Raw genomic sequence first — 72,089 nt, forward strand, 5'->3', positions numbered from 1 at the left:
GAGTCCTTTTGAACCTTTACAGAAATCGTCAATGAAAAACCTCACTCTTAAAACAGTGCTTTTGGTAGCGTTGACATCAGCCCGTAGGGTGAGTGACTTGCAAGCCCTGTCTATTGCCCCTCCTTACACGCAAATATTTGAGGATAGGGTAGTTCTGAGACCAGACCCGGCGTATCTGCCAAAAGTGGTACTTAAGTTCCATAGGAGTCAGGAAATTGTATTACCCTCTTTTTGTGTTAACCCCTTAGTGACAGAGCCAATTTGGTACTTAATGACCGAGCCAATTTTTACAATTCTGACCACTGTCACTTTATAAGGTTATAACTCTGGAACGCTTTAACGGATCCTGCTGATTCTGAGACTGTTTTTTCGTGACATGTTGTACTTCATGCTAGTGGTAACATTTCTTCGATATTACTTGCGATTATTTATGAAAAAAATGGAAATATGGTGAAAATTTTTAAAATTTTGCAATTTTCAAATTTTGTATTTTTATGCCCTTAAATCAGAGAGATATGTCACACAAAATAGTTAATAAATAACATTTCCGACATGTCTACTTTACATCAGCACAATTTTGGAAACAAAATTTTTTTTTTGTTAGGGAGTTATAAGGGTTAAAATTTGACCAGCAATTTCTCATTTTTACAACACCATTATTTTTTAGGGACTACATCACATTTGAAGTCATTTTAAGGGGTCTATATGATAGAAAATAACCAAGTGTGACACCATTCTAAAAACTGCACCCCTCAAGGTACTTAAAACCACATTCAAGAAGTTTATTAACTCTTTACGTGCTTCACAGGAACTCAAACAATGTGGAAGGAAAAAATGAACATTTAACTTTTTTTGCAAACACTTTAATTCAGAACCATATTTTTTTATTTTCACAAGTGTAAAAACAGAAATTTAACCATACATTTTGTTGTGCAATTTCTCCTGAATACGCAGATACCCCATATGTGGGGGTAAACCACTGTTTGGGCACACCGCAGAGCTTGGAAGAGAAGGAGCGCCGTTTTACTTTTTCAATGCAGAATTGGCTGGAATTGAGATCGGATGCCATGTCACGTTTGGAGAGCCCCTGATGTGCCTAAACAGTGGAAACGCTCCACAAGTGACACCATTTTGGAAACTAGACCCCTTAAGGAACTTAACTAGATGTGTGGTGACCACTTTGAGCCCCCAAGTGCTTCACAGACGTTTATTACGTAGAGCCGTGAAAATAAAAAATCGCATTTGTTTACACAAAAATGATATTTTCGCCCACAAATTCTTATTTTCACAAGGGTATCAGGAGAAATTAGACAACAAAAGTTGTTGTGCAATTTCTCCTGAGTACGTCGATACCCCATATGTGGGGGTAAACCACTGTTTGGGCGCACCGCAGAGCTTGGAAGAGAAGGAGTGCCGTTTTACTTTTTCAATGTAGAATTGGCTGGAATTGAGATTGGACGCCATGTCGTGTTTGGAGAGCCCCTGATGTGCCTAAACAGTGGAAACCCCCCACAAGTGACACCATTTTGGAAACTAGACCCCGTAAGGAACTTAACTAGATGTGTGGTGAGCACTTTGATCCCCCAGGTGCTTCACGGAAGTTTATAACGTAGAGCCGTGAAAATAAAAAATCACATTTTTTCTACAAAAATGATCTTTTTGCCCCCAAATTTTTATTTTCTTAAGGGTAACAGGAGAAATTAGACCACAAAAGTTATTGTGCAATTTCTCCTGAGTACGTTGATACCCCATATGTGGGGGTAAACCACTGTTTGGGCTCACTGCAGAGCTTGGAAGAGAAGGAGCGCCGTTTTACTTTTTCAATGTAGAATTAGCTGGAATTGAGATCGGATGCCATGTCGCATTTGGAGAGCCCCTGATGTGCCTAAACAGTTTAAACCCCCCACAAATGACACCATTTTGGAAACTAGACCCCTTAAGGAACTTATCTAGATGTGTGGTGAGCACTTTAAACCCCCAGGTGCTTCACGGAAGTTTATAACGTAGAGCCGTGAAAATAAAAAATCCTTTTTTTTCACTCAAAAATGATTTTTTAGCCTGCAATTTTTTATTTTATCAAGGGTAACAGGAGACATTGGACCACAAAATCTGTTGACCAGTTTGTCCTGAGTACGCTGATACCCCATATGTGGGGGGAGGGCACTGTTTGGGCACCCATCAGGGCTCGGAAGGGAAGGAGCGCCGCTTGGAATGCAGACTTTGATGGGATGGTCTGCAGGTGTCATGTTGCATTTGCAGAGATCCTGATGTACCTAAACAGTAGAAACCCCCCACAAGTGACTCCATTTTGGAAACTAGACCCCCCAAAGAGCTTATCTAGATGTGTGGTAAGCACTATGAACCCTGTTATGACCCCAGTGGACAGGGTCTCAGAGGAACGTGTAAGTCTGCGAGATTCAAAAATCCAGCTCATAGGGCTGTGGTAACTGGGTTGACCAAATAGCTACTCCTAACGCCAACACTAGAAGTAGCCGGGGATCATGCCTACGGTGATCGCTAGATGACTCGCGCCAGCCGGAGAATCTAACTACCCCTAGGAGAAGAAAACAAAGACCTCTCTTGCCTCCAGAGAAAGGGACCCCAAAGCAAGATACAAGCCCCCCACAAATAATAACGGTGAGGTAAGAGGAAATGACAAACACAGAAATGAACCAGGTTCAGCAAAGAGAGGCCAGCTTACTAATAGCAGAATATAGCAAGATAACTTATCTGGTCAACAAAAACCCTATAAAAATCCACGCTGGAGATTCAAGAACCCCCGAACCGTCTAATGGTCCGGGGGGAGAACACCAGCCCCCTAGAGCTTCCAGCAAAGGTCAGGATACAGATTGGAACAAGCTGGACAAAAATACCAAACAAAACAAAAGCAAAAAGCAAGAAAGCAGACTTAGCTTGAAATACAGGAACCAGGATCATAGGACAAGAGCACAACAGATTAGCTCTGATTTCAACGATGCCAGGCATTGAACTGAAGGTCCAGGGAGCTTATATAGCAACGCCCCTGAACTAACGGCCCAGGTGAGGATATAGGAAAAGACAGAAGCTCCAGAGTCAAATCACTAATGACCACTAGAGGGAGCAAAAAGCAAAATCACAACAGTACCCCCCCCTTAGTGAGGGGTCACCGAACCCTCACCACGACCACCAGGGCGATCAGGACGAGCGGCGTGAAAGGCACGAACTAAATCGGCCGCATGAACATCAGAGGCGACCACCCAGGAATTATCTTCCTGACCATAGCCCTTCCACTTGACCAGGTACTGAAGCCTCCGCCTGGAGAGACGAGAATCCAAGATCTTCTCCACCACGTACTCCAACTCGCCCTCAACCAACACCGGAGCAGGAGGCTCAGCAGAAGGAACCACAGGCACAACGTACCGCCGCAACAAGGACCTATGAATCACGTTGTGGATAGCAAATGACACAGGAAGATCCAGGCGAAAGGACACAGGATTAAGGATTTCCAATATCTTGTAAGGACCAATAAAACGAGGTTTAAATTTGGGAGAGGAAACCTTCATAGGAACAAAGCGGGAAGAAAGCCACACCAAATCCCCAACACGTAGTCGGGGACCCACACCGCGGCGGCGGTTGGCAAAGCGCTGAGCCCTCTCCTGTGACAACTTCAAGTTGTCCACCACAAGATTCCAGATCCGCTGCAACCTATCCACCACAGAATCCACCCCAGGGCAGTCAGAAGGTTCCACATGACCCGAAGAAAAACGAGGGTGGAAACCAGAGTTGCAGAAAAACGGCGAAACCAAGGTGGCGGAACTAGCCCGATTATTAAGGGCAAACTCAGCCAATGGCAAGAAGGTCACCCAATCGTCCTGATCAGCAGAGACAAAACACCTCAAATAAGCCTCCAAAGTCTGATTAGTTCGTTCCGTCTGACCATTAGTCTGAGGATGGAAAGCAGACGAAAACGACAAGTCAATGCCCATCCTACTACAAAAGGATCGCCAGAATCTGGAAACGAACTGGGATCCTCTGTCTGACACAATATTCTCAGGGATGCCGTGCAAACGAACCACGTTCTGGAAAAACACAGGAACCAGATCGGAAGAGGAAGGCAGCTTAGGCAAAGGAACCAAATGGACCATCTTGGAGAAGCGATCACATATCACCCAGATAACAGACATGCCTTGAGACACCGGAAGATCAGAAATGAAATCCATGGAGATATGTGTCCAAGGTCTCTTAGGGACAGGCAAGGGCAAGAGCAACCCGCTGGCACGAGAACAGCAAGGCTTAGCTCGAGCACAAGTCCCACAGGACTGTACAAATGACCGCACATCCCTAGACAAGGAAGGCCACCAAAAGGATCTGGCCACCAGATCTCTGGTGCCAAAAATTCCTGGGTGACCTGCCAACACCGAGGAATGAACCTCGGAAATGACTCTGCTGGTCCACTTATCAGGCACAAACAGTCTGTCAGGTGGACAAGAATCAGGCCTATCAGCCTGAAATCTCTGCAACACACGTCACAGATCTGGAGAAATAGCTGACAAGATAATACCATCCTTAAGAATACCAACAGGTTCAGCGACTCCAGGAGCATCAGGCACAAAGCTCCTGGAAAGAGCATCGGCCTTCACATTTTTTGAACCTGGTAAATACGAGACAACAAAGTCAAAACGGGAGAAAAACAATGACCAGCGGGCCTGTCTAGGATTCAGGCGTTTAGCAGACTCGAGATACATCAGATTTTTGTGATCAGTCAAGACCACCACACGATGCTTAGCACCCTCGAGCCAATGACGCCACTCCTCAAATGCCCATTTCATGGCCAACAACTCCCGATTGCCCACATCATAATTTCGCTCCGCAGGCGAAAACTTCCTAGAGAAAAAGGCGCAAGGTCTCATAACAGAGCAACCAGGGCCTCTCTGCGACAAAACGGCCCCTGCTCCAATCTCTGAAGCATCCACCTCAACCTGAAAGGGAAGCGAGACATCAGGCTGGCACAAAACAGGCGCCGAAGTAAACCGACGTTTCAACTCCTGGAAAGCCTCCACGGCAGCAGGAGCCCAATTAACCACATCGGAGCCCTTCTTGGTCATATCCGTCAAAGGTTTCACAATGCTAGAAAAGTTAGCGATAAAACGACGGTAGAAGTTAGCGAAACCCAAGAACTTCTGAAGACTCTTAACTGACGAGGGCTGAGTCCAATCAAGAATAGCTCGGACCTTGACTGGGTCCATCTCCACAGCAGAAGGGGAAAAAATGAACCCCAAAAAGGGAACCTTCTGTACACCAAAAAGACACTTTGAGCCCTTGACAAACAAAGAATTTTCACGCAAAATTTTAAAGACCATCCTGACCTGCTCCGCATGCGAGTCCCAATTATCAGAAAAAAACAGAATATCATCCAGATAAACAATCAAAAATTTATCCAGATAGTTCCGGAAAATGTCATGCATAAAGGACTGAAAAACTGAAGGGGCATTAGAGAGCCCAAAAGGCATCACCAAGTACTCAAAATGACCTTCGGGCGTATTGAATGCGGTTTTCCATTCATCCCCTTGCTTAATGCGCACAAGGTTGTACGCACCACGAAGGTCTATCTTGGTAAACCACTTGGCACCTTTAATCCGGGCAAACAAGTCAGACAACAGCGGCAAAGGATACTGAAATTTGACAGTGATCTTATTCAAAAGCCGATAGTCAATACAAGGCCTCAAAGATCCGTCCTTTTTAGCCACAAAAAAGAATCCCGCACCAAGAGGGGAAGAAGACGGACGGATGTGTCCTATCTCCAGAGACTCCTTGATATATGAACGCATAGCGGTATGTTCAGGTATCGACAGATTAAACAGTCTTCCCTTAGGAAATTTACTGCCTGGAATCAAATCTATTGCACAGTCACATTCCCTATGAGGAGGCAATGCACTGGACCTGGACTCGCTAAAGACATCCTGATAATCAGACAAATACTCCGGAACTTCCGAAGGCGTAGAAGAAGCAATAGACACAGGCAGGGAATCCTCATGAATACCACGACAGCCCCAACTAGACACTGACATAGCCTTCCAGTCAAGGACTGGATTATGGGTCTGTAACCATGGCAGCCCCAAAACAACCAAATCATGCATTTTATGTAGAACGAGAAAACGTATCACCTCGCGGTGTTCAGGAGTCATGCACATGGTAACCTGTGTCCAATACTGCGGTTTACTTTCTGCTAATGGCGTAGCATCAATACCCCTAAGAGGGATAGGATTTTCTAATGGTTCAAGAATAAAACCACAGCGCTTAGCAAATGAGAGATCCATAAGACTCAGGGCAGCACCTGAATCTACAAACGCCATGACAGGATAAGATGACAGTGAGCAAATCAAAGTTACAGACAGAATAAACTTAGGATGCAAATTACCAACGGTGACAGGACTAACAACCTTAGATATACGTTTAGAGCATGCTGAGATAACATGTGTAGAATCACCACAGTAGTAGCACAAGCCATTCCGGCGTCTTTGAATTTTCCTCTCATTTCTAGTCAGGATTCTATCACATTGCATCAAATCAGGTGTCCGTTCAGACAACACCATGAGGGAATTTGCGGTTTTTCTATCACATTGCATCACATCAGGTGTCTGTTCAGACAACAACATGAGGGAATTTGCGGTTTTGCGCTCCCGCAACCGCCGGTCAATTTGAATAGCCAGGGACATGGTATCATTCAGACCTGTGGGAATGGGAAAACCCACCATAACATTCTTAATGGCCTCAGAAAGGCCATTTCTAAAATTAGCGGCCAGTGCACACTCGTTCCAATGTGTCAGCACGGACCATTTCCGAAATTTTTGGCAATACACCTCAGCCTCGTCCTGGCCCTGAGACATAGCCAGCAAGGCTTTCTCTGCCTGAATCTCAAGATTGGGTTCCTCATAAAGTAAACCGAGCGCCAGAAAAAACGCATCAATATCAGCCAATGCCGGATCTCCTGGCGCCAACGAAAAAGCCCAATCTTGAGGGTCACCCCGTAAGAATGAAATAACAATTTTTACTTGATGAGCAGAGTCTCCAGACGAACAAGGTTTCAGGGACAAAAACAATTTACAATTATTCCTGAAATTCCTAAACTTAAATCGGTCTCCTGAAAACAGTTCAGGAATCGGAATCTTGGGTTCAGACCTAGGATTTCTGGTAACATAATCTTGTATACCCTGCACACGAGCGGCAAGCTGGTCCACACTTGTAATCAAGGTCTGGACATTCATGTCTGCAGCAAGCTTAAGCCACTCTGAGGTAAAGGGGAAAAGAAAAAAAAAAAAAATGAGAGAGGGAAAAAAAAACTCAAAATTTTCTTTCTTATAATCCCACTTCTGCAATGCATTAAACATTTAATACTGGCCTGGCATACTGTTATGACCCCAGTGGACAGGGTCTCAGAGGAACGTGTAAGTCTGCGAGATTCAAAAATCCAGCTCATAGGGCTGTGGTAACTGGGTTGACCAAATAGCTACTCCTAACGCCAACACTAGAAGTAGCCGGGGATCATGCCTACGGTGATCGCTAGATGACTCGCGCCAGCCGGAGAATCTAACTACCCCTAGGAGAAGAAAACAAAGACCTCTCTTGCCTCCAGAGAAAGGGACCCCAAAGCAAGATACAAGCCCCCCACAAATAATAACGGTGAGGTAAGAGGAAATGACAAACACAGAAATGAACCAGGTTCAGCAAAGAGAGGCCAGCTTACTAATAGCAGAATATAGCAAGATAACTTATCTGGTCAACAAAAACCCTATAAAAATCCACGCTGGAGATTCAAGAACCCCCGAACCGTCTAACGGTCCGGGGGGAGAACACCAGCCCCCTAGAGCTTCCAGCAAAGGTCAGGATACAGATTGGAACAAGCTGGACAAAAATACCAAACAAAACACAAGCAAAAAGCAAGAAAGCAGACTTAGCTTGAAATACAGGAACCAGGATCATAGGACAAGAGCACAACAGATTAGCTCTGATTTCAACGATGCCAGGCATTGAACTGAAGGTCCAGGGAGCTTATATAGCAACGCCCCTGAACTAACGGCCCAGGTGAGGATATAGGAAAAGACAGAAGCTCCAGAGTCAAATCACTAATGACCACTAGAGGGAGCAAAAAGCAAAATCACAACAGAACCCCCAACTGCTTCACAGAAGTTTATAATGTAGAGCCATGAAAATAAAAAAAATCATATTTTTTCCACAAAAATGATCTTTTCACCCCCAAATTTTTACTTTCACAAGGGTAACAGGAGAAATTGGACCCCAAAATTTATTGTGCAATTTATGCTGAGTAGGCTGATACCCCATATGTGGGGGATAAACCACTGTTTGGGCGCATGGCAGAGCTTGGAAGGGAAGGAGCGCCGTTTTGGAATGCAGACTTTGATAGAATGGTCTGCAGGCATTATGTTGCGTTTGCAGAGCCCCCGATGTACCTAAACAGTAGAAACCCCCCACAAGTGACCTCATTTTGGAAACTAGACCCCCAAGGAACTTATCTAGATGTGTTGTGAGAACTTTGAATGCCCAAGTGCTTCACAGAAGTTTATAATGCAGAGTCGTGAAAACAAAAAAAATATTTTTTTCACAAAAAAGATTTTTTTAGCCCCAAAATTTTTATTTTCACAAAGGTAACAAGAGAAATTGGACCACAAAAGTTGTTGTCCAATTTGTCCTGAGTACACTGATACCCCATGTGTGGGGGGGACCACTGTTTAGGTGCATGGCTGAGCTCGGAAGGGAAGGAGTGCCGTTTTGGAATGCAGACTTTGATAGAATGGTCTGCGGGCGTTATGTTGCATTTGCAGAGCCCCAGATATACCTAAACAGTAGAGACCCCCCAGAAGTGACCCCATTTTGGAAACTAGACCCCCCAAGGAACTTATCTAGATGTGTATTGTGAACTTTGAATGCCCAAGTGCTTCACAGAAGTTTATAATGCAGAGTCGTGAAAATAAAAAATATTTTTTTTTCCACAAAAAAAGATTTTTTAGCCCCAAAGTTTTTATTTTCACAAGGGTATCAGGAGAAATTGGACCCCAAAAGTTGTTGTCCAATTTATCCCGAGTACGCTGATGCCCCATATGTGGGGGTAAACCACTGTTTGGGCGCACGGCAGAGCTCAGAAGGTAGGGAGCACCATTTTACTTTTTGAGCACAAAATTGGCTGTGGCGTTTAGAGACCCCCTGATGTACCTAAACAGTAGAAACCCCCCAATTCTAACTCCAACCCTAACCCCAACACACCCCTAACCCTAATCCCAACCCGATCCATAATCCTAATCACAACCGTAACCCCCAAAACACCCCTAACCCTAATCCCAAAGCTAACCATAACCCTAATCAAAACCCTAAACCCAACACCCCCCTAATCCTAATCTCAACCCTAACCTCAAAACCTAACCCTAATCCCAATACACCCCTATCCTTAATCCCAACCCTAGCCTTAACCCTAATCCCAAACCTAACCCTAATCCCAAATGTAACCCTAATGCCAACCCTAATCCAAATCCTAATCCCAACTCTAACCCTAACTTTAGCCCCAACCCTAGCCCTAACCCTAACTTTAGCCCAAACCCTAACTTTAGCCCTAAACCTAGCCCCAACCCTAACCCTAACTTTAGCCCCAACCCTAGCCCTAACCCTAGCTCTAACCCTAATCCTAGCTCTAACCCTAACCCAAGCCCTAACCCTAACCCTAAGGCTATGTGCACATGTTGCGGATTTTGCTGCAGATCCGCAGCGTTTCCGCAGCTGTGGGTCCGCAGCAGTTTCCCATGAGTTTACAGTACAATGTAAACCTATGGGAAACATAAAACGCTGTGCCCATGCTGCGGAAAAAAACACACGGAAACGCAGCGGTTTACATTCCGCAGCATGTCAATTCTTTCTGCTGATTCCGCATCGGTTTTACACCTGCTCCATAATAGAAAAACGCAGGTGTAAAACCGCAGTGGAATCCGCACAAAAACCGCGGTACATCCGCGATAAATCCACAGGAAAAACGCAGCGTTTTGGTCCTGCGGATTTATCAAATCCACTGCGGAAAAATCCGCAGAGAACCATTCTATGTGTGCACATATCCTAACCCTACCCCTACCCCTAACCCTACCCCTAACCCTAGCCCTAACCCTAACCCTACCCCTAACCCTAACCCTACCCCTAACCCTATCCCTAACCCTAACCCTACCCCTAACCCTACCCCTAAACCTAACCCTATTTGGAAAATAGAAATTCATACATTTTTTTTATTTTATTATTTTTTTCTTACTAAGGGGGTGATAAAGGTGGGGGGTTATTTACTATTTTTTTTATTTTGATCACTGTGATAGGATCTCACAGTGACCAAAATAAAAAAAGAGGAAGAATTTTCTTTTGCCGGCCGGCAGATCATGGCGGGCGCACTGCGCATGCGCCCGCCATTTTCTTACCGGAGCAAGAAGCCGGCGGCCAGCAGAAGAAGCAGGAGGACCCAGGGACACCGGTAAGTATAACAGGGTCCCCGAATCCCCCTATTTCTCTGTCCTCTGATGTGCGATCACATCAGAGGACAGAGAAATGGCATCGCTTTTTTTTTTTTTTGCGGTCGCCGGTAAACAGTTAATTACCGGCGATCGCAAAACAGGGGTCGGTAAAAACCGACCCCGATCATGTTCTTTGGGGTCTCGGCTACCCCCGGCAGCCGAGACCCCAAAGAACATCCGGGTGCCGGGCGGCGGGCGCACTGCGCATGCGCCCGCCATTATTTCCCCGGAAAAAGATGGCGGCGCCCATCGGGAGCCACGAGGAGCACCGGGGGAGGTAGGTGAGTATCGGGGGGCTATCTGGGGCTATCGGGGACCACATTTCTCTGTCCTCCGATGTGCGATCACATCGGAGGACAGAGAAATTAAATGGCAAATCGCGTTTTTTTTTTTTTTTTGCGACCGCCGGTAAACGGTTAATTACCGGCGATCGCAACTCGGGGGTCGGTAAAAAACCCCCGAATCATGTTCTCTGGGGTCTCGGCTACCCCCGGCAACCGAGACCCCAGAGAAAATCTGACTCTGGGGGGCGCTATTCACTTTTTCCACAGCGCCGTTACTTAACGGCGCTGTGGTTTAAGTACCCTTAGCGGCCGCCGTTAAAAGGCGTATCAGCGGTCGTTAAGGGGTTAATCCTAAAAACCCTGGGGAAGAGAAATTTCATACACTGGATGTAAGGAGAGCTATTTTACAGTACATATCTTTGACCAGTCAGTGGAGGAAGGATCAGTCCCTATTTGTAGCTTTCCAGGGTAGCAAGAAGGGTTATGGGGTATCCAAAGGTACTATTGCTAGGTGGATTAGGGAGGCTATTTCCTTGTCCTATGCTTCTCGTGGTACCCCGGTCCCTGAAGGCATCAAGGCTCACTCCACCAGAGCTGTGGCTACTTCCTGGGCAGAAAAAGCAGAGGTATCGATTGATCAAATTTGAAAGGCCGCTACCTGGTCCTCACCGTCTACCTTCTTTAAACACTACCGACTGGATCTATCCTCCTCAACTGATCTTACCTTTGGTAGAAGGGTGCTACAAGCGGTGGTCCCTCCCTAAGGTGTTTCTTTCTCCAAAAACCTCTCAGGTGTGCTGTCATGGGAGACGGGAAAACACCAAGGTTACTTACCGGTAGCCGTTTTTTCCAGAGCCCATGACAGCACCTGTATATTCCCTCCCTTCTTTTTCACCCTTTGGTGCGCACTTTTAGCTTGGTGTTTTTTTGTTATTATTATAATGTGGTGGTAGATTGCCATGTGTACTAACCAAGGGGGCCTCTCATGCTCTGAAAACCAACTGAAGCGAGGGAGAGGTACCTCCCTTTTATTTCAGTAGGTTTCCTGTCCCGACTGGGCGGATCCCTCTCTCAGGTGTGCTGTCATGGGCTCCGGAAAAACCGGCTACCGGTAAGTAACCTTGGTGTTTCCTGCTAATAAAAATATTCCTGAAGGTTGACAGTAATTGTAACATTGATATAGAGTTGCTCACATTTGGAAAGAAGGTGACAGGTATTGAACATAAATGACTTGAAAGGACAAAGTAAAAAAGTAAAAAAAAAAAATATTTACATGTGTAAAAAAAAAAAAAAATCCTAAATAATGAAAAAAAAATATTGTTCCAATAAATACATTTCTTTATCTAAATAAAAAAACAAAACAATAAAAATACACATATTTGGTATCGCCGCATCCGTAACGACTTGACCTATAAAACTGTCCCACTAGCTAACCCCTTCAGTGATCGCAGTAAAAAAAATACGAGGCAAAAAATAACGCTTTATTAACATACCGCTGAAGTGGAATAACACGCTACCAAAAAGACAGATATAAATAAACAAGGTACCGCTGAAAACGTAATCTTGTCCCGCAAAAAACGAGCTGCCATACAGCATCATCAGCAAAAAAATTAAAAAGTTATAGTCCTCAGAATAAAGCGATGCAAAAATAATTATTTTTTATATAAAATAGATTTTATCGTATAAAAGCACCAAAACATAATAAGAGACATAAATGAGGTATCGCTGTAATCGTACTGACCCGAAGAATAAAACTGCTTTATCAATTTTATCAAACGTGTAACGGTATAAACGCCCCCCACAAAAAAATTCAGGAATTGCTGTTTTTGTCATTCTGCCTCACAAAAATCGGAATAAAAAAACGATCAAAAAATGTCACATGCCCGAAAATGGTACCAATAAAAACATCAGCTCGTGCTGCAAAAAACAAATTATCACAAGACTCTGTGGACCAAAATATGGAAAATTATAGCTCTCAAAATGTGAAGACGCAGAACTATTTTTTGCAATAAAAAGCGTCTTTTAGTGTGTGACAGCTGCCAATCATAAAAATCCGCTAAAAAACCCGCTATAAAAGTAAATCAAACCCCCCTTCATCACCCCCTTAGTTAGGAAAATATAATAAAATTAAAAAAATGTATTTATTTCCATTTTCTCAATAGGTTAGGGTTGGGACTAAGGTTAGGGTTGGGGCTAAAGTTAGGGTTAGGGTTGGGGCTAAAGTAAGGGTTAGGGTTGGGGCTAAAGTTAGGGTTAGGGTTGGGGCTAAAGTAAGGGTTAGGGTTTGGATTACATTTACGGTTGGGATTAGGGATGGGATTAGGGTTAGGGGTGTGGTTAGGGTTGTGGTTGGGATTAGGGTTAGGGGTGTGTTGGAGTTAGGGGTGTGGTTAGGGTTGGGATTATGGTTAGGAGTGTGTTGTGGTTAGGGGTGTGGTTGGGATGAGGGTTAGGGGCATGTTCAGGTTAGGGGTGTGGTTAGGGTTATGGTTGGGATTAGGGTTAGGGGTGTGATTGGGTTAGGGTTTCAGTTAGAATTGGGGGTTTCCACTGTTTAGACACATCAATGGCTCTCCAAACGCGACATGGAGTCTGATCTCAATTCCAGCCAATTCTGCGTTGAAAAAGTAAAGCAGTGCTCCTTTCCTTTCGAGCTCTCCCATGCGCCCAAATAGGGGTTTACTCCAACATATGGCATATCTAGGACAAATTGGACAACTTTTGGGGTCCAATTTCTCTGGTTACCCTTGGGAAAATAAAAATTTGGGGGCTAAAAATCATTTTTGTGGGAAAAAAATGATTTTTCATTTTCACGGCTCTGCATTATAAACTGTAGTGAAACACTTGGGGGTTCAAAGATCTCACAACACATCTAGATAAGTTCCTTGGGGGGTCTAGTTTCCAATATGGGGTCACTTGTGGGGGGTTTCTACTGTTTAGATATATCAGGGGCTCTACAAGTACAAAATGACACCTGCAGACCAATCCATCTAAGTCTGCATTCCAAATGGTGCTCCTTTCCTTCCGAGCTCTACCATGCACCCAAACGGTGGTTCCCCCCAAATATGGGGTATCAGCATGCTCAGGACAAATTGGACAACAACTATTGGGGTCCAATTTCTCTTGTTAATCTTGGGAAAATAAAAATTTTGGGGACTAAAAAACATTTTTGTAGGAAAAAAAATAATTTTTATTTTCACGACTCTGCGTTATAATCTGTAGTGAAACATTTGGGGGTTCAATGTTCTCAAAACACATCTAGATAAGTTCCTTGAGGGGTCTAATTTCCAATATGGGGTCACTTGTGGGGGATTTCTACTGTTTAGGTGCATCAGGGGCCCTGCAAATGCAACGTGACACCTGCAGACCAATCCATCTAAGTCTGCATTCCAAATGGCGCTCCTTTCCTTCCGAGCTCTGCCATGCGCCCAAACAGTGGTCCCCCCACATATGGGGTATCAGCATACTCAGGACAATTTGGACAGCAACTTTTTGGGTCCAATTTCTCCTGTTACCCTTAGGAAAATACAAAACTGGGGGCTAAAAAATAATTTTTGTAGGAAAAAAAAAAGAATTTTTATTTTCACGGCTCTGCGTTATAAACTGTAGTGAAACACTTGGGGGTGCTCACCACACATCTAGATAAGTTCCCTAGGTGTATATAATATACTTCCCAAAATGGTGTGACTTGTGGGGGGTTTCAATGTTTAGGCACATCAGGGGCTCTCCAAACGCGACATGGAGTCCCATCTCATTTCCAATAAATTTTGCATTGAAAAGTCAAAAGGCGCTCCTTCCCTTCTGAGCTCTGCCATGCACCCAAACAGTGGCTTACCCCCACATATGGGGCATCAGCGTACTCAGGACAAATTGCATAACACCTTTTAGGGTCCAATTTCTTCTGTTACATTTGGGAAAATAAAAAATTGGGGACAAAAATATCATTTTTGTGAAAAAATATGATTTTTATTTTTACAGGTCTACATTATAAACGTCTGTGAAGCAGTTGGTGGGTCAAAGTGCTCACCACACATCTAGATAAGTTCCTTAGGGGGTCTACTTTCAAAAATAGTGTCCCTTTTGGGAGGTTTGAGTGTTTAGGCACATCAGGGGCTCTCCAAACGCGACATGGCGTCCTATCTCAATTCCAGTCAATTTTGCGTCAAATGGCGCTCCTTCCCTTCTGAGCTCTGCCATGTGCCCAAACAGTGGTTTACCTCACACATGGGGTATCGGGGTAATCAGGACACATTGTACAGTCCAATTTCTCCTGTTACCCTTGGCAAAATAAGACAAATTGGAGCTAAAGTAAATTTTTTGTGAAAAAAAGTTAAATGTTCATTTTTTTTTTTAAAACATTCCAAAAATTCCTGTGAAATACCTGAAGGGGTAATAAACTTCTTGAATGTGGTTTTGAGCACCTTGAGGGGTGCAGTTTTTAGAATGGTATCACACTTGGGTATTTTCTATCATATAGATCCCTCAAAGTGACTTCAAATGTGACATAGTCCCTAATAAAAATGGTGTTGTAAAAATGAGAAATTGCTGGTCAAATTTTAACCCTTATAACTCCCTAACTAAAAAACTATTTTGATTCCAAAATCATGCTGATGTAAAGTAGACATGTGGGAAATGTTACTTATTAAGTATTTTGTGTGACATAACTCTGTGATTTAAGTGCATAAAAATTCAAAGTTGGAAAATTGCGAAATTTTCAAAATTTTCGCCAAATTTTCGTTTTTTTCACAAATAAACAGAGGTAATATCAAAGAAATTTTACCACTATCATGAAGTACAATATGTCATGAGAAAACAATGTCAGAATCACTAGGATCCGTTGAAGCTTTCCAGAGTTATAACCTCATAAAGGGACAGTGGTCGGAATAGTAAAAATTGGCCAGGTCTTTAACGTGCAAACCACCCTTGGGGGTAAAGGGGTTAAGGGTTTGTGCAGACAATCAGTAAATGCTGCGGGTTGGATGCAGCGTACTTGTGCTGTGCCCAACCTGCAGCACTCAGCTGTTACAGCACAGTGGATGGGATTTCAAGAAGTCCCATGCCCTCTATGTGTGCACAGGCACCCGCGGCTCACCCGCGGAGACAGCCATGCGGCATGTCTTTCCAGAAGCATCATGTCAATTTCTCTTTCGGATATGCGAGTCTCGCAAGAGAAATTTCACCCATACAATGTTTTAGAAGCGGTGAATCTGCACGGTTCAGTGATCACATGCGGATTCACCTGCGTTCAATAGAAGGCAGCGCTTTGGACGCAGCAGACATGTACTTCATCCAAAGCGCTGCGAGTTCTAGATAGTGGGCACATATCCCTCAAGAATGGAAAAAAACAATATTAAGGCAAGGTTCACATGTCACTTTTTTGCCAAATGTTTTTATGTGTTTTTGTATTTTACCATCCCAGCAAAGTGAATGATATTTCTGAAATCTCATGCACATGTTTCTTAATTTTTCCTGTAGATTCAGATCTGCAGTGTCTCAATTAATTTATTGTTTTTGTAGTGTTTGCAGAGTTTATCATCCATTTTAATGGGTGGAACAGCAATGTATCAAAAGCATGCAATCATGCTGCAAATCATGAACTTGTGCACATACCCTAAGGTAGAATTTATAAAATTATTTTACAAAATGATTATAATTTGTGTGTTCTATAAAATATGCTTAATATAATGTGAACATTTATTTTAAAAGAATCATCATGTAAAATATAAACCATACTCTTCTGTGGGGAACGATTAGATTGCCAAGCATGGCAATTGATAGTCACAATACATTTCATGCACATAGCTCATAGCTCTGAATACACCACTTGAGATTTCTGCAGATAGTCACTGAAATCAAATAAATGAGCTCTGGTTTTCAGAGATTTTCATTACAAGGCAGGCAAAACTATGCAGGGCCTTGTGTTCATTTGAATGCATGGTATCTGTTCTGCACACAGACGTTGATTACAGTGTTAGTACAATTATAGTATAATAATGCAGGCACATGTTAGCAATGTTCAAAAAGACAGCTGGGATATATTCTGCTTGACTATGTCTTATGGATATTTTGTCGCTGATAAGTAGCAGGCACACAACAGCCATTAGTCAGAATTGTTTCTTTCTTTGCTGTCTTTTCCAATTACTCATTTCTTGAATGTTTACTTTGCGATGCCAAATTCAGTGACTAGGAAAGCCTGTGTAGGGGAAGGTTTAAAACAGGGACAGACATTGAAGACTGGGCCAAATATCAAGAGAAGATTTTTATTTGTTCTGGTTCAAGTGACTGTGCCATGCCTCTAAGAGAAGGGTATCATGGAATATCTTCAAAGAGATATAAAGTAATTTTAAAGGGTCTCTCTATAAGACTTTACCCTTCCCCTCCTGACTTCCAGCTTATTGTGCATGGTGCGCTTTTGAAGATTTACGGTTTGGGCGAAAAGCATGTTTGAGCGCCTGATCTGAATTGTACACTCTCCATTGCTGCTAGCAGAGGAAACTTTGCCTCTGAAGCATCGAAGGAACAGAGTCGTATTGTAGCCAGTCAAATCCGGTGATCTGGTCATCTTCAGAGCAGTGCTTTCAAGATCTATAGCAAAGAGAATACAAGCATACACTAATACTATATTAGATTCAACAATTTTTAAGTGGATATCTGGCCTTCTGATTTGCCACTGAAACACAGTGTTAGCACAAACGATTTAGAGTAGCTACTGGGGCTTCCTGAGACTGACACACAGTTTTTGCATCTACTTCGATGATGGAAGATTGATTTCACACAAGAGAAGTTCACTTTCATCAGCAGCACTAGATTAGGCCTAACAATTTTAAAGTGGAAATTTGGCCTTCTGATTTGCCACTGAAACACAGTTTTAGCACAAAGGATTTGGAGTAGCTAATTGGACCTTGTGGCTGCAATATATAACTTTGTTAGGTCTTACAATTTTTAAGTGGAAATCTGGCCTTATGATTTGCCACTGAAACATAGTTTCAGCACAAATGATATGGAGTAGCAAATGGGGCTTCCTGAGACTGCCACACAGTTTTGATGCAATTTACTTTAATGCTGGAATATCAATTTTACACAGGAGAAGTTCATTTTCAGCAGCACCAGCTCTAGCGATCTCTCTGCATTAGGACACTGAGCAAATGGTGCCAGCAAAACAAGATGCCATCCGCTTTTTATATGGTCAGGGATATGTGACTTTGGCAACCAATCACAGTAGACCTTGTGTCATAACATTGTGGATGGTTTCTATGTCCTGATTCTTTGCTGCAATCAACACACATAAAGTTAAGTGAAAAAAAAAGCACGCCTATAATTTCTTCAGATGCTTCCTTAATCTTGCCCCCTCCTCTTCTCATCAAACATGTCCCCCTGCTCATCATACAGCACCACTATCCTAACCAAAGTATTAGTGGAAATGCAATGATTTACCGTACTGTGACCGACTTTTGCTGACTTGGAGTAAAAATGCTTGTAAAAGCGAACACGAATCAGATTGTGCTACGTTCATGCCGAATTTGAGATTGGTCAACGTTTTCCGAACACAGTCGCTTATCTCTAGTTGGCACTCTATAAACATAGTAAATATTTAAAATTATTCTAATAATGATTATGAAGATTATTGTTTTATTTTCATAGTATAATAAACATTCTTTTAATTATTTTATCATATGTACCATATTTTCAGTATTACAACAGTTGTTATTTGCTTTTTAAGATTTTGAGATAGTTTGAGTTTTAGAATTTGAAATGTTAATTTGCATTGCCATATTTTCACTATTACAGCATATATAACTTGGTGTAAGCAATAAAACATTGTTCTTGCCTAGTACCAGATGATTTTTAGAAGTTAACCATTTGTCATATGCAAAAGATGCACACTTCAACAAAATGCAAGATTGCTGTATGTGACACATGGTTGAACAGCAGAGGGGTCAGGCGTATACTTTCCCTAGAGTAAGATATCTTCTCCTGTCCTCTAAACATCAAGTTCAATGAACTTGGACATTTTGCTTGTGACCTACTTTTGTGAAGCTTCCCACTACTTGAACAGTCAGCTAACATCACAAGCCAAATGCTTATCTGTCTGGAATATTAAACTACAGACATAACCAGACAGCATGCAAGACACCAACCAAGTTCTAAGACAAGTCAGACTGAACTGATTTTGTGTAATGGAGAGATGAAGCTCAAAGGCAGACAAGTGTATATATCACTCGTATTCATTATACAGTTACTTTTAGCATTTTCTGCCCTGTTCATCCCCAGTTCAATCTCAATAACTCTCAGGAGACCATGACTTTCAAATATCACGTCTTTAAGAAATGATTGCAAATGCCTTAGTTCTGGTAGATGCCTTTTAGAACTTTCTATAAATTGAGTTTGCTTCAATTTCTACAAATAATTTCTCAACAAAGTATATGTAGAAATCTTTTAAACCCGAGAGTAAAACGTATTTTTTAAAGACTGATTTTTTTTCTGACTTTTTCATCTTGCATAAGTTAATGCCATTTAGAGACATGTTTTACAATAGGCACATGGGCATAGAAACTTGTGCATTGTAGGTCCTCATTAACTTCAATGAGAGAGTTTCTATGATAGTTTGACCTATGCAAAGATCATTACGCTTTCGTGATGGAAGAGGTTAGTTTTGAAAGAAATGATTGTGGAGAGTGATCTGTTACTTCAAAATTTATAAGAGATGTAGTGGCTCTTGATAGTAGAGAAGTTCTCAACATAACTCCTTTCTGCCCTCGGATAGAATAGTATGTCCGAAGGCAGAACCCCTGCTTTGATGTGATCTCCGGCGGGGAGCCTACATCAAAGCCGGCCACTGGAATTGGTTTAATATGGCATTGTGGCCCTTCGGTCAAAAATGTTGTGCCCCCCTGTTATAAATAAAGAGAAAAAATAGAAGTTATTTGGTGTTAGGGGTCGAGTTCCCACCTCTGCACAGGGGGAATCTCGGGCCTTCTCCGCTGCGGTCTCCCATTCTTCTGCCGCAGTGGAGCCTGCTCAGCGGAGACGTCAGTCCCAGCGTCTTGCTCAGTCCCACTCTGTACAAAGAGTTACTGCTGCTTCTCCTGCTACTGACATTGAAGTCAGTGCTGGGCAGCGGCGAGCAGACGCTTCTGGGACTAAGTCCTGCTTTTCTCGTTCTGAGCATGCCCTGAGTAAGATCTCTCAGTGGAGATCGAGGGTCACATGGTCAGATACTACAGCTGTCCATTGGTCCTTTCAGGAAGGTCCTGTAGGTGCTAGCACTAAGTCCTGCTTTGCACACACTGAGCATGCCCAGGGCAAGATCTCTCAGTAGAGATTTAGGGTCACATGCTCAGGTATGGCAGTCTCTCATCACCTTCTAGGAAGGTCTTTTACTTACTGCAGCTATATAAGGCTCGCATGGCCGTACGGCCATGCGCTAGTATCAAATCTGTTATGTGCATGCGCCAGTGTGGTCAAATTTATGTGTGTGTTTAGGGACTCGGCTGAAATAAGCCCCTAGAATGCTGGCACCTCCGGCGAGGAGATTGTGTGCGTGGATTTAGGGCCCCGGCTGAAATAAGCCCCTAGAATACCGGCTCCTCCGGTGAGGAGATTGTATGTTTGCGTGACCACAGACTGCCTTCTGCTAGGCAGTTAGCTGTGAACTCCTGTGGGGTTAACAGGGCACAGCGTCTTGCTTCCGTGCGACTCTGTGAAGTAACAGAGTTCGCTTAAACCACCATATAGTGCCGTCATTTGCTAGCAGCAGGTTCCTCCTGCACGGTGAACCCCGGGCTGCGAACGCACCAATAATAACATCTATATTTAATCGGTGCGTTCCGATAGCCTTAACATAATACTAGCGCCAGGGTCTGGCTAGCAATGGTGGACAAACAGCAATCTTTGCAGTACATCCAGCAGCTGGAGGGTACCGCAGTAGCTGTTCAGGCTGCTAGCATGGCTGCAGCAGCTTTGTCCACTGCCACTCCTGTTCCGACCCTGTCTCGCCTCCCGCTGCCAGAAAAATTCTCTGGTGATGGCAAATCATGTAGGGGTTTCGTGAGCCAGTGCTCTATACACCTCGAGCTCATGGCTGCATGTTTTCCTACAGAGCGGGCAAAGGTGGGATTCATTATGTCTCTCCTGTCGGACAGGGCGTTGGAGTGGGCTACGCCGCTGTGGGAGCGTGGCAATCATGTGGTGCAGAGTGCTCCGCTGTTTCTGAGCACTCTGAAACAGGTCTTTTTAGGACCTCGGGTCACCCATGATACGGCACTCCAACTGTTGGCACTGACTCAGGGCTCGTCCTTGGTCAGCCATTTTGCCGTCCACTTCCGCACCTTAGCATCTGAGCTGGAGTGGTCAGATAAAGCCCTCGTCCCTATATTTTGGAGGGGGCTGGCTGACCATGTTAAGGACGCTCTGGCCACTAGGGAGATTCCCGCCACACTGGAGGAGTTAATAGCTGTATCTACTCGTATTGACCTCCGTTTTAACGAGTGGAGGTGAGAACAAGCCCAGTGTAGGCAGAGGTTTCGGCTGGCTCCCAACTTCGCCAAACCTTTGGAATCTCCGGTCCAGGCACCCGAGTCACATGAGGCCATGGAGGTGCTACGAGCGGGACCTAAGTCCCAGACCGCTCGTGCACTTAGGGTCTGTCATGTTTGCCGGCAGTCAAGACATCTTGCCACCAGATGCCCTCAGTGGTCAGGGAAACGTCAGCGTCTAGTGGTAGTAGGTGGAGGTTCACTAGACATGGCGACGTTTGCCTCCAAATTGTCCTTTAAGGGGACAATTACCATTGGCTCATCCACTCATTCGGTAGAGCTTTGCGTGGATTCCGGGGCGGAGGGCAATTTTATGTCTTCTGCCTTCGCCCAACGACACGCAATATCTCTGGTGATGCTCGCCCAACCAGTGACCGTACGAGTGGTGAATGGGTCGACACTGCCCTCACAAATTACACACCAGACCATCCCATTTACTCTATCCATGTCGCCATCTCATCAGGAGATAATATCTCTGCTCGTCATTCCTGAGGGAATTGATGAGGTCCTCTTAGGGATACCTTGGCTACGGTACCACTCTCCTCATATTGAGTGGTCTACAGGCAGGATTTTGGGATGGAGTGAATCATGTGGGGGTAGATGTCAAAGGGAATGCGTTCAGGTTGCTACTACAGAGGTACCCGCAGATCTCTCCTCTCTCCCCAAGCAATATTGGCCCTATGCGGATGTGTTCCCCAAAAGGGCTGCGGAGACTCTTCCGCCTCACTGCCCCTATGACTGTCCTATTGACCTCTTGCCTGGTGCTGAGCCTCCCCGGGGCCGAGTCTACCCATTGTCTCTCCCAGAGACGGAGGCAATGTCTCAGTACATCCAGGAGAATCTGGCAAGGGGATTCATTAGGAAGTCTGTGTCATCTGCAGGGGCTGGTTTTTTCTTCGTGCAGAAGAAGAACGGAGAATTACGTCCATGCATAGACTACAGGGGTCTTAACGCCATCACCATTAAGAACAAGTACCCTCTACCCCTGATATCTGAGCTTTTTGACAGGCTTCGGGGAGCAAGAGTGTTTACTAAATTAGATCTGCGGGGTGCTTACAACCTGATTCGCATCCATGAGGGGGACGAATGAAAGATGGCTTTTAACACCAGGGATGGGCACTATGAATATCTGGTGATGCCCTTTGGGCTTTGTAATGCCCCCGCCGTTTTCCAAGACTTTGTAAACGATATCTTCCGGGATATTCTCTCCACCTCGGTTGTAGTCTACCTGGATGATATTCTCATCTACTCTCCAGATATAGACTCCCACCGGAGAGATGTGTGCAAAGTCTTCAACCTCCTACGGGCAAATTCCCTCTATGCCAAGTTGGAGAAGTGTGTGTTTCAGCAGGAGTCTTTGCCTTTCCTGGGCTATATCATCTCGGCCAAAGGATTGGCTATAGATCCTGCCAAGCTACAGGCTGTGATGGACTGGCAAGAATCCCATTCTCTCAAAGCGGTGCAGCGCTTTATGGGGTTCATTAATTACTATCGCCAGTTCATTCCCCACTTCTCAACTTAGGTAGCTCCTTTGGTTGCCCTCACCAAAAAGGGAGCAAATCCCAAGTTGTGGTCAGAAGAGGTCTCCAAGGCCTTCTTCTCTATTAAGTCCCATTTTGCTAGTGCTCCCATTCTACATCGCCCTGATGTAGATAAACCTTTCGTAATGAAGGTGGATGCCTCGTCTGTCGGTGCTGGAGCAGTCCTATTCCAAAAGGATGCTCAAGGTCGGAAGCATCCCTGCTTCTTTTTCTCTAAGACCTTCACACCGGCAGAGAGGAATTATTCCATCGGGGACAGGGAGTTGCTAGCTATGAAGTTGGCCTTCTCGGAGTGGAGACATCTCTTGGAGGGGGCTCATTTTCCATTCCAAGTTTTCACCGACCACAAAAACTTGATCTATATTCAGACTGCCCAGCGGCTAAATTCTCGCCAGGCCAGATGGTCCCTGTTCTTCTCCCGGTTCCATTTCACCCTCCATTTTCTCTCCGGGGAGAAGAACATTCGTGCCGATGCTCTCTCCCGCTCCGTAGTGTCTTCAGCGGAGGAGGAGGAGGAACCTCGGCTTATTGTCTCTTCTGAGAGTCTGAGGACCGTGGCTCCAGTTTCGCTAGAGTCTGTGTCCCCGGGTAAGACTTTCATTCCAGCAAATTTGCGATTAGAGGTTCTCTCTTGGGCTCACTCGTCCAGGGTGGGTGGACACTTTGGGACCAAAAGGACATCTGAGCTTCTGGCGAGGACATACTGGTGGCCGCATATGGCCCGTGACGGAGACTATATTCGGGCATGTGTCTCCTGTGCCAAAAATAAGTCTCCTCGACAATGGCCAGCTGGCTTACTTTATCCCATGCCGGTGGCAGACAGGCCCTGGGAGATGGTCGGGATGGACTTTGTGGTGGGCTTACCCAAGTCCCGTGGCTGCACCATTATTTGGGTGATCACCGACCATTTTTCCAAAATGGTGCATTTGGTCCCTCTTCCACGGCTACCTTCTGCACGGGCTCTGGCAGCGTTGTTTACTAAACATGTCTTTCGCCTACACGGTATGCCGGACAAAATTGTCAGTGACCGGGGTCCCCAGTTTGCGTCTCGGTTCTAGAGACAGCTTTGTCGTCTACTCAGCATTGAGTTGAATCTCTCTTCAGCATATCATCCCGAGACGAATGGGTTGGTAGAGAGGGCCAACCAGACTCTGGTCACATATCTGCGACATTTTGTTTCTGCTTGGCAGGATGACTAGGCATCTTTGCTACCGTGGGCGGAGTTTGCGCTTAACAATGCCGTAGCCGACTCCACTGGTAAGACTCCATTACTTCTTAATTACGGTCAGCATCCGCGGGTTCCTGTGCCTATGCCCGTGTCTTCTGCCGACTCCAGGGTGGCAGACTGGGTTGTGGAGGCATGCGACATTTGGGACCGCACTCAGGATGCCATCCGGGCCTCCAAGGAGAGAATGAGGTCCTCCGCCGATACACATCGGTGCCCCGCTCCGATCTTTGCTCCTGGCGACTTAGTGTGGCTCTCCGCCCGTAACATCAGGCTGCGAGTTGAGTCCACTAAGTTTTCACCTCGCTACTTGGGTCCCTTCAAGGTCCTCGAACAGGTTAATCCTGTCGTCTACCGTCTAGCTCTTCCTCCACACCTAGGTATCACCGACACCTTTCATGTGTCCCTCCTTAAGCCCGTATACATGTCCCGGTTTTCTGAGTCATCTGCCGGGACATCGGGTTCGTCTATGGATGATTTCGAGGTGAACGCTATTCTGGGGTGCAAGGTGGTACGTGGCAAAAAGTTTCATTTGGTGGACTGGAAGGGTTACGGTCCTGAAGATAGGTCCTGGGAGCCTGTTGAGCACATTCGGTCTCCGCAGCTCATTGCCGCCTTTGAGCGTAGCGAGGCCCAAGGAGGGGGGGGGCCCTAGGAGGGGGGGTAATGTTAGGGGTCGTGTTCCCGCCTCTGCACAGGGGGAATCTCGGGCCTTCTCCGCTGCGGTCTCCCATTCTTCTCCTGCCGCAGTGGAGCCTGCTCAGCAGAGACGTCAGTCCCAGCGTCTTGCTCAGTCCCACTCTGTACAAAGAGTTACTGCTGCTTTTCCTGCTACTGCCATTGAAGTCAGTGCTGGGCAGCAGCGAGCAGACGCTTCTGGGACTAAGTCCTGCTTTTCTCGTACTGTGCATGCCCTGAGTAAGATCTCTCAGTGGAGATCGAGGGTCACTTGGTCAGATACTGCAGCTAAGTCCATTGGTGCTTTCAGGAAGGTCCTGTAGGTGCTAGGACTAAGTCCTGCTTTGCACACACTGAGCATGCCCAAGGCAAGATCTCTCAGTGGACATCTAGGGTCACATGCTCAGGTATGGCAGTCTCTCATTGGTCCTTCTAGGAAGGTCTTTTACTTAATGCAGCTATATAAGGCTCGCATGGCCGCACGGCCATGCGCTAGTATCAAATCTGTTATGTGCATGCGCCAGTGTGGTCACATTTATGTGTGTGTTTAGGTAATCTGCTGAAATAAGCCCCTAGAATGCCGGTACCTCCGGCAAGGAGATTGTGTGCGTGGATTTAGGGCCCCGGCTGAAATAAGCCCCTAGAATACCGGCTCCTCCGTTGAGTAGATTGTATGTTTGCGTGACCACAGACTGCCTTCTGCTCGGCAGTTAGCTGTGAACTCCTGTGGGGTTAACAGGGCACAGTGTCTTGCTTCCGTGCGACTCTGTGAAGTAACAGAGTTCGCTTAAACCGCCATATAGTGCCGTCATTTGCTAGCAGCAGGTTCCTCCTGCATGGTGGACCCCGGGCTGCGAACGCACCAATAATAACATCTATATTTAATCAGTTCGTTGCGCTAGCCTTAACATTTGGTTTACAATCTGTATATTTTGTGCTATTATATGGCAGATCTTAGAAAAAAATAAAAATAATTTGTAGCAAAACAAGGTAGAAAAGTAACGTGTTAAAAACCAAACAGCGCAAAAAGATTACCTTATGGTAAATTCACAAAAATGCTTTAGTCATTGTAGGCTACATCAGTGGTCTAGCAGAATTACTCCAAAATCTTTGTCTTTATAAAATGTTGCAATTAATAAAAGATTTCTCATGACAGCAAAGCTCAAACAACCTTGTTTATCAAAATACAAGAGCTACTTGCAAGGTGTAAAAGAAGAAAAGGCTAATAAAATGAGAAATGCAACACTGGTAATTGGCCAATCACTCTTCCCCCCCACAAAATACACCAGAAAAATAGTGCAAAAAGATAATAAGTTCACCCAATTAATGTAAAAAAAAATAAAAGATAGCAGGAAGTTAAAAGAACATGCAAACAATTTTGATTATTATATATGCAAAATGAACTCTTTAATAAAAAATAACAAATGTAAATACTATTTCTATTCTGACAATAGTAACTTATGTTAGCAACTTCTATAGCCTGTAATATATTGCTCCCATAGAAAAAGTTTACCATACCTATAGGTGCTGCAGATTTACTGGTTATGTTGCAATGCAATACATTTGTGTACATGTCCGCAAATCTGACAATATCTTTTGCTTTTTTTCAGCACAAATAAAATTTGTCCCTGAAAAATATATTTTTCACATTTAATTTGGCAAAGTCTTCTCTTGAATATTAACTGTGAGATATAAAAACATACGCTACTTGCATTTTTCATAGCATATGAATAAAAAATAAGATGCATTTCCCTTTAGTTACTCATAGCATGACATATTTTTTAATCCCCAGTTTCAGCATTAATACATTCTTTGTCATTTTGCAGTTTAAAGTACTATACACGTTTCAAGCAAAGGATGAAAGAACTGTTTATTTACTTGAAAATCGCTAAAAAAGTTTTCATTCTTTTTAGATTGCTGCTGAGATAAACTGTTACATTATGCTGTTTAGTTCAATGTCAATGCCATCTACATATCTACTGGTGTATACAACAGACATATGCTAGTGCTATGCATTATGGGCTAGTTCTGAGTACAAGTGCACAGGTAAGAGATGAGCGATTTTGTTCAAGGCAAACTTAATTAGTTTTATATTTTACAAAAAATACGAATTCTCCAGAGCATGATATTTTTTGCGACTTGTATAGGGTAAATTCAACAAATTGATGGCTGGCCAGACAGAATTGTAAAAGGCCAATAAAGTGTTAAAAAAAATTTATACTTACCTCGTCATTGACCTATCCCACCATGCCACAGCCCACCTTCACATCCTATGCTCCGTCTAGATTCTTCTTTCCGCCAGACTGCCACATCTACTTCAGGCATCTTTACTTTGCACTGGGGATTCTGATGCTAAGTAGGCCTCTGACGTCATTAATGCATGTCATATAATCAGAACATGCTTCAGCCCAAGGCTTAGTTAACACCTTTTGTGTTGTGACATCAGAGACATTTTCAGCAATGAAGCAGAATGAAGATGCACAAAGAGGACATCACATGCCAAGGAAAAGAAGAGGCCAGACTGAGAAGGAGATGAGTTGGTGGGCTGTAGCAGAAGAGTATCTAGGTTTTCTGGCATCTGGGGCAAGAACTCAGTTTGGCGCCCCCTCTCCCAAGCACATATGCAATTTGCACACTTAGTCACATGCTGATGACTTGCTTGCCCAAATTCAGTGTTCATTGAAAAACTGAGAGAAGCAGAAGAGAAGCTCGTTGTCACGAAACAGTGTAAGTATGAAAATCGCATATGAGTGAAGTGGCCATGTTATGACTGCTGGAACCTGAAAGCTGTAACATCCTTGCCAATAGCACTGCATGGCTGCCCATCTCCCATCAGGCTGATACACCGACTTACTCCCCACTCTGGGCCATTGTCAGGACTCTGAACATTTTTTACCTTTTGTGCATTACTGCCCTTTTCCAAGATGGCATCTTTGGTCTCATGTGCACTGTGTCTTCCTGCTATAAAACTCCACCCCAGCCTTCAGTCTGTGCTAGAGTATTCTGCCTTGCATCCAGCTCCTGACCTCTGATTACTCCCTGGCTATATACCTGCTCCTGTGAACCTGTGTGGTGATCCTGCTACTCTGCTCTGAGTTCCTGCTGCATACACCAGTTCCAGTAATCCTCCTTCGTCTGCTGCTTGTGTTTACTTCCATCTGCATTTGCTGGACATGTAAGCTGTTTCTGCTCTGCAAAAACCTGAGACTATTAACCAGGCCTCCCTGGTTGAGCTAAGATATGATTTGAACTGCCTTGTAAGCTTATCTATCTGTGTTTGGACTAAGACAAGGATTTATTCGTGTCAAGTATCCTCAAGAATAACTGTGCTTCATAGACTTTCTGCTTGATTGCATTTTCCTCTGAAGTTTCCTATAGACTGCTACACTCTGCGGCTCCGCTCTGCTCCCATTCCGCACTCTGCTGCTCTGCTCCCATTCCGCACTCTGTGGCTCTGCTTCTGTTCCGCAATCTGGGGCTCTGCTTCAGTTCCGCACTCTGTGGCTCTGCTCTGCTCCCATTTTGCACCCTGCGGGTCTTTGTCCATCTAGTCTGAACTAGTTCCTACCTGTTCCTTTACCCATCACACATAACCCACTCTATTGGTCATAATTACAGAAAAAGGTCAGAGAGTATGAAAATCTTTTTAGGTTTATTTAATCAAAATATTTAAAATATATCAAATCAGCGTAACACAGAAAAGCAGGAATATTAGGGGGTAATAATTAGAGAAGCATAGCAATATTTAATCCAAATGGAGTAACATATATAAAGCTAATATAAAATATATATATATATATATGGTACACATTATAGAAAATTAGTGAACATCATAGCTACATCTATGTTTCAAGCAGTCCCATCAGGGGCCCTAATGAAATACAATTATTAAAGATGCAGCAGAAATGCTCAAACAAAATGCAACAGTGCGCACTATGTGAATGCATAACTCTGTCCCAAGGGAATCTGGTATAGGTAAGATGCAATAGTGGGTGCAGTATAACAGAAGTTATAAGTAAGGTGTAATAGCGCGTGCTGTGCAAATAAGCTATGGATGCATATGTAAGAGCAAAACTTACATCATATAAGAGCTGTAAACCAGGTCTGCGGCCTCAACACGCGATTTGCCTGTCTTCGGCAGGAGGCGTTTATTTTTATATTAGCTTTGCATATGTTACTCCATTTGGATGAAATATTGCTATACTCCTCTAATTATTACCCACAAAAATTCCTGCTTTTCTGTCTTGTTTGATATATTTTAAATATTTTGATTAAATAAACCTAAAAAGGTATTTATACTCTCTGACCTTTTTCTGTGATTATGACCAATAGAATGGGTTATGTGTGGTAGTTTAACAATTGAGAGTTATTTTCTATTAATAGATTATACCTTTTTTTTGGGGGGGGGAAACTTTGTCTAACTGTTCCTTTACTCCTCTAGTCTGAAATTTTTCCTACCTGGTCCTTTATCCTTCTAGTCTGAACTGGTTCTTACCTGTTCCGGTCCCACCAGTCTGATCTGATTCCTACCCGTTCCCATTTCCCAGTCGTACCTGCCAGTGTTCCTGTCCTACCGAAACAGTTCCAGTCCCTCCAGTCAGATCTGCGCCTGCCTGCCAGAGTGCCAGCCCTGCCTGCCAGAGTACCAGCCATGCCTGCCTGCCTGGCAGAGTGCCAGTCGTGCCCACCTGCCTGCCATACTGCTAGCCATGCCTGTCAGAGTGCCAGCCGTACCCTCCTGCCTACCAGAGTACCAGCCATGCCCGCCTTCCTGCCAGAGTTCCAGCTGTTTCTGCCTGCCTGCCAGAGTGCTAGTCGTGCCCGCCAGCCTGCCTGAGTGCCAGCCATGCCTGCCTGTGCATCATTGGTGCCTGCCAGTATTTGCCAATCTGAACTTCAGCTATACTCACTAGTCACCAGCACCTGTGCTTATTGTCTTGTTCCCCTGTGGAATCAGCTGCTACTGCCAGGTGCTGCCCTGAAGTGGTACCTGGCAGCTAGCTACCGCACAAACCTGACCTCACCACTAGAGGCTTCAGTGAACACCAAGGTAGCTGCTTAGTCACACCCCTTCGTGAGGCCACAAAATTCTAGTCAACACGATGCCTAACATATGAAATTCACCGGCACAAGAGAATCCTGACAGTGTACAGTGCACACTGTGAGAATTCAGAAGTCTGCAGTCACAGACTCATCACAAACTTGGACAACCAATTTAATATTCCAAGCAAATAAAAATATGAGAAATAGTCAGTATCATAAAAAACATTTACATCCGGGTACCTGATAGATAATGTCATCTCTGGAGTTGTTCTCTTTCTTTTTTTCGACATCCTGTCCAGACTCCATGAGTTTTCTCATCCACAGCCATCTCTGCAGACATCCTTCTTCTCTGGTCTTCTGCAGCACATCCTCACACTACGCCCTTAAAGATAGCAGTGTCATTATAGTGCTCTGGAATAAAAATATCTGCCATACTCTGAGCCCCTGAATAAATAATTGCCCTTAACTATATTCCTTCAACAAAATGTGACCCACACACTGTCCTTCTTATGGTACATGCATCCCACACTGACCCCTTCCTTCCATACTGGGCCCACCTCTTCACAAAGGTCTCTCACTCTCAGTCTCTAAACTGTGCCCCTCATCACACTCCCCCTACTTAGTATACTGTCACCTTCTGGCTGTGTCCTTACACTGCTCCCCCATGCTACACCTCCACACTACTCAGTCTCTGTTCTGAGCCCACTTACACTTTTTCCCCCATACTATCTCCTTGCACTATTCCCCTGAATAGTCTCCTCACACTTTTCTCCCTCCCTCCTCATACATTTACCCTCTTACTTTCCATACTGCCTCCTCAAACCTCCCTCTGACTCCCCATACTGTGTCCGCACCCATCCCATCACCCTCGCTCCCCATACTATGTCCTCCTACAATTTAACCTCACTCCTCATACTGTGTCTGCACCCATCCCCCATACATGCCCCCATCTCAAATCTTTCTCCTCATATTGTGTCTTGAAATTTCTCCCACTCCCCATATTGTGTCTGCACCTGTCCCTTTCTTGATCCCCAAAATCCTCAAATCATCCCTTGTTACATGAAATCTCAACCAGACCCGGTACACTAAATATCCCATTCACAGTAAATCTCATTCAGCCCCATTACAGTAAATCTCCCACACAGTAAATACCCCTCACTCAAACAGTAAATACCCCCTCACATACAGTCAATGCACCCCCCACACATAGCAAATACACCACACACACACATTAAATACCCCATATACTAAATACAACCACAAACACAGCAATTGCACCACCCCCTGTAAACACCAACCACACCCAATAAATCTGCACTAACCCACAATCTTCAATTTGGCTTAATGGTATTCAGTCAACATCTTTTTCCATCTTCATGGGTACAAGGCAGGGATGTCACCTGTCACCTCTATTATTTAATATTGCCCTGGATCCTATGCTAAAATATCTCGAGATGATCCCTTCCTTTGGGAGTACTGGGATCAGCCGCCATATGCTTAAAACATTGGCATTTGCTAATGATATCTTACTCATGATAGCCAATCCTAAGGAATCCATTCCTAATGGATGCCTTTAATGAGTTTGGGGCAGTTTCAGAATTTCGCATAAATTTTGACAAATCTCACTCTTTGACTATCTTCAAAGCTGCTCAGAAACGGTGGTCGTTCCCTTTCCCCTTTCAGTGAAGGAGAGATTCTTTGCGTTATCTTGGAGTACACTTACCCTCAAATCCGCACAACATTTATAAACTAAATATTCGACCCCTCATTTCTGCGGTTGTACAGGAAATACGACCCTGGAAATCTCTTAAATTATCTTATGTGGGCAAGGCCCACCTAATTAAAATGATTTCTTTCCCCAAAATATTTTTTACCTTACAGATGCTGCCGGTTCTACTATCTAAAGCCGATGATAGGCTTTTAGCAAAAATCTTCCATCAATTTATTTGGGGCTCAAGGTGGGGCTCTAAAATTAGTATTTTTAAGCTGCAACAAATTAGATCCTTAGGTGGCCTTAATCTCGCTAATATACACCTATATAGCATAGCAGCAGTCTTCCATTATTCCTTGAACTGGATCTATGCCTTTACCCGCTTTACAAGTACCCCAATAGATGATGTGATGTGTAGAACTTTTAGTCTTCCTGCTCTGCTTCACCTGCGTCAAGCTGAGGTCCCAATGGAAATAAGGGATAACCTCCTACTATGGTCAGTAATTTTGGGATGGCGCCATGCTAGACGAATTAGTGGACTCGATCTCCATATCTGTGTTTCTTCCCTTTCGAGGCAATCCCTCCTTTCTACAGGGCAGGTCACCTCCCATCTATCTGGTGCTTGGGAATAATGAATGTAAACTGGTTTGTGACATGTTGGTGGACAATCAGTGTCCTCACTAGAGTTGAGTGACTTTTACTTTTTTCGGATCAAGTCGGGTTTCGTGAAACCCGACTTTGTCAAAAGTCGGGTCGGGTGAAATCGGCAGATTATTGCGTAACGTCGGGGGCCGACTGAAACACGAAACCCAATGCAAGTCAATGGGGAATCAAAGTCGGCAGTGAGTGGAGAACAGGAAAACACCTACAGTGCCCATTTTAATGCTAAAAACATCAATTCTTATTACTGAAGCTTATCAATCTTAATTTGCTTTATAATAATAGTTAGGCATTGAAAACTGGGAGTCATTTGGCTGAAATTGTGGGGGGGTAGGGCTGACTCAAGTTTTTTGTGGGCCCAGGAAATGCGGATTACGTCATGGCGGTGGAGCAGGGAGAGGTAAGTATTTCAACTTTGCAAGTGCTGTGATCCTGAGCAAGCAGTGGGGGCCCACTCGTTGGCATTGGCACTGGCACAGGGCCCCTCATAGTATGGTGGTGTGTTTGACGGCGGGTGGCGCCTCCCACCGGCAGAGACACTTTTGCATACTATGAGGGGCCCTGTGCCAGTGACGTCGCCAATGAGTATGCCCCCCCACCTGATGAAGGAACCTGCACTTTCATCTGCACCTTCCTCTTTGTCCCCGTGTAAGGTGGTATAGTATGCGGGAAGGGGAACCTGACTTTCAGCAGGGTCAGATTCTGGCTGTGTAGAGTGCAAGGGGAATGAAGTGGTCTGGGTGAATGTACCAGCATACTCATATAGCAGTGGCTGGGCAATGGGCAGGATGAGGAGGAAACACAGATATAGCCCAAATAATAAAGTGGGCTAAATGCAGTTCAAAATTGGTAACAGGACTAACCAGGCGACATTGCTTGGTTCAGCGGAGGACAACGTAAGGAGTGGCTGACACAGTGAGTAGGCCCAAATAAGTAAGTAGGCTAAATGCAGTTCAAAATTGGTAACAGGACTAAACAGGCAGCATTGCTTTGTTCAGTGGAGGACAACTGTAATGAGAGGCTGACACAGTGAGTAGGCCCAAATAAGTAACTAGGCTAAATGCAGTTCAAAATTGGTAACAGGACTAAACAGGTGGCATTGCTTTGTTCAGTGGAGGACAAATTTAAGGAGAGGCTGACACAGTGAGTAGGCCCAAATAAGTAACTAGGCTAAATGCAGTTCAAAATTGGTAACAGGACTAAACTGGGGGCATTGCGTTGTTCAGTGGAGGACAACTGTAATGAGAGGCTGACACAGTGAGTAGGCCCAAATAAGTAAGTAGGCTAAATGTAGCTCAAAATTGGTAACAGGACTAAACTGGCGGCATTGCTTTGTTCAGCAGGGGACAACTGTAATGAGAGGCTGACACAGTGAGTAGGCCCAAATAAGTAAGTAGGCTAAATGCAGTTCAAAATTGGTAACAGGACTAACCAGGCGGCATTGCTTTGTTCAGCGGAGGACAACTGTAAGGAGAGGCTGAAACAGTGAGTAGGCCCAAATAAGTAAGCAGTTTAAATGCAGATCAAAAATAGTAACAGGACTAACCAGGCGGCATTGCTTTGTTCAGTGGAGGACAACTGTAATGAGCAGCTGACACAGTAAGTAGGCCCAAATAAGTAAGTCGGCTAAATGCAGTTCAAAATTGGTAACAGGACTTAACTGGCAGAATTGCTTTGTTCAGCGGAGGACAACTGTAATGAGAGTCTGACACAGTGAGTAACCCAAATAAGTAAGTAGGCTAAATGCAGTTCAAAATTGGTAACAGGACTAAACTGGCGGCATTGCTTTGTTCTGCAGGGGACAACTGTAATGAGAGGCTGACACAGTGAGTAGGCCCAAATAAGTAAGAAGGCTAAATGCAGTTCAAAATTGGTAACAGGACTAACCAGGCGGCATTGCTTTGTTCAGTGGAGGACAACTGTAATGAGTAGCTGACACAGTAAGTAGGCCCAAATAAGTAAGTAGGCTAAATGCAGTTCAAAATTGGTAACAGGACTTAACTGGCAGCATTGCTTTGTTCAGCGGAGGACAACTGTAAGGAGAGGCTGAAACAGTGAGTAGGCCCAAATAAGTAAGTAGGTTAAATGCAAATCAAAATTGGTAACAGGACTTAACTGGCAGCATTGCTTTGTTCAGCGGAGGACAACTGTAAGGAGAGGCTGACATAGTGAGTAGGCCCAAATAAGTAAGTAGGCTAAATGCAGTTCAAAATTGGTAACAGGACTAACCAGGCGGCATTGCTTTGTTCAGCGGAGGACAACTGTAATGAGAGGCTGACACAGTGAGTAGGCCCAAATAAGTAAGTAGGCTAAATGCAGTTCAAAATTGGTAACAGGACTTAACTGGCGGCATTGCTTTGTTCACGGAGGACAACTGTAATGAGAAGCTGACACAGTGAGTAAGCCCAAATAAGTAGGCTAAATGCAGTTCAAAATTAGTAACAGGACTAACCAGGCGGCATTGCTTTTTTCAGCGGAGGACAACTGTAAGGAGAGGCTGACACAGTGAGTAGGCCCAAAAAAGTAAGTAGGCTAAATGCAGTTCAAAAATGGTAACAGGACTAACCAGGCGGCATTGCTTTGTTCAGTGGAGGACAACTGTATTGAGAATGTGACACAGTGAGTAGGCCCAAATAAGTAAGTAGGCTAAATGCAGTTCAAATTGGTAACAGGACTAAACTGGCGGCATTGCTTTGTTCAGCGGAGGACAACTGTAATGAGAGGCTGACACAGTGAGTAGGCCCAAATAAGTAAGTAGGCTAAATGTCTGCCAAAATTTTTTTTATAAATAAACAGGTGGCATAGCTAGGTTCAGGGGTGGGCTCCTCTACTGGTCTAAATGGAGGCCAGGGCCCCTGTATATTTTAACTATCATCTATCATTTCAACAAATTTGTATTGGCAGTGCCTTTGAAGGATTTAACAGCACAGACTACACAGTGGTGGAGCAGGGAGAGGTAAGTATTGCAAGTGGTAGAGCACTGTTCGAGCTGGGGGGAACACTCTCGTGGGCGGCGGTACTGGCACAGGGCCCCTCATATTACGACGGTGTGTCTGACGTTGGTTGTGCACCATCAGAGACACTTCATTGTACTGTGAGGGAACCTGTGCCAGTGCTGTCGCCCAAGAGTGGGCACACCCACCTGTCCAGGCAAACCGCACTCGCACGGGTGCTTGCGCCAGGTGGTGACCACGGCCCTGTGTGGGGAGTCAACCCATTTAGGGAGGTATAAAAATGGCCTATGGTGGACATTCAGCAGCTGCAAATGGAGGAATTGGAGAAGTCAGTAAGAGGAGGCCAAAAGCAAGACATTTTTCAGGCAAGCTACATGTCAGCAGGGGAAGGTGGGGGCCCGCCTGTATGTGCGTTAGTAATAGAATGTAAGTCCGCAAGGGCAGGGTCTTCTCCCCTATGTACCAGTCTGTCACTGTAAACTTGATTACTGTAAACGATATTTATAACCCTGTATGTAACCCCTTTCTCATGTACAGCACCATGGAATTAATGGCGCTATATAAATAAATAATAATAATAATAATAGTAGGCTGTAGACCAGATGCTCTGCATTGCTTGTGTGAACAAAGCCACATACAGACTATTATCGCTTATCTTTTTGTGCACTAATGCCAAACAACCAATACTGGATTGAAAGTGGTTGTTTCATCGGTATTTTTTGCACCTGTGTTTTTGCCATCTTTAATCGGGTCCGATGCGCCCTGCTGGTGCATTTGTTTGGAGGCTTCAGCAGGTAACCATCTCTGCTTTTTTCTCTGTGATTTTTTTGCCAAATAATTTGAAATCCATGATTGGTTCATTTTAATGAAGGTTAGATCATCAACATTTCGGGTAGCCAGACGTGTCCTTTTTTCGGTCAGTATTGAAGCAGCAGCACTGAATACTTTTTCTGATAGCACACTAGCAGCAGGGCATGCGAGCTCCTGTAATGCATATTCTGCCAATTCAGGCCAGGTGTCTATTTTAGATGCTCAGTAATCAAAGGGGAATGACCTGTGAGGGAGAACATCGATAAGGGCGGAAAAGTAGTTTGTAACCATACTGGAAAAATGCTGTCTCCTGTCACTTTGAATCGATGCAGCAGTACCTGTCGTGTCAGCAGTCGTTGCGAAATCACTCCACAACCTGGTCATAAAACCCCTCTGTCCAACGCCACTTCGGATTTGTGCACCTATAACACCTCTGCCATGTTGCCCCCTACGGCTCGTGTGAGAACTATCACCGCCGCTGTGTGCTGGGAATGCTTGACCCAAATGGTCTACAAGAGTTGCTAGTTTGGTAGCCAATATTTGCTCAAGGTTCTCATGTGGCATGATATATTGTAATTTTCCTTTATATTGTAGATCCAGGAGGCAGGCCAACCAGTAATCGTTATCGGTCATCATTTTGATAACGCGCGGGTCCCTTTTCAGGATACACAAGGCATACTCAGCCATGTGGGCCAATGTTCCAGGTGTCAATTCACTGCTTTGTGCTGGGTTGAGGAGCACTTTCTTGCAAATGACCATCACTTGTGTCCCGCAAAAACCCTGTACCTGACCTTGCAATGCCACCAGTTTCTATTGCCCCCTGAGAAGCATCCTCCTCCAATAAATATTCATCCCCATCATCCTCCTCCTCCTCTTCATCCGCCACCTCATCCAGGAGAGTTCTCGGAGCTGACAATGGCTGACTTACATCAAGGCTTCCCTCCTCTTCGGCTGCAGACGCCTGCTCCTTAATGTGCGTCAAACTTTGCATCAGCAGACGCATTAGTGGGATGCTCATGCTTATGATGGCATCATCTGCACTTACCAGCCATGTGCATTCCTCAAAACACTGAAGGACTTGACAGAGGTCTTATAGCTTCGATCACTGCACACCAGACAACTCCATGTCTGCCATCCAAGTGCCTGCCCGTGTATGTGTATCCTCTCACAAATAAATTACAGCACGCCTCTGAAGCATGTGCAGTGTGGAGTTCCACCTTGTTGCAATGTCGATTATTAGGCGGTGCTGGGGAAGATTCAGTGATCTCTGATGGTTCAGCATATGGCTGGAGTGTACGGGCGACCCGGAGATGTGAGAACAAAGTCTTCGCACCTTCAGGAGCAGGGCTGGTAACCCCGGATAATTTTTCAGGAAGCACTGCACCACTAGGTTCAAGGTGTGACCAGGCAAGGTATGTGTTTCAGTTCTGAAAGGGCTATGGCAGCCATAAAATTTCTTCTGTTATCACTGACTACCTTGCCTGAATCAAGATGTGCACTGCCCAGCCATGACTGAGTTTCTTGCTGCAAGTACTCGGCCAGTACTTCCGCGGTGTGTCTGTTGTCACCCAAACACTTCATTTGTAACACAGCCTGCTGACGCTTACCACTAGCTGTTCGATAATGGGACACCTCGTGTGCAACACTGGCAGCTGCGGATGGAGTGGTCGTGTGACTGCGCTCTGTGGACGAGCTTTCGCTTCTGGAGGAGGAGGAGGAGGAGGAGGAGGAGGGGTGGCGAACGCCTACAGCCAATTGTTTCCTAGACCTTGGGCTAGGGAGAACTGTCCCACTATGGCTGTCCCCAGTGGACCCTGCATCCACCACATTAACCCAGTGTGCCGTGATGGATACGTAACGTCCCTGGCCATGCCTACCGGTCCATGCATCTGTTGTGAGGTGCACCTTTCCACTGATTGATTGCCTCAGTGCATGGACAATGCGGTCTTTGACATGCTGGTGGAGGGCTGGGATGGCTTTTCTTGCAAAGAAGAGCCAACTGGGTAGGTCATAGTGTGGTACTGCGTAGGCCATCAGGTCTTTGAAAGCTTCGCTTTCAACCAACCGGTAGGGAATCATCTCTAACGAGATTAGTATAGCAATGTGGGCGTTCAAACCCTGTGTACGTGGATGAGAGGATGAGTACTTTCTTTTCCTAACGAGAGTCCCTTGTAGGGTGAGCTGGACTGGAGAGCTGCATATGGTGGAACTAGCGGTGGTGGTGGTGGTGGACATGGCGGATTGAGAGAGGGTTGGTGATGGTATTCTTGATGTTGGCCTACATACAGTGTTTCCTACCAATAACTTTGTGATTCCCTGACTGCTTTGGCCTTGCGATGATACCTCCACATTTGCTGCTGGTGGTGTCCTAACTAGTGGGCTTACAGTGAGGGAAGCAATGTAGCGTTGCTGACTAACCTTCATTCTGAGCAGATGCACCAACGGTACGTGATGTTTGGTAGTTAGTCCAGGCTTGCAAGTGCCTGCTGGTTAAATGTCTACGCACGCACGTTGTGTTTAAATTTTGAAGATTCTTCCCTCTGCTAAAGGTCTTTGAGCATTTCTTACAGATAACTTTTGACTGATCATTCAGATCTTGGTTAAAAAAGTGCCACACTGCACTCTTCCTACTATCGAATACCTTTTCAGGCATTGCACGCTGTGCTACTTTCACCGGATGGCCACGCTGTCCTAAAACTGTTTTTGTTTTTGACCTGATACGGGCCTGCCAGATGACAGCTGTTGCGATGTAGATGGCTGCTGCGGATCATCCTCCTCTGCTTCTGAGCTACTGGCAGTGGCACACTCTTCCCCCAATGGCTGCTAATCTGGGTCAACAACTGGGTCATCTATCACCTCCTCTTCAATGTCATGTGCACCTTCCTCTGTGTCACCGTGTAAGGTGCTATAGCGTTCGGGATGGGGCACCATAGTCTCATCAGGGTCAGATTCTGGCTCAGTACACTGCGAGGGCAATGTAGTGATCTGAGTCAATGGAGCAGCATAATAATCTAGCTGTGGCTGTGCATCAGTGCACTCCATGTCCGATTCATCTTGTAATGGGCAGTTAACAATTTCCCTTTCTAACCCAGCTGGTATGTCACTCTCCATAAGGAGAAACGCTACCCCTTAGACCCCAGTCCAGAGACTCTCACCTAGCCAAATCAGTTCTCATGCTTCGCACTGACGAGGGCCAACAGCCCGAAACACTGTGTCTGTGAATTGAGATACTGATTTGGCCTTTATCCTAAGTCATATTGCACAAGTCAAGTTAAAGGGTTGATTGTGACTTGTAGGATCGCTACTTCCAACAGGTGGCGCTATAGAGTTAAGTCCTCTTTTTCTCAGAAGAGGCAATTTGCACCTTTCTAACCCAGGCACTGTATGTGTAAAGAGCTCCATGGAGTAACCTGTGGTGTCGCCTGACGCATCCTTCACTTTTGGTTTGAGTGAAAGACACAAGGAAACGTCTTGTTCCTGACCGGGAGCATCCACTGACGAGTCGCTGCTTTTATATTTTGAACTTTCTGAAGAGGAGGCGAAAGAGCTAGAGGCTGAGTCAGCAAGGAAAGCCAAAACTTTTTCCTGCTGCTCCGGCTTTAAAAGTGGTTTTCCTACTCCAAGATAAGGGAGCCTTCGAGGCCTTGTGTAGCCAGACGATGATGCTGGCACAACACCTCCAGCCTTAGGTGCTATTTTGCTTTTCCCACTACCACCAGATGCTCCACCACCACCATCAGTACCAGCTGGCAACGACTGCCCCTCGGCCTCTTCCACCAGACTTCCTCATTTTTGGGAAAATGTTACCAAAATAACAACCATTATATGGTACTGTAAAACAAGGTAGAAGGTGTATATAAACTTGTTGAGAATTTAAATCTCCCTTTTTATTTTGGGGAGACTGAACCAAAACTTAGGCCCAGTGTATAACACAACACAATGTAAGTTGCAGAACGTGGCTGGCTGATATACGACAAACTAACAGAATTCACGTATATTCACTTTGTGACAATTTGAATCTCCCTTTTTTTGGGGGGAGACTGCACCGCAACTCAGGCCCAGTGTATAGCACAACACAATGTAAGTGGCAGAACGTGGCTGGCTGATATACGACAAACTAACAGAACTGACGTATATCCAATTTGTGACAATGTGAAACACCCGTTTTTGGGGGGAGACTGCACCGCAACTCAGGCCCAGTGTATAACACAGCACAATGTAAGTGGCAGAACATGGCTGGCTGATATACGACAAACTAAGAGAACTGACGTATATCCAGTTTGTGACAATTTGAAACACCCTTTTTTGGGGGGAGACTGCACCACAACTCAGGCCCAGTGTATAGCACAACACAATGTAAGTGGCAGAACGTGGCTGGCTGATATACGACAAACTAAGAGAACTGACGTATATCCAGTTTGTGACAATTTGAAACACCCTTTTTTGGGGGGAGACTGCACCACAACTCAGGCCCAGTGTATAACACAACACAATGTAAGTGGCAGAACGTGGCTGGCTGATATACGACAAACTAACAGAACTGACGTATATCCACTTTGTGACAATTTGAATCTCCCTTTTTTGGGGGGGGAGACAGCACCACAACTCAGGCCCAGTGTGTAACACAACACAATGTAAGTGGCAGAAAGTGGCTGGAAGATATCTGAAAAAATCCAAGGACTGTAGTACAATTTCAATCTCCCTACAATGATCTCAGGACAAGTATGGCAGCAACAAAAAGGACTGCTGCACACAAAAGTGTGGACAAATAAACAAGATAACTGCAGAAAGGATCAACAGGATTTTTGCTTTTAAAAAAGCAGTTGGTTTGCACAGCAGCGTGCAAATAGCAATGCAGCTATCTTGGAGCCTTAGGGTATGTGCCCACGTTCAGGAAACGCTGCGTTTTTGACGCAGCGTTGAGCCGCAGCGTCGAAAACGCAGCGTCCAGATGTTACAGCATAGTGTAGGGGATTTAATGAAATCCCGTCTCCACTGTGCATTAAGAAACGCATGCGTTTTTCCCGCAAAAACGCACATGCGTTGCGTTTTTTCAGAACGCTGCATGTTGCTACAATGAGCAACACATGCAGGAACACCGCAGGTGACCAGCCAGTGACCTCAGGTGCTTTTTTGGTCAGGATTTTACCTGTATAAAATCCTGACCAAAGCCTGAAGCAAACCTGAACATGGACACATACCCTTAGGCTACTTTCACACTAGCGTCGTGCGCTGCACGTCGCTATGCGTCGTTTTGTAGAAAAAAACGCATCCTGCAAAAGTGCTTGCAGGATGCATTTTTTCTCCATTGACTTGCATTAGCGACGAAGTGCGACACATTGCCACACATCGCAACCGTCGTGCGACGGTTGTGTCGTGTTGCATTGGACCGTCGCCACCAAAAAAGTTGCATGTAATGTTTTTTGGTGCGTCGTGTCCAGCATTTCCAACCGCGCATGCGCAGCCGGAACTCCACCCCCTCCTCCCCGCACCTCACAATGGGGCAGCAGATGCGTTGAAAAACAGCATCCGCTGTCCCCGTTGTGCGGCGGTTCCACAGTATGCGTCGGTGCGCCGCAACGTCGCATTGCGACGTGCAGTGCACGACGCTAATGTGAAAGTACGAATAAACATAAATAAGGGCGCTGCACTCCTAATGTGTTCACTCAGCCTGCTGCAGCAAATATTAAGAACTAACTACCAAATAGTTCAAAAAATATAGGCAGAAATAGCCAAACGTTGATCCTTATGGGGAAATATCTGCGCTGCAGGCGTACTAGGTAACCCCTCAGAAAAGTCAGAATCAAAGTAACAAAGATAATTAAAGATGATACCAATATTTGTATAGAAAAGTGCTTAATAGTACATCTTGCACTTACTCTTCACTTACTTGAGTGCAGTGATTATGATGATCATAAATCATTTCCGAAAGGTCCTTATTACTTTCAGGTAACTCTATCAGGATGTCCGCGTTTTGCTTGAATAAATCCGTGGTTTTTCCAAGATGTGAAATGCCAAGGTGTAAACCTGTCCCGGCCGGTGACAGGCACCTGTGTTATGTTATAGATGATAATCCACTCACAAAAACGGTGAAGCGCGCTTCCAGTAGCAGTTTTGCCGACGAGGTGCAGCAAGGCTGCAGGACCTCGCGTGACGTCACAGGCACGTGAGGTATCACGTGATCGGCTGGAGGATGAGTACAGATCGCACCATAGACCAAAAACTAATCCAACGCGTTTCGGAGTCAGCAGACTCCTTCCTCAGGGATGGTATGGTGCGTGACAATGAGATTTATATAGTGTTACAACTGGAAGCGCTGTGTTCCTTAATTGAACGCAAAGAGTTCAATTTCGCTATTCAGACTATTCGGAATTAGAGTGTTCATTTCAAATATACATCTGCTTTCTTCTCTTGACATCTGATATATAAAATTGCCTTTTCGCCAACTTCTCTTTACCACCTTAATGCCCGTGATAATGATGCCTTTTATTGAACCTCCATGATGTTTCAAAAAATGCTGTGATAGAGGGTGACCTTCAAATTTTTTATTAATGTTGCGCAAGTGTTCCCCAATGCGTACATTCATTGCTCTTATGGTCCTCCCCACATACCATTTTCCACACGGACACTCAATGCCATATATTACCCCTTGGGTTGAACAGCTCATAAAGTCCTTAATTGCTATAATTTCTCCATCTGAATTGGTGATATTCAATTGTTTTTTGGTATGTAATTTTCGGCACGGTAAACATTTGCCGCATGGATAGAAACCAGGCAAGGTATTTCCTTTATATGACAATCTGGGCGAGGATGGTTTACGGATTGTAGGGGCTATGATATTCCCCAGATTGTTTGCTCTTTTATAGACAAATCTGGGGTGCTCAGCTAATAATTCACCGATTATTTTATCCTCTCGCAATATATTCCAATATCTGTTTACGATTTTTTTTTAAAAATGACTATTGGAGTTGTATGGACTAATAATAGGAATATCCTCTATTGCCATGCTTTTATCCCTTTTCTTATTTTCTTTAAGTAATTTTCTCCTTGGTTTTTTACCAACTTGCTCTCTGGTAGAAACAAGGACTTCTTTATTATATCCTTTTTGGCTAAATTTTTCAATTAGGATGTCCGTTTCTTTACCATAATCTTCAAATTTAGAGCAATTTCTATGAGTCCTTATGAACTGACTTTTAGGGACATTTAAAAGCCAGCTGGGTAGGTGGCAACTATTTAGCGCAATGTAGTTCTTAGAGTCTGTAGGCTTGTGGTACAGGCTCGTCAAAATCCTGTTGTCTTCAATAAAAATTTTCAAATCTAAAAAGTTTATTTCTTTATTGCTTATATTAGCCGTGAATTTTAAAAAATAAGTATTTTTATTTATTTCTTCAATAAAATCATTTAATAAAATGGGACCCCCAGACCATATAAAAACAATGTCATCAATAAAACGCTGCCATAGGACCAGGCCCGCCCGTGGGAGTCCATCTTGGTATATGTACTCTTCTTCCCACTTACCAACATATAAGTTGGCATAACTAGGGGCGAACCTGGTACCCATGGCAGTGCCCCACTGCTGGGAGTAGTAGTCCTTGCCGAAACGAAAATAATTGTGGGTAAGAATAAAATATATACAATCTGTAATAAAAGCAATTTGGTCAGCTGGTATGTTTCCATCCTTAGATAAAAAATATTTGGCCGCTTCACATCCTTTCTCATGTTGAATCACAGTATACAGGGAGGTGATGTCAAGAGTGCCCATTATGTAATGTTCCTTCCACTGGATAGTTTGTAGTCTGCGTAAAATGTGTGAGCTGTCCTTTAGGTAAGATGGAAGTTTAGGACACAGTCCTTGTAGATGGCAATCTACAAATCTTAACAAATTAGTAGTAAGGCCTCCCACTGCTGAAACTATGGGTCTCCCAGGTGGGTGCATCAAATCTTTATGCACCTTAGGCAGGTAGTAAAAATATGGGACCCTGGGGAATTTGATATCTATAAAATCATATTCATTTTTACTGATAAAACCCATTAAAAATCCCCCTTTTATCAGTCTCTGCATTTCAATGGTATAACTCTCTGTTGGATCCCTCTTTAGTATTTTATATGTACATGTATCTCCTAGTAGTCGTGAGGATTCTGCATTATAGTCCTTAGTGTTCAAGACAACTATTCCACCACCTTTATGGGCAGGTCTTATTGTTATTTCTTTGTTTTCTTGGAGTTGTCTGATTGCCTTCCTTTCCTCATTTGACAAATTATATTTGAAATTGGAACAGTTTTTGTTGGAAATTTTTCTAATGTCACTGATAACGTTGTTCTGAAATGCATTGAAGGCCTCAGAATATTCATGAATTGGGTGGAAATTAGATTTTTTCTTTAGAGAGGTGTGCTGATACGGATCCACACCATTCACTAAACCATCATTCCCAATGCTCGTCACCTTTTTCTTTGTATAGTATTTCTTAATAGCCAGCTTCCTCATAAATAACTTAATACCCACAAACGCTTCAAATTTGTTAAATTTAGTACTCGGGGCATACTTTAAGCCCTTATTAAGCAAGGCCATTTCGTTAGTGCTCAAAGTATGGTCACTCAGATTAAAAATTTTTTGTTCGATCGTGACCCTTGTGGTTTCTTGTTGTTTTTGTTGTTGTCGTTGACGTTTACCCTTTTTTTTGGTAAGTTTCCCGGCCCTACATCCCCTTTTTCGTGATTTTTTCGAACCACCCGAAAAAAAGGAAGATGGCTCTGTTTGGTTTTCTGTTGTTTTTTCTTTTGTTCTTGGGCCCTAATTGTTACTATGTTACTTGTTGATGGTTGTGGGCTACCATCCCCTAGGGTAATTTCGGGGGAGTCCACAATATTCTCAAGTGAAGCGTATCTATTATGAGTCACTAAAGAGGGTATGGGAGTAGAGATTTCTGGTGTGTTGTTATATATATTTATGTCAGTACCTACTTCAATATTTGAATCACCACAGATCATTTCATTATTGGAATGATTTCTCAATGGACTTTCTACCTCCGAGGTGAGATGAATGGAAAATCTCTCACTCAAAGATAATGAGAGGTCCTCCTTTTCATTTATTTCATCTAATGTAATTAATTGACTATTTGCTCCCACGATTTGGGTCTTCTCGTAGTTGCAAACCATTCGTCCGTTTTCTAGGCAATTCTCGCCTTGATTCATTTGATGTACTATGTTTCTTTGCGAGACATCTACATTGTCAAATATAGAGTCCCTATGGAACTTCCTTTGTTTTTTCTCTAATGTGAAAGTAGCCTTATAAGGCAGCCTAATAAGCTACAGAGCTGATGCACAAAAAAAAGCCTCCACTGTCCCTGCAAAAAAAGGTAGTGTTGGACAGTGGAAATCGCTACAGCACAAGCGGTTTGGGGGTTAATCTTCCCTCCCTAACTATATCCCTTCTTGTGACGAAGCTGCAGCAACCTCTCCCTATGCTGAGATCGGCAGAAGTAAGATGGCTGTCGGCGTGCATGCCCCTTTATAGCCCCTGTGATGCCGCAGAAAGCAAGCCAATCACTGTCATGCCCTTCTCTAAGATGGTGCGGACCGAGACCTATGTCATCACGCTGCCCACACTCTGCGTCCTCCTTCATTGACTGAGAAATGGTGCTGAATGTGTCATGCGACTTTGGCGCAAAGATCGGTGACCTCATGGCCGATTCCACACTAGGATCGAGTCGGGTTTCATGAAACCAACTTTGCCGAAAGTCGGCGATTTTTGAATTTGTCCGATCCGTTTCGCTCAACCCTAGTCCTCACACTTTGAAAGACACAGTCTTTAAATAACCAATCCTGGGAGGAGATAATTTTAATATCACCCAAATTAGACATTATGTGGGCTCAATACAGTCTGATATACCGGATGACGTTAGGGCACACCCTCTAAACTTAATCTCCATTAAAGCTCACACGAGGAATTATTCTTTGAGTCTTATATACAAATCAATAAAACCTTCCATACAGTGGTCAGACTCTTCACCGGGCCCGGGGAGAGGGGTATCTTAACTAACCGACTGTCAGGTAAAATACCTCTTGAAAGCTACATTAATTATTAACTCTATGTTACCGTATGATAGTTACACAACCATGACTCTCATGATATTCCATAGAGCATATATCTCCTTAGAGATTAAATCTAAAATATCCCCCTCAGGTAATTTTCCCTGCCCTAAATGATTACATTCTCCTGCGGATATTTTTCATTGTCTATGGGACTGTCTAAAAATATGGGATGTTTGGGATACACTCTCACAACATCTCACTAATACCTTTGGAATCTATCTCTCTTTCTCCAGAGTGGGCCATCTATATATATAATTGTCTAAGGTCCATTTCCGTCTGTTTGTCTGTAACGGAATCCCATGTCGCTGATTGGTCGCGCCCGGCCGCGACCAATCAGCGACAGGCTTTACTATTGATGCTGCCTATGCAGCATCAATAGTAAAAAGATATGATGTTAAAAATAATTTAAAAAAAAAAATCGTGCTATTCTCACCTTCCGGCAGCCCCCGAAGCCTTCCCCATCCTTGTGATGCTCTCGGCAGCTCCGTTCCCAGTAATGCTTTGTGAAATGACTCCAAATGACGTAGGATCATTCAAGACCGCTAGTCATCACGGGTTATTGCCGCAAAGCATCACTGGGAACGGACCTGGCGAGAGCATCGCTAACTCATGGGCTTGATTCGGGGGCCGCCAGAAGGTGAGTATATAACTATTTTTTATTTTAATTATTTTTTTAACAGGGATATGGTGCCCACACTGCTATATACTACGTGTGTTAGGAGTCGAGTTCCCGCTGCTGCAAAGGGGGAATCTCAAGCCGTGTCTGATGTGGTCTCCCATTCTGCATCGGCTGCAGTGGAGCCTGCTCAGCGGAGATGTCAGTCCCAGCATCTCACTGAGTCTGATACTGTGCAAAAGGTTACTGCTGTCTCTCCAGGCTCTGCTATTGAACCCTGCACTGATCTGCGGCGAGCAGGCTTTTCTGGGACTAAGTCCTGCTTTGCACACACTGAGCATGCCCAGGGTAAGATCTCTCAGTGGAGATCAAGGGTCACATGCTCAGGTACTGCAGCAACTTCCATTGGTCCTCCAGGAAGGTCCTGTACCTGATCAAGTTCTGTGGCAGCCTTCCATTGGTCCTTCTTGGAAGGTCCTGTAGGTGCTGCAGCTATATAAGGTTCTCATAACCGGACGGCCATGCGCTAGTGTCAAATATGTACGAGCTCAGTGCCAGTGTGGTCGTGTGTGTGGTCCGGGACCCAGCTGAAATAAGCCCCTAGAATGCTGGCACCTCCGGCGAGGAGTTTTGTGTATGCAGTCCGGGACCCGGCTGAAATAAGCCCCTAGAATGCTGGCACCTCTGGCGAGGAGTTTATGTGTGAATTCAGGGCTGGCTAACAGAGTTCATTTGTTAATAATATTATATATATATATTAATTAATTATTATTATATTATTATTAATATATATTAATAATAATAATAATAATAATTTATTCTAATTTGCTTCGCCGCCTTACTTAGCAGCAGGTTCTTTCCTGCACGGTGGATCCCGGGTTGCGAACGTACCTATCCCATCTAATAAATATATTCGGTGCGTTCCGCCAACCCTAACAGTGTGTGAGGGATCACTGTAGGCCTGCTGTGCTGGGAGCCCTGATAACACATGCAACAGCTCAACCTGCTTTCATGTTCAGCCACACTAAGGTAGTACAAATCGTATTTTACTAGCATGAAAAATGCATGACACTTGAAACTTGTCTGACTTTAAAGGAAAAAAATTGGACTGATTTTAAAAGCGCTAGTGGGACTCTAGCCTTAGATGAATTCCATGAGTAGTGTGGCTGAGAAAGTGAGGTTGTGTGTGGGGGGCTTCTACCGCTTTGCTATATCTGGTGCTCTATAATTATGACAGGGTGTCCACAATCTGTGCCTGCAAAAATTGCAGTCAAATACAAATAACTTGCCACATGCTCAAAACGTAGTTTCTAAACAGAAGTGTAGTATGTCATACTCAGAATAAAATGGACCAGTCAATCTATTGTGCAATTTCTTCTGATGTCCATGGAAAATTAGAAATTTGGAGCTGAAGCGACATCTCTGTGGAAAAAAACTACTGCCTAATAATGTAAAATTCTGTGATTTTTACACCGGTCTATGAATTCCTTGAAAGGTGTACAGTAGTGTCCAACATCAAATCATGTCACTTGTATGAGTCTGCTATTTTGACATCTCGGGGGCTCTGCATATGCAACATGGCAACCAAAATCTATTACTTTACGCACCAGGAATCAAAAAGCCTTCCAAGCCTCACCATATGCCCAAACAGTAGTTTCCAACAAAATTTGAGGTATCAGTAGAGATGAGCGAATATTTCAATGTTTGGTTCGGATTACATTCGCTGAATTTGCAATATTCGCCGATTTCTTAGTCGAATATTTGCTGAACACAACTGAATGCCATTCAATTCAATGGAATGAAAAAGCAAACGCATGCACAACACCTTCAAACAACATCAAAAGATGCCAAAACACATCAAATGAGCTACATACACCAGGAAAGTGACCTCCATTCACCCACAGTACAAATTGTAGCATGGCATAGCAGCAATCAGCCATGCATGAGGTATCAGGGTCTGGGACAGCATTTACAGCTTTCAATTGAATGTCAAAATAAGATGAGGTGGGTGAGGGATCAGTGTAGGTCTGCTGTGCTGAGAGCCCTGATACCATGTGCCACAGCTCAACCTGCTTTCATACTCAGCCACACTCAGGTGGTGCAAATATCAGTTTCCTAGACTACTATTGTCAGAAAAATCTAAGATAGAAGAAACACAGGTAGTTTATGCCAGGCTGCACACATGAAGGCGACCCAACTAGGAGTCTACACATTTACAAAAATTAGTGGCAGACACCAACAAAGTGCCATCAATTTCACCAGAGGAGAAATGTATAATAGAGACCGATATCTCTTTCACTACCGCCAACCCAGCAGAAGGAGAAACTCTCCACATTTTCAAAAATTATTGGCATACTCTACCAAAGTGACATCAATTTCACCACAGTAAAAATAGTATATTAGGGACTGACAGGTTTTCCACTACACTCAACAAAGTAGATGTACTCCCAACCAGTAGTGTTCACATTTCCAAAAATTAGTGCAGACTCCACCAAAGTGGCATTAATTTCACTACAGTAGAAATAGTATAATAGGGATCAACATCTCTTTCACTACAGCCAGCCCAACAGATGGAGAGACACAATCAGGACTCTCCACATTTCCAAAAATTATTGGCAGACACAATCAAAGTGACATCAATTTCACCACAGTAGAAATAGTATAATAGGGACCAACAGGTCTTCCACTACACCCAACCCAGAAGATGGACACCCAACCAGGAGTGTTTACATTTCCAAAAATTAAGGCTTGACAGCACTGAAGTGGCATCAATTTCGTAAGAGTAGAAATAATATCATAGGGACCCACAAGTCATCCACTACAACATACTCAGCTGATGTAGACACAATCAGAAGTCTTCAAATTTTAAAAATGAGGGCCTGACACCACCAAAGTGGCATAAACTTCACAAGAGTAGAAATGGTATAATAGGGACCGATGCATCTTCTACTACAGCCAATACATGACTGTTCACATTTCCACAAATTTGTGTTAACATCTGCAGCAGCAGCAACAGCAGGCACAGAAGCCACACTAAAGATGCCACTTAGTGCAGTTATGCGAGATTAATGCAGCACACTAAAAAAGGAACATCGACTAGTCTGTACAGTCTGCAATTGGGGTGCAAAAGCCCTTAGAGATCCATGACTTGTTCAACTTGATGAAAGTTAGGCAGTCTATACTTTCAGGGGTCAGTCGGGTGTGCTTATCTGTCATGACACCACCAGCATTGCTGAAGATAAGTTCTGAGAGAATGCTGGTTGCCGGGCATAACAAAACCTCCAAGGCATGTGAGGCGAGCTCAGGCCACTCATTCATTTTTGAAGACCAAAATCTGAAAGGGTCCAAACCCTCCTTGATGGTATTGATATTCAGTTCTAGATATTTCTGCACCAAATTCACCATTCATTCACCACGTGTAAGACACATGCTCGTCTAAAAAAGTGACAAAGGACTCGCAGAAATTGCTTCTTCCACTTACACTATTGCAGCTGCTGCTGATAATATTTTGGCATTGAGGAATTGACGTGCTGGAGGTTGGAAATCTATAGCTCCAATACACACTGTGTGCATCACTGCTATATTGGGGAAAACTTTTCTTAAGGTTGTGCAAAAGAGAGTTTTGATACTCCAGCATTCGCGGGTCCCTTTGCAGGGCGGGAAGTATCTGGCAAACCCACTAGTCAGCATTATTTCAAATAATAACTATAGGGGGAGCATGTTGCAGATAGTGCAGTAAGAAGTTGCTCATATGTTGGGCTCTACCATGAGGTCCAAGCCAGTGCTGTGCTGGTGGATGGATAACAATGATGCTTGTTTCCTCTGTCCACTCCAGCCAACCATGAACAACAGAGAGGTGACGATTATCCTCTTCATTTCCTGACAGTTGCTCGACCATCACCTCTTCCTCCTTCATTTGTTCCTCGGCTCTTGTGCCATAACTAATGGTTTGTCTGTTATCACCAGCCCCCCTCCATCGCAGTAATCCACCTTCCTTTGGCACGAGCCTATGTGACGACAGTCTTGAACTTAGAGACAATGTTATCCCTTCCATATTCTCCTCTGCTTCCTCTTCTTCTTCTGAGACCACCAACTCATCCCGCAGGCTATTCAAAGTCTGCTCTACCATATAGAAGACCAAAATAGTGATTCTGGAGATGGTGTTGTAGCCATTTTTAAACTGTGCAGAAGGGTGCGAAGGTCCTTAATCGGAGCCCACTCTGCAAACGTGATATGCATAACACCCGTACTGCATTTGCCCAGGCTACACCACATGATATACTGTGTCAGGGCTTGCTGCTGCTGCCACAGTTGCTGCAACATGTGCAGAGTGAAATTTCACCAGGTTGGCACATCACATATCAACCTGTTAACTGGCATGGACAAAGACCTCGGTATCAATGGAAGTCGATGATCTGAAAGGTACCAACGAAAGTAGTGAGCACACAGCTGCCGTGCTTTCTGCAGCAGCTCACCCAAACCAGGATAGTGGCGAAGAAAATTCTGTACCACCAGTTTGAGGACATGAGCCATGCAAGGCACGTTTGTGAGCTTGCCTCAGCGTAGGACTGCCACCAGGTTCGCAACATTATCGGACACGGCCTTCCCTAGACACACATTCAGTGGAGAAAGCCATTGTTCAAACTCAACCTTGAGAGCTGTCCACAACTCTAAAGCTGTATGACTGCGATCTCCAAGGCATGTCAATTTTAACACAGTCTGATTGCGGTGAGCCCTGGCTGCACAATATGTAGGTGGTGGGTATTCGCTCTGCACTGTTGGAACGCTTGACTCATTAAGGCCGAGGTTGAGGGCACAGGTGGAGACCCTAGAGCAGGAGACAGAAGCAATGGAGGAAATGTGAAATATAGAGGTTTGTCCTGCAAGCCTTAGGGATTCCAAGACATATGGAGAAGCACCTACCCACAGAGCCACTAGGGTCACCCAGTGCCCAGTCAGCAAGATGTTACCTCCTTAGCCATGCTTACTCGTCCAAGTGTCTGTAGTGAAATGCTTCCTGGCACACATGCACACATGTATTTAGTCAAGGAATGGGTGTTGTTGTCTGTAACATGCTGGTGTAGAGCAGGCACAGCTTTCTTAGAAAAGTAATGGCGAATGGGCAACTGTTGCTGTGGGACTGCGATGACCATGAGCTTTCAGAAACATCTGTATCTGCCATGCAGAAAGGCAACATTTTCATGGCCAACAGATTGGAGATGGTGTAGTTTAATCTCTTAGCTTTGTCATGCATAGGAAGAAACAATCTTTTACGTGACCACAACTGCGGGACCATGGGTTGACTACAGTGCTGAAAGAGGGAAGAGTACGATGAACCAAACAAACTGCTGGACCGTGAGGAGCAGGCTGAGATGTTACAGTAGATTGAGAAAGTTGTAATGTGCTCGTTCGCTGAGATAGGTGAAAAGCAGCAGGCATGTCCACTTCTGCTACAGCTGATGGCAGGCTCTCCGTCAGCATGACTGGAGCGGGTAAAGAACTCGAGGTTCTGGTGTCAGAGACAAGCGTCACAATATTTGACACAGTTTGGAAAAAGCAGTAGATGCGATTGATCGGGAAGCTGTTTTTGTTAAGGTCCACATTTTAGCCCAGTGGGATGGCCAGAGTAAGGCTATGTTCACACTTTGTGGTTTTGCTGCGGATCCGCAGCGGTTTTGATGCTGCGGATCCGCAGCATTTTCCATGCAGGGTACAGTACAATGTTACCCTATGGAAAACAAAAACCGCTGTGCCCACATTGCGGAAAATCCCGGAAAAAGACGCGCGGAATTGCTGCGGAAAAAAAGGAGCATGTCACTTCTTTCTGCGGATTCCGCAGCGGTTTTCAACATGCACCAATAGGAAAGTGCTGTTGAAAACCCGCAGAGGAATCCGCAGAAGAAACCGCAGGAAAATCCGCAGTGAAAACCGCAGCGGTTTTGCACTGCGGTTTTTCAAAATCCGCTGCGGAAAAATCCGCAGCAAAATCTGCAAAGTGTGAACAAGCCCTAATGCTTCCTGATTGCGCATGTGAAGGTTCATACATGGAGTAGTCAAGTTATTGCACTTTTCCCCTCAACTCAGCTTTTTTTTTACAAAGTTGGCAGATTCCATGAATTGGCCCATCCTTTGTGGTGTCAAAAACGCACACGCTTGGCAACCCTTGCCACCCCTGCAAGCTGCATTCCCACAAACGATGCTGGCAACAGCCACAGTTGTGGCTGAGGAAACATTGCTCGTCATGGCTACAACACTAGATGTCTGCAACATATGGTGCAAAGTAACTTCCTCGTCTTCCTCCTCATATGACCTACAGTACTCAGCTGTGTGCCTCTGTGCTCACGCCAACTGGGATCTAACACTTCATCATTATCATCCTCTGTGGTGTTATCATATTCCTCCCCCTCCTCCAGGAGCCAGTGTCAAAATGGCCCTAAAACAAGATGTCCAATCTTTGTATGGAGAGGAACGTGTTTTCAGCAGCCAATGACACAAGCCGTTGTGTTGTGTAAGGACATTGTGGATGTTTCCTGCGCCCTGATTGGCTAGCCACAATGTGCACACATAAAATTAGAAAAAAAAGACAGTTTGCAAGCACTCTGCGCTTCTGAACTCTAAAAACCCCCTCCCCTCATCAAAGACGTGCCCCACGCTCATGATACACCACCATTATCGTAGACAAAGTGCTGAAAATACTTTAGCGGCAAGGCAAATATTTTCCTGCACTTTTTACTGAATGTTACTGATTGTTCCTGATTTCATCATTTTGCTTGCGTTTTTTATCACAAATCCAAATGTGCCATATTCGCACCGAATTTATGTTAGGTGATCGTTTTTCGAACAAATTTGCTCATTACTAGGTATCAAGTGTACATAGGAGAAATTGCGCAACAAACTTCAGGGTCCATTTTCTTCTTTTAACTTTGGGAAAATGCATTCTTTGCTGCCATCCTCTCACATCTACCACAGCAAGGAATTGATGAATGAGAAGAAAACTCCTTTCCCTGTTAGAAGTGGATCTCAGTTGCTCATTTAGATACAATATTTGGGCTTTCAAATGTTCAACGTTCACACATCTTACAAAGCAGTACGCACCCTCAATAGGCTGTTCAAATATTGTCTATATATTTAAATTATTGTTAATTTATTAGGATTGCATTGACTGATTCGAGCAGAAGTAAAATTATCTTTTTTTATGTATAGATCTGCATTAAATGTGTGCACATGACATATTTCCATAATGAATTTGTTCCAAAGAATCAGCATGTCATGGTTGCTTTGTAATTTGACTTGACCGTTCTGCTTCAATTGGAATCACATTCACAGCCACAGCAGTATAATTTAATGAGTCATAGGAAAGGTCTGTTCTTTTAGCATTCCTCCCTGTAGACAACAGAGATGGATGGGAAAAAAATCTCATTTAACTCGACTGACTCGTTAAGGACAGTGTAGTACATAGAAGAAAGATTTTGTACAGTGCACTATAATCTTAACAGGAGCTTAAAGAACAGAAGACGAAAGAAACAAAGACATAAAACTAATGAAAGGCAAACTCCATTTTTATTGAAGAATTTTGCAGATGTGACCTTTCCCATCACCCTAGTGCTTTGCTTAATGTGTCAGAATCTAGAAAATGTGTTGCATCAAACTAGAGACATGCCTAGATCTGTGTAGGTTGAAGAATGGGACAGATGAGCAGAGACAAGTGTCCTCTTCAGTAATTACTACTATCAATCAACTGTCAGGTCTACTTTAAAGAGAGAGCTCTATGAGGCAATGTTCAACAGGTAAAACACCATAAAATTAAAACAACCTCCAACTCTTATAAAACTCTTAATAAATATTTATAGTTTCATACTTTTTAAGTTTGAAAGTAGACATAAGTCCACTAAATTCAACCTATAACAAAGCATGCTCATTCAGAGGAAGACAAACAGCCCATGAGGAAAAAGCTAATTATCAGGGCAAAATATATCCCTGAATTCCACATGTGTCAATCAGACTATTTCCTATCCTATCAAAAAATCTAGTTTTCATAAAGTATTCATAACACACTGTAAAATATTCTGTCTGTCAAGGAATCATCCAGGCCCTCCTGCTCACACTGCAAAGAATCGCCATCTGTGATGATGATTAATCCCTTCATGACGAAGCCCTTTTTTGTTTTAGAGTTTGATTTTCATTCCCCTTCTTTCTTCCCAGAGCCATAACTTTTTTTTATTTTCCCATCAATATGGCCTTGTGAGGCCTTCTCTTTGCAGGACGAGTTGTACTTTTGAACTTCATCATTGGTTTTACCATATCATGTACTCGAAAATGGGAAAAAAAAAAACAAGTGCGGTGAAATTGCAAAAAAAAGTGCAAATCCACAACTGTTTTTTGGATTTTTTTACCATGTTCACTAAATGCTAAAACTGACCTGCTATTACGATTCTCCAGGTAACTATGAGTTCATTGTCATCAAACATGTTAGGTTCCTTAATATTTAAATAGTGAAAAAAAAATCCAAAGTTTGTATAAAAAAAAAAAAAGCATCATTTTCCGAGACCCGTAGCGTCTCAATTTTTTAGGATCTGGGGCCAGGTGAGGGCTTATTTTTTGCATGCCGAGCTAACGTTTTTAATTATATTTTAATGCAATATTGCGGTGAACAAAAAACCGTAATTCTGGGGTTTTGACTTTTCTTTTTTGTTACGATGTTTACCGACCGGATTAATTACTTTTGTAGCTTGATAGATCAGGTGATTCTGAACATGGCGATTTATTTGAACTTTTATAATTTTTTTCATTTTTTTAAATATTTTTAAAAACTTTTTTTATTTTTTGCATGCTTCAATAGCCTAAGGGTATGTGCACACGCTGCGGATTTCGCTGCGGAACCGCAGCGTTTCCGCAGCTGCGGGTCCGCAGCGGTTTCCCATGAGTTTACAGTACAATGTAAACTTATGGGAAACGAAACCCGCAGTGCACATGCTGCAGAAAAAAACGCGCGGAAACGCAGCGGTTTTTTTTCCGCAGCATGTCAATTGTTTGTGTGGATTCCGCTGCAGGTTTCCACCTGCTCCAATAGAAATCTGCAAGTGAAAACCTGCAAAGAGAACTGCATTAGAAACCGCGATAAATCCGCAGTAAAAACCGCTGCATACGTTCTAGTTCAGCTGCGTCCTTCATATACACAGGAGCGCAACATTGTACACAGTTTTCTAGGTATGGCTAGGTATCTCTTGTTTCTGAAATACACTCACCGGCCACTTTATTAGGTACACCATGCTAGTAACGGGTTGGACCCCCTTTTGCCTTCAGAACTGCCTCAATTCTTCGTGGCATAGATTCAACAAGGTGCTGGAAGCATTCCTCAGAGATTTTGGTCCATATTGACATGATGGCATCACACAGTTGCCGCAGATTTGTCGGCTGCACATCCCAAAGATGCTCCATACAAGGCAGGATGGATCCATGCTTTCATGTTGTTTACGCCAAATTCTGACCCTACCATCCGAATGTCGCAGCAGAAATCGAGACTCATCAGACCAAGCAACGTTTTTCCAATCTTCTACTGTCCAATTTCGATGAGCTTGTACAAATTGTAGCCTCAGTTTCCTGTTCTTAGCTGAAAGGAGTGGTACCCGGTGTGGTCTTCTGCTGCTGTAGCCTATCTGCCTCAAAGTTCGACGCACTGTGCGTTCAGAGATGCTCTTAGGCCTACCTTAGTTGTAACGGGTGGCGATTTGAGTCACTGTTGCCTTTCTATCAGCTCGAACCAGTCTGCCCATTCTCCTCTGACCTCTGGCATCAACAAGGCATTTCCGCCCACAGAACTGCCGCTCACTGGATTTTTTTTCTTTTTCGGACCATTCTCTGTAAACCCTAGAGATGGTTGTGCGTGAAAATCCCAGTAGATCAGCAGTTTCTGAAATACTCAGACCAGCCCTTCTGGCACCAACAACCATGCCACGTTCAAAGGCACTCAAATCACCTTTCTTCCCCATACTGATGCTCGGTTTGAACTGCAGGAGATTGTCTTGACCATGTCTACATGCCTAAATGCACTGAGTTGCCGCCATGTGATTGGCTGATTAGAAATTAAGTGTTAACAAGAAGTTGGACAGGTGTACCTAATAAAGTGGCCGGTGAGTGTAGTTGTCTGTATTATGTGGTGTAGTGACCCCTGTTCCAGGTAGGGGGTGCTGTATGGGCTTCCCAGAGGGCGAATGGAGGCCATGGGAATGCATGGCAATTGCAGATATAACTGTGGTGATGAGTTAAAGTCCGGTATTATTGTGAATGGCCGGTGTGTGTGTCGCAGAGGAGGACGCTCTGCACTGTCAGCCTGAAGTAAGGATGTTCTGGGACCTGTAGTCCTACAAGTGAATGGTGTTGTTTAGCTAGGGAGGCTGGCAGGGCTAGTTATGAGAGATGGGAGGGTCAAACTAGCCACACACACTCCCATCTAGGGGAGTGGTTACAACCATATAATGTGACTGAGGTTTGGTCACTTGGGCTCTGAGTGTGGACCTGAATGGTCTGTGCTGGAAGGTCCTGGAGAGTCCATGTGTTGGGAGTGTCGTCTCCCTGAAGAGCACATGGTGGGGCTCTGGATCTCGCACAGGCTAGGCTGTGGAATGGATTGAGATCCGTGTTGTACTGACCGGGGTCAGTGAGAACGTTTGAAGGATGCCTCTGAGGATGAGAGGTATCTGAGAACCTGTGCGGCAACAACAAGTAACGGATGGAGATCTATGTTGTACTGACTGGGGTCAGTGAGAACGTCTGAAGGATACCTCTAAGGGCTTGTTCACACTATCCTTTTTTTGCTGCGGATTTTTCAGCTGCGGATTTGTAAAAACCGCAGTGCAAAACCGCGGTGGTTTTCACTGCGGTTTTTTGTGCGGTTTCTACTGCGGATTCCACTGCGGGTTTCCAACTGCACTTTCCTATTGGTGCAGGTGGAAAACCGCTGCGGAATCCACAGAAAGAATTGACATGCTACTTCTTTTTTTCCGCAGAAAATCCGCGCTGATTTTCAAGCGGAAAAACGCTAAGTGAGCACAGCGGTTTTTGTGTTCCATAGGGTAACATTGTACTGTACCCTGCATGGAAAACGGCTGCGGATCCGCAGCAAAAACCGCAAAGTGTGAACATAGCCTAAGGAAGAGAGGTATCCGAGAACCTGTGCGGCAACAACAGGTAACAGATGGAGATCCGTGTTGTACTGACCGGGGTCAGAGAGAGAGACATTGTGTATGGGGCACTTCTGAGGCCAAGAGGTGTCCAGGAACCTGTGGAGGTCGCCAACAGGTAACGGATGGAGATCAGTGTGTTATGCTGATTGGGATCAGTGAGGTACTGTGATGAAGCTGAATATGTGCAGACGGTGTTCAAGCTGTTATCAAGTTCCTGAGGATGTTGTTTATGTGGTTTATAGTGTTGCGAAATAAACCTAAGGGTATGTGTCCACGTTCAGGAAACACTGCGTTTTTGACGCAGCGTTGTGCCGCAGCGTCAAAAACGCAGCGTCCAGATGTTACAGCATAGTGGAGGGGATTTTATGAAATCCCGTCTCCACTATGCATTAAAAAATGCATGCGGAATTCCCGCAAAAACGCACATGCGGTGCATTTTTTAAGAACGCAGCATGTCCTTACATAGCATAAAAAACTTAAGGACTGCGCAGGTGACCTGCCAGTGACCTCAGGTGCAGATTTGGTCAGGATTTTACTTGCATAAAATCCTGACCAAATCCTGAAACAATCCTAAACGTGGACACATACCCTAAGAGACTGTGTTTTGTAAGAAAACCGTGCCTGTATGCGTTAATCCCGTGCAAAGCGAGTGTCCCCCAAGACCCGAAGTAAGGGAAACGCTACAATTCTTATGTTTTCCTTTATGACCACAACAGACCAATGAAATACATTTTAAATTGTGTTCCCCTTTCTGTAACAATTATTTTTATATATCTGACATTTTTTTGACAAGGGCAGGGCTAGTAATAATTATTTGGTTTTCTTTATTATTTATTCATTCATTTTTGTATTTTATTAATGTATTTTTAATTTATTTCACATTATTCATGAAAAGTAATAAAATACCTTTGGATAGGCTTTTATATCTTTTTTAATCAGATTACCCCTGTACCTGTGGCTATTGGTCCCAGTTACAGTAGAAATACAGCCTCCTGTATAGCAGAGCTGACTGAGTCTCCTAGGACCAAAACTTTTGCTTCCTCCTTAGACCCAGCGATCACATGATGGCTGAGTCAGGAGAAGAAAGTGCTATTAGTAGTGTTGAGCGATACCGTCCGATACTTGAAAGTATCGGTATCGGAAAGTATCGGCCGATACCGGCAAAGTATTGGATCTAATCCGATACCGATACCCGATACCAATACAAGTCAATGGGACTCAAGTATCGGACGGTATTCCTGATGGTTCCCAGGGTCTGAAGGAGAGGAAACTCTCCTTCAGGCCCTGGGATCCATATTAATGTGTAAAATAAAGAATTAAAATAAAAAATATTGCTATACTCACCTCTCCGACGCAGCCTGGACCTTACCGAGGGAACCGGGAGCCTTCTTTGCTTAAAATGCGCGCTTTTACTTCCTTCCGTGACGTCACGGCTTGTGATTGGTCGCGTGCCGCCCATGTGGCCGCGACGCGACCAATCACAGCAAGCCGTGACGTAATTTTCAGGTCCTCAATGCCTAATTCTAGGCATTCAGGAATTTAAAATTACGTTCCGGCTTGTGATTGGTCGCGTCGCGGTCACATGGGCGACGCGACCAATCACAAGCCGGGACGTCACGGGAGGCAGGAGACGCGCGCATTTTTAAAATTACGTCACGGCTTGTGATTGGTTGCGTGCCGCCCATGTGACCGCGACACGACCAATCACAGCAAGCCGTGACGTAATTTCAGGTCCTGATGCCTATTTCTGCATTGAGGACCTGAAATTACGTCACGGCTTGCTGTGATTGGTCGCGTCGCGGTCACATGGGCGGCACGCAACCAATCACAAGCCGTGACGTAATTTTAAAAATGCGCGCATCTCCTGCCTCCCGTGACGTCACAGCTTGTGATTGGTCGCGTCGCCCATGTGACCGCGACGCGACCAATCACAAGCCGGAACGTAATTTTAAATTCCTGAATGCCTAGAATTAGGCATTGAGGACCTGAAAATTACGTCACGGCTTGCTGTGATTGGTCGCGTCGCGGCCACATGGGCGGCACACAACCAATCACAAGCCGTGACGTCACGGAAGGAAGTAAAAGCGCGCATTTTAAGCAAAGAACGCTGCCGGTTCCCTCGGTGAGGTCCAGGCTGCGTCGGAGAGGTGAGTATAGCAATATTTTTTATTTTAATTCTTAATTTTACACATTAATGTTGTTTCAATACCGATACCCGATACCACAAAAGTATCGGATCTCGGTATCGGAATTCCGATACCCGCAAGTATCGGCCGATACCCGATACTTGCGGTATCGGAATGCTCAACACTAGCTATTAGCACTCTCTATTACTTTATACAAAGTGCATGTTCATTGCTGTATTTACAGTGATCAGGAAGGCAAGAATGGTCACAAACCATCCCTGTCTTCTCTACAGATAGCTTGACTGTGTTTGACAGCTGTCATCCTCTCTGGCAGCTGGACAATCATGTGCAGACAATATTATGCTGTGACATTTTAGGTGTAGATTGTTGAAAATATCACCCTTTGCACAGCATAAAGTAAAATATACTTCAAATTAGTCAATGATCCAAGTACCAGTGATGGCCACTCATTTCTTCTCCTGATGGCCAGAGTGTCTGGACATTGAGAATTGCTAAAAATTACTATTGCAGCAGTATCTGCAATACAAATATGTAAAAGGTGTGTTCCATAGTGCCTAATTAAATACATGATTGACCCCATGAAGCATGATTTTGCTATTAATGGTTGCCAACATGCTTATTTCTTTTTTCTAAGCAACCTATAAAAAAAATCATGGACAACTAAAATATTTATGGACAAAAAGGAAAACATTATTATATCATAATGATTATAAGTGATATAAGGCTACAGCAAAGGTGAGTTATTTGAACACATTTGCATTATTCATTATGAATTATGTTAGTGATACTAATTACAATTCAGAACATTCTGTACAAGCATCTCCAGCTTCAAAAAAAAAAAGTTTTCATTGACAGTGCAAAAAAGTTCCCTCATTTGCAGACTACTTAGGAATTTACGGATAGTTGACCATTACACTGCTGTTTTCTGCGGATCTCCGCTCCAGTTCAATGTATGTAGGTTTTTTCCCAAAGTTATTTAGTTTAATTACCGTTTCATTTCAATCATATATCTTTCCATTAAAATAACTGCTTCCATTATCATCCTCTTTTCTGTATTTAACTAGAACTAGGGAGGTTGCCTTGAAGAAATTTACATTAATGTTGTTTTAGTTTAAAAGTTCATTGATTTCATTGGCTTTTTTGTTATGGTCTATAAACTTACTTTTATTACTTAGCCCTAAGTTAATTTTACTAAGCTATATTAGCTAAATGAAGCATAATTTAATTTAACTTTTAAATTAGCCTGATTATCAGTTCAACTTTTCTTTTTATGTGTGAAATTACAACAATAATGTCAAAAAAGGATTTTTGGTCTTGTCAAACACCATAGCTTTAACCCCTTCCTGACATGCACCATTTATACTGCTCTGCGGTACCTGTGTTTCCGCAAAGCGAAGTATATAAACGGCATCAGTATTTCCAGTCACTATGTTGAATCACGTGGTGACCGAGTTAGGATGGCTGTTGTGTTTGACAGCAGGCCATGTCTGCACATTGCCAAATGTGGCTCTTAAGGTACCTTCACACTCAGCAACTTTACAACGAGAACGACAACGATCCGTGACGTTGCAGCGTCCTGGATAGCGATCCCGTTGTGTTTGACACGCAACAGCGATCTGGATCCCGCTGTGATATCGCTGGTTGGAGCTAGAAGTCCAGAACTTTATTTGGTCGTCAGGTCGGCGTGTATCGTCATGTTTGACTGCAAAAGCAATGATGCCAGCAATGTTTTACATGGAGCTAACGATCTGTGAGAACGTTAAAGTGAGTCGCCGTTACGTCACTGGATCGCTCCTGCATCATTCTGGAGCTGCTGTGTTTGACATCTCTACAGCGACCTAAACAGCGACGCTGTAGCGATCGGCTCGTTGTCTATATCGCTGCAGCGTCGCTGAGTGTGACGGTACCTTAACGCGTCCCTGGGTCAGCAATTACTGTGATTGGCTGATCAATTCTGACCAGCCAATCACAGCTATGTCACAATAAAGTTATAAAAAAAATCCATGTGATGTGCTCTAATTGGTGATGTCACAGTCACCTACAATGGGTGGGGTGATTGCCACATCATCGCTCCTGATGAACCCCTATGGTGCTGATTGCTCAGTAATGATTGTTTAGCCAATCAGAGCCAAAGGGGTTAATCTAAAATGGTGATCACCTCTCTCATCTTTACATCAGAGTTGGCATGTACAGCAGTTGTATACCCCCTCTGAGTGAGAGAAAAATCATTGGTGGCCAGTGCGGTCCTCCTGCAATCTGTCTCCTCCTTTGTGTACTGCAATCTGTGCTGTATGCTGGCTGCTATGTGATTGATCTGTGATCACAGCAACAGCAGTTCCCAAGGAGCAAGAGAAACCGACTGCACATTAAAATGTGTCTATATAAATGCACTTAGCGTGTGAAACAAAGAAGAAGAATTGGAGCTGCTAACACAGGAAGAGAGATATGATGTCATAGGCAAGACTGAAACTAGGTGGAATGATGCACATGATTAGAATACAAACCTTGAAGGCTACAACTTATTTATTAGAAACAGGATTAACAAGAGGAGAGGAAGTGTTGCTTTGTTTGTTAGGAAAACAAATATCTGCAAAGAGATCCAAGCTTCAGAGAATTGTAGCTCTGCAGAAACTGGGTAAGAATATAAGGAGAGAAGAACAGAAAGCAAACTATTGTGTTTACTATAGACCTGGACAGATTGAAGATATGGATGAACTCTTCTTAGGGTACCGTCTCACATTGGCACTTTGATCGCTACGACGGTACGATCTGTGACGTTCCAGCGATATCCATATGATATCGCTGTGTCTGACACGCAGCGGCGATCAGGGACCCAGCTGAGAATCATACGTCATAGCAGATCGTTTGAAACTTTATTTCGTCGCTGGATCTCCCGCTGTCATCGCTGGATCGGTGTGTGTGACACCGATCCAGCGATGCGTTCGCTTGTAACCAGGGTAAACATCGGGTTACTAAGTGCAGGGCCGCGCTTAGTAACCCGATGTTTACCCTGGTTACCATCGTAAATGTAAAAAAAAAAAAACAGTACATACTTACATTCCGGTGTCCGTCAGGTCCCTGGCCGTCTGCTTCCCTGCACTGACTGTGAGCGCCGGCCGTGAAGTGAAAGCAGAGCACAGCGGTGACATCACTGCTCTGCTTTGGCCGGCGCTTACACAGGATGCAGGAGGAGTGCAGGGAAGCGGACGCCGGACACCGGAATGTGAGTAAGTGTTTTTTTTATTTTAAATTTACGATGGTAACCAGGGTACACATCGGGTTACTAAGCGTGGCCCTGCGCTTAGTAACCCGATGTTTACCCTGGTTACCCGGGGACTTCGGCATCGTTGGTCGCTGGAGAGCTGTCTGTGTGACAGCTCCCCAGCGACCACACAACGACTTACCAACGATCACGGCCAGGTCGTATCGCTGGTCGTGATCGTTGGTAAATCGTTTTGTGTAACGGCACCCTTACATCAGATGTCTCTGTTCTCAAAAAAGTAAGACATAGTGAGTATTGGAAATTTTAGCTATCCGAATAATTGTTGGGAATATCTCTCAGGCAAAGTAATGGGTCCAGAAAATTCTTATCTTCTCTTAGGGTACCGTCACACAGTGCCATTTTCATCGCTACGACGGCACGATTCGTGACGTTCTAGCGATATCGTTACGATATCGTAGTGTCTGACACACTACTGCGATCCGGAACCCCGCTGAGAATCGTACGTCGTAGCAGATCGTTTGAAACTTTCTTTCGTTGTCTAGTGTCCCGCTGTGGCGGCATGATTGCATCGTGTGACACAGGTTGTACACGATGTGCGCACAGTAACCAACGGCTTCTACATCGCAAATACGTCATGAAATTATCACTCCAGCGCCGTGTATTGCAACGTGTGACCGCAGTCTACGACGCTGGAGCGATAATCATATGACGCTGCAACGTCACGAATCGTGCCGTCGTAGCGATGAAAATGGCACTGTGTGACGGTACCCTTACTGAAAACTTTATCTTTCAAAGGGAAGAAGAGAGAACCAGAGGATCTGCAATCTTGCACCTAATTTTTAACAACAGTGAGGAAATAGTTGAGAAAGTAAAGGTGGCCAGGAATTTAAGTGTCAGCGATTGTGCAATCTTCGTGTTTTGGATTACAAGAGATGGAAAAAGAGAGGACTTAGACTCTAAGGTTGGATTTCAGAAAGGCAGATTTTAACCCCTTCACCCCCAAGGGTGGTTTGCACGTTAATGACCGGGCCAATTTTTACAATTCTGACCACTGTCCCTTTATGAGGCTATAACTCTGGAACGCTTTGACGGATCTTGGCGATTCTGACATTGTTTTCTCGTGACATATTGTACTTCATGTTAGTGGTAAAATTTATTCGATATAACTTGCATTTATTTGTGAAAAAAACGAATATTTGGCGAAAATTTTGAAAATTTCGCAATTTTCCAACTTTGAATTTTTATGCCCTTAAATCACAGACATATGTCACGCAAAATACTTAATAAGTAACATTTCCCACATGTCTACTTTACATCAGTACAATTTTGGAACCAAAATTTTTTTTTGTGACGGAGTTATAAGGGTTAAAAGTTGACCAGCAATTTCTCATTTTTACAACACCATTTTTTTTTAGGGACCACATCTCATTTGAAGTCATTTTGAGGGGTCTATATGATAGAAAATACTCAAGTGTGACACCATTCTAAAAACTGCACCCCTCAAGGTGCTCAAAACCACATTCAAGAAGTTTATTAACCCTTCAGGTGTTTCACAGGAATTTTTTGAATGTTTAAATAAAAATGAGCATTTAACTTTTTTTCACACACAATTTATTTCAGCTCCAATTTGTTTTATTTTACCAAGGGTAACAGGAGAAAATGGACCCCCAAAGTTGTTGTACAATTTGTCCTGAGTACGCTGATACCCCATATGTGAGGGTAAACCACTGTTTGGGCGTATGGCAGAGCTCGGAAGGAAAGGAGCGCCATTTGACTTTTCAATGCAAAATTGACTGGAATTGAGATGGGACGCCATGTTGCGTTTGGAGAGCCCCTGATGTGCCTAAACACTGAAACCCCCTACAAGTGACACCATTTTGGAAAGTAGACCCCCTAAGGAACTTATCTTGATGTGTGGTGAGCACTTTGACCCACCAAGTGCTTCACAGAAGTTTATAATGCAGAGCCGTAAAAATAAAAAATCATATTTTTTCACAAAAATGATCTTTTTGCCCCCAATTTTTTATTTTCCCAAGGGTAAGAGAAGAAATTGGACCCCAAAAAATGTTGTGCAATTTGTCCTGAGTACGATGATACCCCATATGTGGGTGTAAACCATTGTTTGGGCGCATGGCAGAGCTTGGAAGGGAAGGAGCGCCATTTGACTTTTCAATGCAAAATTGACTGGAATTGAGATGGGACGCCATGTTGCGTTTGGAGAGCCCCTGATGTGCCTAAACATTGAAACTCCCTACAAGTGACACCATTTTGGAAAGTAGACCCCCTAAGGAACTTATCTAGATGTGTGGTGAGCACTTTGACCCACCAAGTGCTTCACAGAAGTTTATAATGCAGAGCCGTAAAAATAAAAAATCATATTTTTTCACAAAAATGATCTTTTTGCCCCCAATTTTTTATTTTCCCAAGGGTAAGAGAAGAAATTGGACCCCAAAAAATGTTGTGCAATTTGTCCTGAGTACGCTGATACCCCATATGTGGGTGTAAACCATTGTTTGGGCGCATGGCAGAGCTTGGAAGGGAAGGAGCGCCATTTGACTTTTCAATGCAAAATTGACTGGAATTGAGATGGGACGCCATGTTGCGTTTGGAGAGCCCCTGATGTGCCTAAACACTGAAACCCCCTACAAGTGACACCATTTTGGAAAGTAGACCCCCTAAGGAACTTATCTTGATGTGTGGTGAGCACTTTGACCCACCAAGTGCTTCACAGAAGTTTATAATGCAGAGCCGTAAAAATAAAAAATCATATTTTTTCACAAAAATGATCTTTTCGCCCCCAATTTTTTATTTTCCCAAGGGTAAGAGAAGAAATTGGACCCCAAAAAATGTTGTGCAATTTGTCCTGAGTACGCTGATACCCCATATGTGGGTGTAAACCATTGTTTGGGCGCATGGCAGAGCTTGGAAGGGAAGGAGCGCCATTTGACTTTTCAATGCAAAATTGACTGGAATTGAGATGGGACGCCATGTTGCGTTTGGAGAGCCCCTGATGTGCCTAAACATTGAAACTCCCTACAAGTGACACCATTTTGGAAAGTAGACCCCCTAAGGAACTTATCTAGATGTGTTTTGAGAGCTTTGAACCCCCAAGTGTTTCACTACAGATTATAACGCAGAGCCGTGAAAATAATTTTTATTTTTTTTCTCAAAAATGATTTTTTAGCACCCAGCTTTGTATTTTTACAAGGGTAACAGAATAAATTGGACCCCAAAATTTGTTTTCCAATTTGTCCTGAGTACGCTGATACCCCATATGTGGGGGGGAACCACTGTTTGGGCGCATGACAGAGCTCGGAAGGGAAGGAGCGCCATTTGGAATGCAGACTTAAATGGATTGGTCAGCAGCCGTCACGTTGCATTTGCAGAGCCCCTGATGTACCCAAACAGTACAAACCCCCCACAAGTGACCCCATATTGGAAACTAGACCTCCCAAAGAACTTATCTAGATGTGTTTTGAGAACTTTGAACCCCCAAGTGTTTCACTAAAGTTTATAGCGCAAAGCCGTGAAAATAAAAATTCTTTTTTTTTTTCACAAAAATGATTTTTTAGCCCCCAGTTTTGTATTTTCACAAGGGTAACAGGATAAATTAGACCCCAAAAGTTGTTGTCCAATTTGTCCTGAGTACGCTGATACCCCATATGTGGGGGGGAACCACTGTTTGGGTGCATGACAGAGCTCGGAAGGGAAGGAGCGCCATTTGGAATGCAGCCTTAAATGGATTGGTCTGCAGGCGTCACGTTGCATTTGCAGAGCCCCTGATGTACCCAAACAGTACAAACCCCCCACAAGTGACCCCATATTGGAAACTAGACCTCCCAAGGAACTTATCTAGATGTGTTGTGAGAACTTTGAACCCCCAAGTGTTTCACTACAGTTTATAACGCAGAGCCGTGAAAATAAAACATCTTTTTTTTCCCACAAAAATGATTTTTAGCCCCCCAAATTTTTATTTTCCTAAGGATAACAAGAGAACTTGGACCCCAGAAGTTGTTGTTCAATTTGTCCCGAGTACGCTGATAACACATATGTTGGGGTAAACCCCTTTTTGGGTGCACGGGAGAGCTCGGAAGGGAAGGAGCACTGTTTTACTTTTTCAACACAGAATTGGCTGGAATTGAGATTGGACGCCATGTCGCGCTTGTAGAGCCCCTGATGTGCCTGGACAGTGGAAACTCCCCAATTCTACCTGAAACCCTAACCCAAACACACCCCTAACCCTAATCCCAACGGTAACCCTAACCACACCCCTAGCCCTGACACACCCATAATTCTAATCCCAACCCTAATCCAAACGTAAATGTAATCCAAACCCTAACCCTAACTTTAGCCCCAACCCTAACTTTAGCCCCAACCCTAACTTTACCTCCAACCCTAGCCCTAACCCTAACCCTAACCCTACCCCTAACCCTAACCCTAAACGTGACTGAAATACGTGGCACTGAAATACGTGGCACTGAAATACGTGGCACTGAAATACGTGGCACTGAAATACGTGGCACTGAAATACGTGATACGTGGCACTTAAATACGTGGCACTGAAACACGTGGCACTGAAATACGTGATACGTGGCACTGAAATACGTGGCACTGAAATACGTGGCACTGAAATACGTGGCACTGAAATACGTGGCACTGAAATACGTGGCACTGAAATACGTGGCACTGAAATACGTGGCACTGAAATACGTGGCACTGAAATACGTGGCACTGAAATATGTGATACGTGGCACTGATACGTGGCACTGATACGTGGCACTGAAATACGTGGCACTGAAATACGTGGCACTGAAATACGTGGCACTGAAATACGTGGCACTGAAATACGTGGCACGTGGCACTGAAATACGTGGCACTGAAATACGTGGCACTGAAATACGTGATACGTGGCACTTAAATACGTGGCACTGAAACACGTGGCACTGAAATACGTGATACGTGGCACTGAAATACGTGGCACTGAAATACGTGGCACTGAAATACGTGGCACTGAAATACGTGGCACTGAAATACGTGGCACTGAAATACGTGGCACTGAAATACGTGGCACTGAAATACGTGGCACTGAAATACGTGGTACTAAAATATGTGGCACTGAAATACGTGATACATGGCACTGAAATACGTGATACGTGGCACTGAAATATGTGATACGTGGCACTGAAATACGTGGCACTGAAACACGTGGCACTGAAATACGTGGCACTGAAATACGTGGCACTATGACTGTCAGAAAATGTTCATTAAACGGTTAGGGGTGAGGTTAGGGGTAGAGTTAGGGTTAGGGTTTGGATCCCTTTATCACCTTGATGGTGGTGGGTGGCTTTTCAGTGTGTTTAAATGCATGCGTTTTTAACGCAAACAAACGCATGTGCTTAAAAACGCAAGAAAATACTGCAGGTTGTATTTCTGAAAATGAACGCATGCAGAAAAAAACCGCATGCGTTTGAAAACGCGACCAAACGCGTACAAAAAAACCGCATGCGTTTTCAATGTTAAATATAGGGAAAAAATGCATGCGTTTTTTGTGCAAAAAACGCTGCAGACAAAAACGCAAGTGTGAAACCAGCGACGCTTTTTATAGCAAAAAAGTTTTTGCGTCTCCACATTTTGAGACCTATAATTTTTCCACATTTTGCTCCACAGAGTCATGTGAGGTCTTGTTTTTTGCGGGACGAGTTGACGTTTTTATTGGTAACATTTTCGGACACGTGACCGTTTTTGATCGCTTTTTATTCCGATTTTTGTGAGGCAGAATGACCAAAAACCAGCTATTCATGAATTTCTTTTGGGGGAGGCGTTTATACCGTTCCGCGTTTGGTAAAATTGATAAAGCAGTTTTATTCTTCGGGTCAGTACGATTACAGCGATACCTCATTTATATCATTTTTTTATGTTTTGGCGCTTTTATACGATAAAAACTAAAATATAGAAAAAATAATTATTTTCGTATCGCTTTATTCTCAGGACTATAACTTTTTTATTTTTTTGCTGATAATGTTGTATGGCGGCTTGTTTTTTGCGGGACAAGATGACGTTTTCAGCGGTACCATGGATATTTATATCAGTCTTTTTGATCGCGTGTTATTCCACTTTTTGTTCGGCGGTATGGTAATAAAGCGTTGTTTTTTGCCTCGTTTTTTTTTTTTTTTTTCTTACGGTGTTTACTGAAGGGGTTAACTAGTGGGGCAGTTTTATAGGTTGGGTCGTTACGGACGCGGCGATACTAAATATGTGTACTTTTATTGTTTTGTTTTTTTTATTTAGATAAAGAAATGTATTTATGGGAATAATATATTTTTTTTTATTATTGTTTATTTAGGATTTTTTTTTTTTTTTTTTTTACACATGTGGAAAAATTTTTTTTTAACTTTTTTACTTTGTCCCAGGGGGGGACATCACAGATCATTGATCTGGCAGTGTGCACAGCACTCTGCCAGATCGACGATCTGCTGTGCAGGGCTGCAGGCTTACCAAGTGTCTGCTCTGAGCAGACACTCGGTAAGCCACCTCCTTCCCTGCAGGACCCGGATGCCGCGGCCATCTTGGATCCGGGACCTGCAGCCAGGAAGGAGGTAGGAGACCCTCGCAGCAACGCGATCACATCGCGTTGCTCCGGGGGTCTCAGGGAAGCCCGCAGGGAGCCCCCTCCCTGCGCGATGCTTCCCTATACCGCCGGTACACTGCGATCATGTTTGATCGCGGTGTGCCGGGGGTTAATGTGCCGGGGGCGGTCCGTGACCGCTCCTGGCACATAGTGCCGGATGTCAGCTGCGATATGCAGCTGACACCCGGCCGCGATCGGCCGCGCTCCCCCCGTGAGCGCCGCTGATCGGTGATGACGTACTATCCCGTCGGCGGTCATACGGGCCCACCCCACCTCGACGGGATAGTACGTCAAATGTCGGGAAGGGGTTAATAGACTCAGGAAGTGGGTAGGAAAGGCCCAATGGCTGGATGTTCTAACGTACAGAAAAATCCAAGAAAGATGGGAGATTTTACTAAATGAAATTCTCACTGCACAATAAGTAACAATCCTGAAAAGAAGGGAGAATTAGAAGCATTTCAAGAGACTAAGATAGATGAAAACAGAAATTAAACACTTGATACAAAGGAAAAAAAAGTATATTAAATGGAAAGAGGGGACATATCGAAAGAAGAATATAATGCTGTCTGCAGAGAATGCAGGGCAGGCATTAGAAGAGCTAAAGCCAATAATGAAGAGAGGCTTGTAATGGGGACCAAAAGCAATAAGAAATATTTTGGGGGGGGGTGTCAAAAGCAAAAGAAAAGTCAAAGATACTATAGGATTTTTACAGGATAAAAAGGGTAAAGTGGTAAAAAATTATGTTGAGAAGGCCAAACGTTTAAATTCCTATTTTGCATCTGTGTCCTCTAAGGAAGCAAATGTAACTTCTACTGATTTTCACGGTGCCAGCTTACGAATAAAAGAATCCACTCTATCCATAAACAGAGAGATGGTGAAGGAACGCTTAGTTAATTTTAATGAATTTAAATCTGCTAGTCCAGATGAATTACATCATAGGGTACTGTAAGAGTTAGCAGAGGAAGTTGCAGAACCACTAGCCAGAATCTTTAAAAAATCATGGAGAACAGAAGTCCCTGAAGATTGGAGCATTGTTGTCCCTATCTTCAAAAAAGGAAAGAAGATGGAGCCAGGAAAGTACAGGCCATTGAGCCTTACTTCTATACCAGGAAAGATCTTTGAACAAATTATTAAACAGCATGTATGTAAGTACTTAAGAATACAGTAAATAACCAGAGCCAGCATGGGGTTGAAGCAAACAAGTTATGCCAGACTAACCTAATTTCCTTCTATAATAAAATCACTGACTGCATGGATCAGAAAAATGTAGTAGATATAGTATATTTCGACTTAAGCAAAGCATGTGATAAAGTATCTCATACTATCCTTATTGAAAAAATGGCCAAGTATGGGATTTACATGGCTACAGTTACGTAAATTCATAACTGTTTCAGTGATTGTACTCAGAGAGGTGGTAAATGGTTGCACATCTAATTGGAAGAGTGTTTCAAGTGTAGTTCAATAAAGCTAACAGATCATGGACTTCAAATGCGTCAGCAGTGTGATGCAGCAGCAAAAAAGGCAAACACAATTCTAGGATGCATTAAGAGAAGCATAAAGTCTAGATCACATTAAGTAATTATCCCGGTTTACTCCTCCTTGGTCAGGCCTCATCTGGATGTCTGTATCCAATTCTGGGCACCACATTTTAAAAAAGACATTGAAAAACTGGAGCAACTTCAAAGAAAAGCTACAAGGATGGTGAGCGGACTGCAAAGGCTTAGAAGGCTAAGAGGAGACTTAATAGCTGAGAACAAATACCTGAAGGGATGCCAGAGTGCAGAGGGATCATCCTTATTCTCATTTTCACATGGAAACAAGGGAAGCAATGTAATGAAACTGAAAGGGAGAAGATACAGATTAGATATTAGCAAAAACTTTTTGACAGTGAGTGTGATTATGATTAATGAGTGGATCAGGCAGCCATGAGAGGTGGTGAGTTCTCATTCAAGGGATGTCTTCATACAGAGGTTTGACAGACATTAGTCTAGGATGGTTTAGTGAATCCTGCATTGAGCATGGGGTTGGACATGATGACTTTGGAGGTACCTTCCAACTCTAACATTCTATGATTCTATGAAAATCCCTGTTATAGATTCCCCCTTAATACTCTTTACTCCTAAGGCTTCTTTTACACTTGCCGTGGTTTTGTGGCCTGTTTTTGCGGCCCCAATAGATTTCTATAGGGCTGCAAAAATGGGGTTCAATAATTTCATGGTGTGCA

This window comes from Ranitomeya variabilis, chromosome 5, assembly GCF_051348905.1.
Source record: "Ranitomeya variabilis isolate aRanVar5 chromosome 5, aRanVar5.hap1, whole genome shotgun sequence".
NCBI classification, from domain to species: domain Eukaryota; kingdom Metazoa; phylum Chordata; class Amphibia; order Anura; family Dendrobatidae; genus Ranitomeya; species Ranitomeya variabilis.